Source organism: Hyperolius riggenbachi, chromosome 1 (assembly GCF_040937935.1).
Source record: "Hyperolius riggenbachi isolate aHypRig1 chromosome 1, aHypRig1.pri, whole genome shotgun sequence".
NCBI lineage: Eukaryota > Metazoa > Chordata > Amphibia > Anura > Hyperoliidae > Hyperolius > Hyperolius riggenbachi.
Genome location: NC_090646.1, coordinates 456,464,559 through 456,535,785, shown reverse-complemented (window position 1 = coordinate 456,535,785; position 71,227 = coordinate 456,464,559). Strand labels below are relative to the sequence as shown.

The 71,227-nt window shown below is 42.6% G+C and overlaps 1 protein-coding gene across 1 annotated transcript; it reads right to left on the bottom strand.

Moving 5' to 3' along the window:
- Positions 1 to 11,234: 11,234 nt before the first annotated feature.
- Positions 11,235 to 28,611, bottom strand: CRYBB1 (crystallin beta B1). Its single transcript, XM_068238814.1, has 6 exons — positions 28,507 to 28,611; positions 28,001 to 28,154; positions 25,273 to 25,391; positions 18,505 to 18,637; positions 14,186 to 14,328; positions 11,235 to 11,586 (listed from the first exon to the last, which is right to left on the bottom strand). Exons 2-6 carry the CDS (start codon positions 28,136 to 28,138, stop codon positions 11,400 to 11,402), a joined length of 720 nt encoding a protein of 239 aa, XP_068094915.1. The 5' UTR covers positions 28,139 to 28,154; positions 28,507 to 28,611; the 3' UTR covers positions 11,235 to 11,399.
- Between the last annotated feature and the right edge of the window lie 42,616 nt (positions 28,612 to 71,227).

The window sequence follows — 71,227 nt, the reverse complement described above, 5'->3', positions numbered from 1 at the left end:
GTGCCAAGGCACTCTGGAGAAGCTGTGGACGAGGCTTGTTTAGTTTATAGGGAATTAGAGCATTAAAACCCCCCCAAAAAATATTTGGCTTGAGGAATGCCCTATAAACTATGTAAAAGGAACACAATTATGCAATGAGTAAGTTTATTTCAGATCGGCGCCTCTGTCCTATGATGCTCTCCAGATGATGGTAGCACCTTTTGTCATAATAACGTGCAACATGCTCTCTAGAGAGAGGCTATACAGCTTGAAGAAGGGATATACTCCTGAAACAACATCTATTGCTTCTCAAGACTACCTCTCTTTTATGCAATAAAGAGCTTTAAATACATCCATGTGGTGCTGCTGACTTCTCGTTTTGCATTCTGGGTCGTGCTGGGCTGCAGGAATGTATCCGCGAATGTATTGAGCATTTGTCCTCATTTGGGCGCTTGTCAACCTTGCTTACATGCAGCAGGAAGAGCTGCGCGGCCCTGTTAGGATTAGTGATGGTGCATTGTCGCTAATCTTCTGGGGGGCCGCAGTCAGCGACGGGGACAGCACAGCAGGGAGGAAAGCCTCAATAGGATCCTGAGGCTTCCATCTCTTTAGGTAAGTATCTGATGTTGCATACCCAAGCTTTGGCTCAGATACATGGACGCTTTCATTTTTATTTCCTTCTAAAAAAAAGTGCATTTTCTTGACTCACGCTGATCTATACGTTGAAATGCAAGCAAACTCAATTCAATCGTTGAAAAGCAAAAAGCAAAAATGCAAACACATTCAAACATAATTTCAGCTCCAGTGTGCACCCAACCTAAGGGCTGTTTTATACTACTTGCAATTTTGCTGCATTTTCCAATTACATGCAAATGCAAGGATATCAGCAAAATAATGAAAATCGCAGGAAGGAATCCTTTTATACTAGTGCAATCTGATTTTACCTGATCTCAAAAGTCCTGGATGCTGCATTTCTTCTATGTTTCTCCTTGTCTTTCTATTGACCAGCAAAAATTGCAAACCTCTAAGCGCAAGAAAAATCACATTGTAAAAAATTGCTAAGAAAATAACATCTCGACTGCATTGTGCAATTTTGCTAACTAATCCAGAACAAGTATACAGGTGTTATGATTCCACTCTGACTACTCTGAATGCATGCCTGGTCCAGGTTAGTAATTTAGGAACCCTAGAAGCCAAACTGGCGCTTACTAGGCTTAGGGCACAGCCTCTGCGCTTCGGCTCCGCCCCATGGGCTTCCATAAGTGGAGCAGGCGGGAAGGTCTCCTTTGACCTGAGGGTGACGTCTGTACCAAGAAGTGTGGCTAACAAGCAGCACATCACAAACGTTGGATGCTGATGAAGCTGCTTGGAAATGGAGCAGCCACAAGCATGCACAGCAGACATCCTAGATACTACAGCGTCAGCCTTAGAGCAGATTGAAGTACAGTCACGAGTATGCAGTTCTGGTCCAGGTTTATATGGATGCCTGGGACTGGGGGGGGGGGGGCTCATTACTTAACCACTCTGCGACCGCCTAATGCAGGATGGCGGCCGCAGAGTGGCTCCCTCGTTGCTCAGTCACGCCATGTGGCATGACCTCACAAGAGCCGAGATTTGCAGGGAACGAGCGCTCACTCGAGTGGACGTTTCCTGCAGTCAACACAGTAAGGCCGCTGCGATCAGCCTGCCAGCCATGATCGGAGCTGGCAGTCTGAATTTAACAAAAAAAAAAGAAGCAAATATATATGTGCACAGTCCTGAGATCTAGAGCAGCGCTGTACAGAGGACAGCCTTGTCACTTAACTGTCCCTCCAAATGGCTCACAATATAATCCCTATCATAGGCTGATGTCTATGTATGTGTAGTGTATGTATTGCAGTATAGGGCAAATTTAGAAGGGGGAATAAAATAAATATTTTTTTTTAAATATGATCATTTTTTTATTAATTAAAAAAAAACAGATCACAGCAGCAATCAGAGACCACCAAAAGAAAGCTCTATTTATGGGAAGAAAAGGAGGTAAAATTCATTTGGATGCTAAGTTGTATGACTGAGCAATAAGCCATTAAGGTTGTGAAGTGTGGAATTGTAAAAAATGGCCTGGTCACTGGGGGTATAAATCTATGGCCCTTAAGTGGTTAAACCATCAGGTAGATGGGGCCCAGAGATGATGCAAAGATTGTCAAATTTCAGAGATCTGATGGCGGTAAAGCTAGGGCTCCAGGGACTCTGGGATCACATGGTAGGTGGAAAAGTTTTAATCGTCTCCAAAAACATGGTCACGGTGTCATGCATAAAGAAGCAGGGGAATACCAAAATACAAGACCTCAGAGATCTTCATCTAGAAATTATGTCCTGGGCAGAAATGAATTTACCATCCTTGACAGGAGTTCACATCCAAGGGGTCAGAAACAGATGAGAAGACACTCAGCTGAGGCCCCATGATAGAAGCAGAGTGGCAGCTCAACCAGGAAGTGTTTCAGCAGATCATGGCCAAGTGGTGACAACTGATATTAGACCTTTTTGCAACCCCCCACAACACAAATCTGAAAGATTTTTGCTCCCTTCATCCCATCCAGTACTAGAGAAATTGGTACCTCCATGGGACCTATCTCTTGTTTTAGATTCTTTGACATCAGAAAAGTTTTAACCTTTAAAGGGAACCTGTACTGAGTAAAATTATTTAAAATAAACACATGAGGTAACTTCAAATGAACATTACATAGTTACCTTGCCATCAGTTCCTCTCAGAAGCTCACCATTTTCTTCTGACAATGATCCCTTCCAGTTCTGACAACATTTTGTCAGAACTAAAATATATCAGTTGCTGTCAGGTATATATCAGTTGCTGTCAGTTACAGCTGAGAGGAGAACTGATGTGTCCAGGTTTCCCTATGGCTCAAGTGGGCGATATTACAGTTTAACTGTGTGCTGACCAGGAAGCTGTTATGGGGTAATGGCCATTTTCAAAATGGAGGACGGAAAATTCCCTTGATCACAGTGGACAAACAGGACACAGGAGAGGAGAAAGAGATTGAGGAGTAGACTACAGAGTAGGTAAGTATGACTTGTGTATGGTTATTTTGACTTTTAATTTTCAGTACAGGTTTTCTGTAAAGGAAGCTCCAATAAAAAAAAACCTTCAAAGGTAGATTTCTTAGTGGCTATCACTTCAGCCAGGATAGTAGGGGACATTCAGCTACTATCCATAAAGGATCCATATATCGTTATTCACTCAGGTAGGGTGGTTTAAACCAGATTCTGCTTATGTTCCAAAGGTAGCAGCCTTCCACTGGACACAGTAGATCGTTTTACCCAGTTTTTCTGCAAAACCCAGAATGATAGAGAAAGACAGAGGAACACACTGGGTGTTAGAAGAGCTTCAGTGACTTATTTAGAACGCAAACAATGCAGAAGGTCCAGTAATTTATTTGCATCTTATGCTGGTGCATCTAAGGGTTTGCAGCCATCCAGGAGTTTAATAGCCAGATGGGTAAATGAGCATATATCATAAGCTTACAGAGACTCACAATTAGCAGTTCCAGCAAGAGTCATGGCCCACTTCACCAGATCATTGACAGCCTCCTGGGCAGAGAGATCTGGGGCATCTTTGTAACAATTCTGCAAGGCAGCAATATTGTCCTTACATCAGGGCCGGACTGAGGCAGAGGCGAGAGAGGCTCCAGCCTCAGGGCGCAGTGTAGGAAGGGGCGCACAACTCACTCAGCTATCATTCCCCTATTGTGTTTGAAGCAGAGAGAAATAAGAAAAGGGGATACAGGGCAGTGACTTCAAGCCAGATAACTTGAGATGAAGGTGTTGGGGGCCCTAGGACGCCTCTTAGTCAAATAGCAATCAGTGTGTGACGGTTAGGGTGGGAGGGATGGAGGGGCGCACTTTAGTGTCTCAGCCTTGGGTGCTGGAGGACCTTGTTTCGGCTCTGCCTTGCATACAACTTGTGAAACATTATCGAGTCGAGCTGTTGTCAAGCCAAGATCAGAGTTTTGGTTGCAAGGTGCTCCAGGCAATCATCCCTACCTAAGGCTTGCTGGTCCCAGCAAGAGCCATCCTGGAGGATGATGGGAGAAAGTCCAAGCTGCTTACCGGTAGCCGTGTTTAGGCGAGTCCTCCAGGATGGCTGCCTTAGATCCCAACCATATATTGTATAATTTTCTGGAGAGGTAATTCCACTACTACCTCTCATTTTCATAGTGTTTTAATTTGTTTATCTGCTGCTGGTGACTGTTTTTTTACCTTTTGAATTTTGCATCCGTTCTTGGTGGAGAGTTGTGACTAATCCTTCAAGAGATCGACATTTTAAACCCGATTTGGGTTGAGTTTATTCTCCTCACCTGCCTACTCAGTGGTTGTCATTGTGGTGACCCTGGCTTGTGAGTATAAGATCTACTCAATATCCTTATTACTTGGTACATTTACGTACTACACTATACAGGCTTTCTGTATTCACCTGTTGTGTGTTGTCTCTGTTATAACCACTTAAAGTGGGATTGTCAGCCATAAAATAAAATGTAATTTACCGACTGCTCTGTGTTTATTATGTAGTCTACATGCAGTCTGCATCGCAAGCATTCCAATATAATCATAAATGTGTATGCTGTAATGAATCTTATCTCAGTCAGCCTAGTTCTATTCTGGTGCATTGCTGGGAAGATGGAAGCTTGTTATCTCCCCTCCCACATTTCTGCTCCTTGCTGATTGGCTGAGGGCAGTTCAGTCTAACAGGAGGCTGAGAGAGTAAATGTACTTCACCCCTCTGCAGAAGCTGCTAAAATACAATCTATGCTGAATAAGGGAGGAAATGATATCAGAATTGGCTTTAAACAGAGGCAGTAAAGATGGAGAATGCCTGGAACAGTTTTTTTATTTACTACAGTATATACAATCCACTGAAATCAAAATGTGGACAGAACTATGTATATATATGTGTGTGTGTGTATGTATATATATATATATATATATATATATATATATATATATATATATATATATATATATATATATATATATATAGTGGTTTGTAAAAGTATTTGGCCCCCTTGAGGTTTTCCTCATTTTGTCATATTACTGCCACAAACATGAATCAATTTTATTGGAATACCACGTGAAAGACCAATACAAAGTGGTATACATGTGAGAAGTGGAACGAAAATCATACATGATTCCAAACATTTTTTGCAAATCCATAACTGCACAGTGGGGTGTGCGTAATTATTTAGCCCGCTTTGATCTTAGTGCAGTCAGTTGCCAATAGACATTGCCTTATGGGTGCTAATGACTAAATAGAGTGCACCTGTGTGTAATCTAATGTCAGTACAAATACAGCTGCTCTGTGACGGCCTCAGAGGTTTTCTAAGAGAATCTTGGGAGCAACAACACCATGAAGTCCAAAGAAAACACCAGACAGGTCAGGGATAAAGTTATTGAGAAATTTAAAGCAGGCTTAGGCTACAAAAAGATTTCCAAAGCCTTGAACATCCCACTGAGCACTGTTCAAGTGATCATTCAGAAACGGAAGGAGTATGACACAACTGTAAACCTACCAAGACAAGGCCATCCACCTAAACTCACAGGCCGAACAAGGAGAGCACTGATCAGAAATGCATTCAAGAGGCCCATGGTAACTCTGGATGAGCTGCACAGATCTACAGCTCAGGTTGGGGAATCTGACCATAGAACAACTATTAGTCGTGCACTGCACAAAGTTGGCCATTATGAAAGAGTGGCAAGAAGAAAGCCATTGTTAACAGAAAAGCATAAGAAGTTCCGTTTGCAGTTTGCCACAAGCCATGTGTGGGACAGAGCAACCATGTGGAAGAAGGTGCTCTGGTCAGATGAGACCAAAATGGAACTTTTTGGCCAAAATGCAAAACGCTATGTGTGGCGGAAAACTAACACTGCACATCACTCTGAACACACCATCCCCACTGTCAAATATGGTGGTGGCAGCATCATGCTTTGGGGGTGCTTCTCTTCAGCAAGGACAGGGAAGCTGGTCAGAGTTGATGGGAAGACGGATGGAGCCAATTACAGGGCAATCTTGGAAGAAAACCTCTTGGAGTCTGCAAAAGACTTGAGACTGGGGCGGAGGTTCACCTTCCAGCAGGACGACCCTAAACATAAAGCCAGGGCAACAATGGAATGGTTTAAAACAAAACATATCCATGTGTTAGAATGGCCCAGTCAATGTCCAGATCTAAATCCAATCGAGAATCTGTGGTAAGATCTGAAAACTGCTGTTCACAAACTCTGTCCATCTAATCTGACTGAGCTGGAGCTGTTTTGCAAGAAGAAATGATTTCAGTCTCTAGATGTGCAAAGCTGGTAGAGACATACCCTAAAAGACTGGCAGCTGTAATTGCAGCAAAAGGTGGTTCTACAAAGTATTGACTCGGGGCTGAATAATTACGCACACCCCACTTTGCAGTTATTTTTTTTTTTAATGTTTGGAATCCTGTATGATTTTCGTTCCACTCCTCACATGTACACCACTTTGTGTTGGTCTTTCACGTGGAATTCCAATAAAATTGATTCATGTTTGTGGCAGTAATATGACAAAATGTGGAAAACTTCAAGGGGGCCGAATACTTTTGCAAACCACTCAATGTATGTTTTATGTAAGTAGAACAAGTATTTACATATATGTGTTTTTTTTTCCTGGGATGACATGGTTGTCCCTGCTGCTTTAAAGAGGCACTATAGAATACAGTAAATTAATCAGGGTATCTGCTTTTATGGTAATTTTCCTCGTTTCAGCATGTAGCACTGTCCTCCCAGTGATGCTTAGCCTAGGCTGTTTAGCTATGCAGAATTCTCCTCCCAGAGCATCCTGTACTAGCTGCAGAACTTTCAGTAAACGAACATTCCGCAGGACAAAATATGTCACTACCTGTAATCAATTTAAGAATGTAAATAAGGGTGAGGAAAAAATTCACAATATATAAGCAGTATAAAGATGAGGTGTCTTAGAAGCAGACAGCACTGAGCTATAGAAAAAGACAAGTGCGCATGCACAATGTGGTTTTTTCCCCCAACAGAAGATTAGAAAATCTGCTACACATTTGGAAAGTTGCAGAGTTTTTTCATTTCAGGGTACAGGAAATGCTCTTTTTTCATTTTTCACGCTTAAAACACTGTTACTTATTATCAACTTCTTTATCACTCTTGAAGTGTGATAAAACAGCAAAGACTAATTACTTGCAAAATTGTTTGTAGAAGTTTGTGAAGCGTACAAGGTACTTCCTACATAGGAGATGCAGTATGCTTACTTGCTAGTATGATTTCAGACAATATAGGGCTGCAAACCTCATCATAATCCTAGTTGTTCTTGAGAGAGATCAGAGAGTCTTGCTGACAAAGCACTTATGTAAAAATAAAACCTCTAGAGTTGCAGAATTTGATCTGCCCACAATAAACTGACATCACTAATAAGAAATCTGATGTGCAGCTGTCTATGTGACATTCTGATAACACCTTCCACTGGGATCTCAATTATTGTAAATATTTATCCTGTTATGAACCAGTTTGTATGTTTTATTAAATGTCTATCATTAACATGCTTATTGTATATTCTTACAAGAGGTTGTACCTTCCTGCCCAGCCATATTACAGTCCAACTCTGGGCTCTGATGTTTTATTAGGCATACATGTAAAAAGGGTGACACGGTCATTTGGCCACCAGCAATAGCCATTAGTAGGATATTGGTGATATTACTGATATTCTACTATGTAATTATGATAGTAAAATATTGGACATTTTTACCAATATTTTACTATCACATAACCTGACCCCATTCTCACATGAACCCTCTATCAAAGCCTAACCCTAACTTACACCCCAAACTGGTGCCTATCCCTAACTGCCCCCCCCCAAACAATGCCTAACTAACCCCCAACCGATGTCTAACCCTAACAAAACCCCTTCCTTCCTTTCCAGTAAGCCAGCACCTATTCAGTAAGGAGTTCTTTGGGTGAGACTCCCTAACACTGCTACTGCCTACTGAGTGCGCTCTAGTGGCTGCCTCACAAGTGCTTTGAGCCCGTCAGGAGGAAAGCGCTATACAAATATAGGAATTATTATTATTTTGCCTAACCCACCTTTCCAACCTATGTCTAACCCTAATTGATACCCCAAACTAATGGCTAAATCTATCCAACCCCCCAACGTATGTCTAACCCTAACTGACCCCTCCCAACTGATTCCTAATACTAATGACCCCACAACCTAACCCTAACCAACTGCCCCAACCTCTGCCTTATCCTAACCGACCCCCCCAAACTATGCCTAACCCTAACTAAACTGCTAGTACAAATAGCGAGTGCCAGAATCTCCATGGTACTTTGGGCACTGCCATAGGCTTCTATGTTAACAGCTGTGATTAGCGGCTATAAGTGGTAATTTATTTGTCTGCTATTTGTAGCAGACCAGATAAAGGCAGGAGATTTCTCTAGCTGGAAGTTAGCAATTGTGTTTTTTGTAGTTGGCATTCAGTTTAGAGGGGGTGGGGGTGAGTTCCCTGGAGGTGAGAGGTCCAGGGCTTGCCCACACTTCCCTCTAGGTATCGCATGGTGGTTTGGGGGCCCCAGCTAGTGAGGAGAGACCTGGGGCCCCTGGCTGTCGTGCGGACCAGTGTTTGTGCTATTTGTAGACACAGTTTGTATAGTGGGTGGCCCAAATAACCACTTCACTCTTTCTTCCCAGAGCCCAGTTAGATATATCCCGCCCTGCACCAGGGAACTGTTTAGCTGAGGCTACCTCCAGACAAACCCTAGGATAGTATGGAAAGACACGCCAACCTTTTCCCCTCTATTTCATAGTCTGGGGCCCCGAGAAGTTTAAAATAAAGAGCATCCCTCTGTTTCAAACCATCCCAGTCTCCTTCCACTGCTGCTTGCCTAGAGGGAGCTAAATGCAAAGGTGGAAGAAATCAATCAAATCAACGTTAAATCTGCATGTTAGCCAGAATTATTAGCATCTCAAAGACCATCGCAAGTTAGGTGTTGCAGAATACCCAAGCAGCTCAGGGTGACACTAGGAGGTGTTGGAGTGGTTTGCTGTAGTTTCAGCATTGCAGTGTGCCCTGTTTCTTAATGGGGAACTCCAAGAGTGGCATGAACTTTCTTAATGGAGGTACAATCTCTTATTGCATGCTAAAAAAAAGCCGGTTTTGTTTCTGTACTGTTCAGTGGACGGCATTGCAGGAAGTGACAAGAGGTAGAACACACGCTGGGATGCGGAAAGAGGTGAGTCATCACTTCCCCACTGGCTGCCTACTTATACACTGTGGTGAGAGCTGGAGGGCTAGAGCGGACGAGGGGACCCAGGTGAGGGAGGTTCAACCCCCCGCTCCTCACCACTGTGCCTGCTGCCGCCGTTCCTGCCTGCTACCTCCTGCAGGCTACCTAAACTGGGGGCAATTATACTACCTACCAGGGACCTTAGCCCGTTTAATAACGGGCTCTAGGTCTGTCACTGCCGCCACCTGTCAGGGTGCATGCGCTCGCCCGCCTGCCACGAGCGCGCCCCCACCTTGCCCGCTCATCACACACACACACGGACATGGGACGCAGAGACACAGGGGTTTTCTTAGGTAGGATTGGGGGGGCATCTTCGCAAGTTTGCCTCAGGCGGCAAAAAGTCTAGAACCACCCCTGTTTTTAAAGGGGCACTACAGCGAAAAATTATAACATTTAAAATGTGTGCAAACATATACAAATAAGAAGTACACTTTTTCCAGAGTAAAATGAGCCATAAATTACTTTTCTCCTATGTTGCTGTCACTTACAGTAGGCAGTAGAAATCTAACAGAAGTGACAGGTTTTGGACTAGTCCATCTCTTCATAGGGGATTCTCAGCAAGGCTTTTATTCTTTATAAAGATATTCCCTAAAAAGGATTTAAACAATGATGCTGGCCAACCTCCCTGCTCCCTACACAGTTTTTGGCAGTTGGACAGAGCAACTGCCATTCACTAAGTGCTTTTGAAAATAAATATATCCCTGAGAATCCCCCATAAAGAGATGGACTAGTCCAAAACCTGTCACTTCTGTCAGATTTCTACAACCTACTGTCAGTGACAGCAACATAGGAGAAAAGTAATTTATGGCTCATTTTACTCTGGAAAAAAATGGACTCCTTATTTGTATATGTTTGCACATATTTTAAATTGTATAATTTTTCGCTGTAGTGCCCCTTTAAAATAGTGAAAAAAGTGCCCTTAATGGGTACTTACCCTTTCTTTTAAACAATGCAGATTGCTTGGCTGCTCTGCTGATCCTCTGCCTCTAATACCCGTAGGGCTAGTTCACAGTGCTCAGTTGAGTTGCAGAATAATTCTGCATGTCAACTCACTGCCCATACAATTATATGGGCCTGTTCACAGTACTGCATTTTAACTGATCACGTTATTCTAACTCGCTGCATGCAGTCTTTGTATTAAAGAACTATCAAACAAACTGTTTTTCAGTAAATCCCACATACCTATAGAGCTTTTTGCCAGCAACACTAGAATGCTTTTTAGAGGTTTCTCAGCACAGCCTGTGTGAAAAAAGCCTTGTTTACCAGCTGTTTTGTAACAATTTTGTGTCGGGGGGGGGGGGGGGGGGGGGGCGGAAGGCAGAGTTGAACTGTAACCTGGCTGTAAACTGTTTACCTTATAGTGCATGGCAGAAAGACAAAGATACTGGAATACAGAGCTTCAACTGATGATTATTTACACACATTTGAAGCTATATTTCTGCTTTCTATCATTCTGAACAGATTCCAGTCACAGTATTAAAGCCAGATACTGACCAGAAAAATCAACAGTCTGGAAACTGGTATTGCCTCTCACCTTGGGTTCTTTTAAAACAATTGAGTGCACTGTTTGATCAAAATGCTTCAGAGTAAAATAGTGATTACCCTAATAAACTGATCACAATCGTCCATGTATTCTGATCAATTCTCTGAAGGGAAAGAAATTAGTGTTTGATTTTATGGGCTTCGGTCTACAGAGCAATTGTTTCCTCTTACGCCACCTCCAGGTAATCTCCAATAATCTCGTACTAAAGTATCCAACCTGAATTATCGTAAATACTTTCTGTTTTAGGAAAGCAAACTTTTGTTTTCCATAGTAGTTTAGTAAGAGGGCTTTTTGGACCATTGTAGCCCCTGACACACGCCAATGAGTTCTGGTTCACCATGAGCTTGCTGGTTAGTCTGTGATTCTGATGTCATACTGTTAAAACTGCAGTCAAATGTTTTACCTCAGAAACTGTTTATTTGCATCATAAAGTACATCTGGTAAATATTTAATATACAACAAATGAGTTGACAGAGTAGATTTAAAAAAATGAAAAAAGTTGTGAGGTTAATTTTGCACATAGGATTCCTGAAGGTTCTCTGTCAAGCTGGGGACATCTTGTTTACTTGGTGGTGGTGGCTGAGGTGGGGATAAGGAAGCATCCCTTCTGGTGCCATTGCATGTCTCTAATACGACGGATGGATTGGATCTGGGGTTGGAAAGCACTCCATTCATTCCAGTGTTTGTAATCGCAGTTTTCAAACAGGTATTGGTAGCCTCTGTAGCCGGGATACTGATAGCCAACCCATCTATAAAAAGGAGCAAAGGGTGAGAGACTGTTTAAGACGTTTGTAACTACTGTATAGCCCCAATTCCAATCAATGGATAAAAGTCTTCAATGCAACTATTATGCAGATCCAGTACTTTTGGGTCAACAAGGCAATCTGGGTGTAAACAAGAGCGCACTATACATTTACAGGATAGAAGCTAAAATTGCGCAAATCACAAGCTTAGAGGCAGGATACCCTTCCCGTAAATGTGCATCTCATCCCCCCCAGTGCCGTGGCCAGCAGGGTGGGTGTCCAAATGTTTGGGTCCTAGCTCCTACATGCCGCCAGTGTTGATATGCGTTTCGCGCATTACCACCTCTTCGTCAGATGATACTGGGGCACATGGCTTGTCTATTTTAATGTGTACGATTGCCATGACCACCCTGCACCTCTGATGTCCCATAAATACAGACACTCGTGACGCTGGCCACTTCTATCCTGCAAGTGAATTTCTTTTAGCAGCAAATAAAATTGATTTAATGCAATATAGAGCACCCTTGTTTTTACCCAGATTAACTACTGTATCTGAGTGTTATTAAACTTTGCTATGGTTAGTTATTTGTCAATTATTCAGTCTGGCCAAAAAGTCACTATTTCTTGATGTCGCTGTTGAACTGGGTTCTCAGCCCTTCACCAACTTTGCCATAGCTCTGCTGCCTGAACTTCTCTCACACATTTCTACCTACAGCCTTATTCTGCACACCATCAATAACAGACATGATAGATCAATTGGGAAAGTCAGAGCATTCTGATCAACTGCTTTTATGTCTTATGTTATAGTCATTTAAAACTTTGTATCTCTCTGCATTTTGTAATCTTTCCCCCCCCTTTCCTTGTCGTGTAGACAAAATTCAGGTGGATGTTTAGAAACTTTTAAACTAGCTGAAGGCAGTGAATTAACTCCCTGTCAGCTGCTCTCTTGCAACAGCTGGGGGCTTGTTAGTACTGGGTACCTGCGATAGGCAGGCCCCCCATGGTGCCACATCTGTGCACAGCCGCAGCCATGCTCAGACACGACATGTTGGGGTTCTCTGCCACCAGGTGTGTGTGTGTGTCAAGCACTAACACACATGGTATTATGAACGCTGCTATTTGGCTGCATTTTTATTGCACACCAATGGCCCTCATGGGCAGCAGAATGGACGCTGAATCTGAGGTATATGCTTGCACTGAAAATCAAATGTCTATACTCAAAATGGGAAACTGTTAGCAGTGGGGTACCGCAGGGGTCGGTACTTGGTCCAATTCTTTTAAATGTATTTATTAATGATTTAGTAGATAGTAATGTAGCCATCTTTGCAGATGATACAAAATGATGCAGCATTGTGTGGATGGTTTTGGGCTGGATGCTTTTTGCTCGGATGTGGGTGGGGCTGTTTGTTTATTTGTTCATTTATTTATTTTTCCTTCTCTGTGGTGCCTCTTGTGCATCGTCTTGTCTCCTTGTCAGCGCCTGTGTCTGTTACGGTCGGGAAGTTGTTTGCTGGTTGGGCGGAGGTGACTTTAGGTCGAGATTGCCAGGGGTGATTGGGGACAGTGCTGTATGGATGTGTGGATCTGTAGTGCACTATTTATTCTAATACACGGCATAATCTGTATCGCCTCATGTTGGCTGTTATTATTTTCATTTTCTTTTGATTATCATTAATAAAATACGACTCTTCAAACTGTGATGCAAGCTTTACCCGACATGAGGAGCACTGGTGTGAAGCCTTAAAATCAGTCAGGATATACCCTGAAGGTATGCTGAGTTTGAAAAAATAAATAAATAAAAAATGATGCAGCGTTATCACCACAGCGACGTATAGTGACGTACTACAACAGGATCTTGGCAACATGTCAATATGGGTAGACACGTCAGATGAAATGTAATGTTGATAAATGTAAAGTTTTTGCTATCTATTTAGAAAGGGGTCCTTCACAGTGAGAGTGATTAAAATCTGGAATATCTTACCTCAGGAAGTAGTTATGGCAAACTCTATATCTGCATTTAAAGAGACCTTGGATGCTTTCCTTGCATTGAAGGGCATCCACAGCTATAATTACTGTGTAATTCCCAGGAGAGTTGATTCAGGGATTTATCTGACAGGCATCTGGAGTCTGAAAGGAATTCTTCCCAAAGGATGATTGGCCCAGGCCTTGTAAGGTTTCTCACCTTCCCCTGGATCAACTGGGATATGTGAGGGTTCAGGTGTATTTGTTTTTTGTTTTTTTAATTTTTGGATGAACTTGAGGGACGGATGTCTTTTTTTCAACTAAACTAACTACATACATATGTACACCTAGCTTCACCCATCCGAATTTTGAATAACTGGTAGTTTGCCTTAGTATTGCATGTATTATGAATTGCTGCTTCAGAATAAAACACAAAATTCTATATGCAAATTCCTAGTAAAAAGAAAATGATTTTTTCCCCTTTGCCCTACACAGCAATGTTGTTATTTCTGGAAAAAGTTGTGATTTTTTTTTTTTTTGCATTTTTGAAGTCTCACTGTTCCAACATTTCCTGTATTGTTGCCTCGGGAGTACTGCCGAAATCTATTATTGGCCTGACTCCACAGGAAGATGCATGACTTACGTTCCACTAGGTACCCTCACGCTTCCCACGCGGTCACAGAATCCATAGGCCCACAGGCTGGGCACGTCATCCTCAATGATTTCCATCTTGTTGCCCTTGAAGTCGGCGGATTCAAACAGGGTGATTTTATGTTCCTGGCTATCCTGTAATTAACAAAAGTCAGAAGTACAGTTAGAAGATGCTGTTTTGAAGGAAATCCAGCTTAATAGAGATTTGCTTGCTTCACATATGTTGTTTTGATTTTGGTAAATAGTTTTGGGTTTTTTTTGTCGGGGAAGGTATTTGGCAACAACTTCAAAGAACAAAGGAAGTCTGTAGCATGTGGAAAGCAATTAAGAATTATCTTTTTTTGGTTATCATTCATTTATTGAACACAGTTGTTCACCAGAGCATTCTGGGAGGCAAAGTATTATTTGTACTGGCTTCTGAAAATTGAGTATACAAATATTCTGCTGTGAAGCACCTGACAAGACTAAAGATGTCACCACCTGTGGTAAATTTCAGAATTTAAATCAGGGTGGAGGAAATATATTTACTTAGGGCAAACACTGACTAAATCATTTATAAAATCAGTTTTATTCATTACTTTATTTTTCACGACAGTTCCTCTCTAAGTGACACAGTTTTATATATACTGAGCGAAGTCTCCGGCAATCCAGCAATTTGTACTTTAACTTTTCCTCATGCCTAATCTTTTGAAATCTCCTTTCAGTCTGTATAGTCACACAGAACGCTTCATTTTCTTTGAATTTCTTAGTCTACTGTTGTGACACTTCAACTAGAGATCACCTAGTTCCTTCTTTATTTCCTGTTTTCCAAGGCAAAATATCTGTTGATGTTGTTACAGATTTTTTTTTTACAGGGACATTGAAAACGACCTCTTTTCTCATTAACAAGTGGCGGAGCCTCTATTTGGCCAATAGCCAGTGCTTTTCTTCTCGTTTTGATTCTGAACACAGCCTTGCTCTGATGAACCAGTGACTGGGCAGCTGGATTGATACTGGGACATTGTCCAACAAAGGGCTGTTAAGACAACTGCAGACAGAGACGCACTACCAGAATAAACTTGTTTTTCTGATGCTAGAGGGTCAGGGGAAAAAAGAACAAAATGATCTCCTTTATATCAGGCAGCAGCAGCAGTTCAGAAAGAAAGAACTAACAAAATCTAAAGTTCATCTGAATACTTAGCGGCACAAAACCGGTTCCAAAGCAAATCATAACATTTAACGTCATGCATGGACACTGTAGAACGCTGCTTAAGCACTGAATTGTATTCTTGCCCGTAAGAGATTTGGATAATAAATCCTTTGTTTATGTAAGGATTTAAGCTATGCCTCCTTAAAACCTTCAAGTCAACCTTTAAATATTTTTTTAAAGCATAGGTTTATGTACTGTAGCCAAATAAAACCTTCTGAAAACCAAGGATTTGTTTTCTGGCATTCAGTACTGCTCAGATTTATTTCTTTTAAAGAGACCCTAAGCAGAGGCAATGCGTATGCATTTAAGCATACCCACGTATTATTGGTAATGCTGATACGCTCACCATGCCCTTTTTTAAAGTCTGCGGCTCCTGGTTTGCTTGTTCTAAATTATATTACAACGGCGATTCTGCCAAAAGTCGCACTGTGACCTCGGAACAGGAAGCCTGGAGGTACTCCCTGCACATGCGCAGGCTTCCTGGCTTCTTCCTCCTCTGTTATCCTGCCTTCTGCCGCGCATCATGCCGCACGACAATATGACGTGTGGCAGAGGGGAGGAGGAAGAAGCCAGGAAGCCTGCGCATGTGCAGGGAGGACCTGCAGGCTTCCTGTTCCGAGGTCACAGTGCGACTTTTGGCAGAATCACCGTTGTAATGTAATTTAGAACGGGCAAACCCGGGAGCCGCAGACAAAGGGCATGGTGCATGTATCGGCATTACCAATTATACGTGGGTATGCTTAAATGCATACCCAGTGCCTCTGTTCAGGGTCCCTTTAAAGCTGAGCTGTAGCAAAACCCTTTTCTCTAGCTGTGGATAAAATAGGGAAGGGTTAGAAATCTATCAGATTTTTACTGCTTTATTTATCATTGCAGAAGATTTCTTCTGTTCTGTGATGAGCCTCATCAAGGCCACACACAGCAAAACAAATGGCACAGATCTTATAACACTTTTCCACACTACTTGGTGTTTTTATTGCTTTCTTTTGCCCTCTTAGAGATACATTGGCCCTTATTCAATTCACTTTTTCGCCTGAGTTTTCTCCTAGGAGATACTTTTTAATCTTCTCTTCGGCACTTTGCAAATGAAAAGTGCCCAAAAATAGGAGCAAAATTATTTTGATTATTTTTATTAAGTTCCGGCCTCCCAGTGAAAGTGAAACAGCAGTACAAACTTTACAGAGGTCTTATTCCTTACCTACATTATCCAAAACTTAAAGCGGGAATATTAGCCACAAAATCAAATTCCATTTGCTCTGTGTTTATTATGCAGCCTGCAACCTGACCCTGCACTGCAAGCATTCCAATCTAATCATAAATGTTTCTGTTGTGATAAATATTATCTCAGTCAGCCTGGCTCTATTTTGTAAGTTGTCGACGAGAGGGAATCTTGTCACCTCTCCTCCCACATTCCTGCTCTTCACTGAAGGGCAGTTCAGTGTAAAGCTGCTAAAATTTGATCTATGCTGTGTTCACATGTTTTTACAAAGCAAACTTGATATGACAGTGCAGTTTCTAGGAGAAAAAAAGAGTAAGGGAAGAAATGATATCAGGATTGACTTCAGTCAGAAGCAGTAAAAATGGAAAATGCTATATAAAATTTGCTGAAATAAAACGTGGACAGTATAATACATATGTAAGTAGAACAAGTATTTATCTATTTATGTGTTGTTTTTTTTAATTATATTACAGTATCCAATTATTTCAAAAACAGCATTAAAAAATGGGGTGTCCACATAAATAAAAAGGGCATAATTAACATTATAGCTTTAAATACAAAGTAATTAAGATGCCAATTCAGAAATGCCGTTTAAGCTTGGCCCAATTAATAAACAATGTTGTATTTTAAAATTAGCTGGTCAGCCCTCAAAACAAATTAGCAGGGACAGTAAGGCTTATGAGTAGCGTAAAAGGTCCTAAATCGCCAGGCCATTTTATGTGATATGTGAGGGAGCAGGCTGGAGTTGTACTTTGTACTGGTTGAACTCGATGGACGTATGTCTTTTTTCAACCAAAATAACTATGTAACTATGTAACTATGTGCAGGAGCCGCAACATGGACCACTTATAGTGATCAGTAAACAAAGCACTTATAGGTCCACTTTAAATAATACAAACAGGTCTGTATTTCAATACATTGCACAGCTGTACATACATGAATCAGCAAGACACTGAACAATATGTAATGTAGCAGACACAATGTACAATAAAGGTCTGCACTCATTTACTGCAAACTATCCAAACAGTAATGAACCGAAAGATAATACTAAATCCATAAATTAAGTATACCAATGATAAAGGGGTCAGGTGCACTCTACATGTTGAGTGATCCTCAAAACATGTATGGGTTTTGTATTATCTTTTAGTACATTACTGTTTGGCTAATTTGCAGCAAATATGTAATAGAAAGAGAGCCTAGTGAGTCCAAGCCTTTATGCCGGGAATACACAATGCGTTTTTGCATTCGTTTTTGCCGTCGTTTTCGATAGATTCTACTCTCGATTCACCGCTCGATTCTCCTCTCGGTTCCTTATCTTTTCTTATCAATTTACATTCACTTGAATGAGGAGAATCGAAACGAAAGTAGAATCGACCAGATCCGACGGGTTAGAATTTATCTATCGAACCCATCTATCTAAAGTAAAAACTTAACGTGTATTCCCAGAATTAGAGGAGCAGTAGCTCCACTAACACAGTTCCTGTAGTCTGTTGCTTTTGGTTATGTGATCAGAACTTCAGAACAGGGTTTTTAGCTGTAGAAACCTAATTTCTTACAAGACATCTGAGCTACTAATTTTTAGATGATACATTTAGATGTGTGCCTGGTGTTGGACTTTAAGAAAACAACACACAAGGCCTGATTAGGGCATCTGCAGAGATGTCCAAAGATAGGAGTATTATAAGAGATCTGGAGGGACCAGCACCAGCTCCCCATTGCATGCAATCCAGCATAATAACGATATTAAGCGGTACAGCGTGATACGGAAGGTGATCAAAGTGTCGGACCAGGCATTATTGTGCACTCATGTTTAAAGTCTAATACTAATATGTTGGCAGTTCAAGGATACACAGACGTCTCTGGTTACTGACAAATGCAGAGCAGAGATCCTTTTAGTCCTTACCATTCGGATGGGGCGTAGGGACACGAAGCAGTCGCTCCTATAGCTGCTAGACCAGGTATCCCAACGAGGATACTCGCCCTTCTCCAAGATAAACATCTCGCCACGGAAGTTGGACTGCTCATAAGCAACCCAGCTGAGAAGATGTGCACGCCGAAGCCACAAATCACCGAGCATCAGTGAGACGTATCCAAGGATGATGGAGATAATCGCAAGGCACAAATACACAATGACAAACGCAGAGACAAAAGTGAAAATAATAAGAATATAATCCACACAAAAGGCACAAAAACAGCAATCTCAATACCTATTTTATCTGAACTTCCCACTAAGAAGTCCATATTCTGTTGTGTATTCATAAGAGCTCACTAGGAAGAAAGTGCTAGTGACACCAGCCTGTAAACCTGGGCCACGGCTACAGCTGCTACTATGGGGCCCCCAGGGTGGCTCTAACCCTCCACTGCTCTTTTCACCTTCTTTTTTTTTCTTTGTAAAATAAGATTTTATTAAAATTAGCAGGTATCAAAGTACCAGGGGCGTAGCAATAGGGGGTGCAGAGGTAGCGATCGCATCGGGGCCCTTGGGCCAGAGGGGCCCTCCCTCAACTACAGTATTAGCTCTCTATTGGTCCTGTGCTCATAATAATCACTTCTATAGATACTTTGAATAGTGGTAATCATTAAAATGTTCCCCATCTCATTCTTGCACCTTTGACACTGTAGTTGCCATTGGCAGGTTTTGGTGCGCCGTATCAATTGGTATGTATAGAGCGCTTGGGTGGGGTGGGGGAAGGAGGGCATTGTAAAACTTGCATCAGGGCCCACAGCTCCTTAGCTACGCCACTGCAAAGTACAGTTAATTCAAAGTAACATTAGTCAAAGGAAGATACAGAAATATGAATACCATACCATCTTTTAATTACACTGGCACTTAAATTGGATGACTGGGCACAGAAGGAGGGTTTGTGCACTAGGGATGGTCAGTGAGAAATTAAAAATTCAGAGTTGATGCAAATGTTATGCTAAGTTTATGCAGCTGGACCAATCAAATACCGTAGCTGCTGAATTTGATAGGTCTATTTCCAAATTGCGTAAATTTGAAAACAATTTTAGCTCCCTAGTGTAAACTGTGGGAATTTGGGAGACCAGTGGATGCTTGGTAAGCAGGGAAGCTGGTGTTGAGTATTACAATAGAGTCCCTTAAGCATTTACTGATTAGAATACAGCTCCTGTTCCTCACCTGCTAGTGACATTACTATTTACAGGCTCATGCAGGAAAATAATTAATATTTCAGCAATGTATATGGAGAACATGCGGTCCAACACGGTTTCCATGCAGGCTCCGTATCTGTGTATTGCCACACTGGTTGCATTGGTGATAGAACTGGTGGTCAGTGAGATGGTGATAATTCTGTCTTGCATACAAATTGTATAAAAGCAGTAATATACATATAATCCAAATACAAGTGTAATGAATTTCACAAACCTTTCCAGTTGGTTTCAGCTTTTGAAAGCTCCTAGAGTAAAAAGAGCTATAACTTACTTTTCTCCTATGTTGCTGTCACTTACAGTAGGTAGTAGAAATCTGAGAGAACTGACAGGTTGTGGACCAGCCCTTCTCCTCGTGGGAAATTCTCAGGGTTGTCTTTATTTCCAAAAGCACTTAGTGAACTGCAGTTGCTCAGTCCAACTGCCAGAATAGTGTGCAAAGAGATAGGAGGGGCGGCCTGCATCTTTGTTTAGATCCTTTCCAGGTAGTGCTTTTGTGAAGAATACATGAAATACTGAGAATCCCCCATGAAGAGATGGACTAGTCAAAAACCTGGCAATTACGTCAGATTTCTACTAACTACTGTAAGTGACAGCAACATAGGAGAAAAGTAATGTATAGCTCATTTTACTCTGGTGAAAACATACTTTTTATTTATATGTGTTTACATGTATTTTACATTTTAAAATTTTCCATTATAGTGTTCCTGACTCCTTGCTAGCAAACTGCTGCTGACTAATGAAATCAACAACAGCTTTGTTAATTAATCAGCTGCCACCTAACTGATCAGTAACTTGTGGTTTTCATTTGCCAGCATAGCTTCCATTTCCTGGGTAAGCAGAAGTTTGCATAGGTTCTATTATCAGTAATGAGTAATGATCACAATTTCTCAGGAGGTAGGAATGTTCCATTGCGTCGCTACGGACAACACCACTGCATCATAACGCAATGCAATGATATTCCTATGGGGCTTTTACATTGAATGTGTTGAGGCATTATGTGACGGGGTCCATGGAGTAACGCACAGCATGCTGTGCGTTAACCAGGTAACACTTGCTTACAGTGGCAGTGAAACATACTTTCATTGTACTGTATGCTTCACTGTGTAGTCACACCTCACGTCTAATGTGTGGTGCGACTGTCCGGCATCGTTGCTTTGCTGTGGTACATCATGCACAGTGTGAAAGGATCCCTATCAGTTTGTTTAAAACAAATGCTTTGACAGTATGCATCAATGCTGACCAAACTCTGCTTCCTGGAGAATCTAACACAGGAACTCACAGTCACCACATATACAGTGCATATGACACATAGCCTCGCTTCTTGTTTCCTGCTCTGCCTTTCAAGATTGTAAACTGGTAGAGGCAGGGCAATCTCCTGTTATTTCTTCTTTTTGCTGTATATTTGTTAGCCAGCTGTCTGTAGTAAGGTGCCCATACAAATTTAACAAATAGATAAATCCCTCTCTGATCTGAATCTGATCAGAGGAATCATCTTCCCCCATACACTGCACACCCTTAAATCTATTGGAAATCTATCAAACCAGTCGACTGAAATTTTCTATCTGGTTTGATCATAATGTCGACCAATTTTAGCAGCAAATTCATCAAAAGTACAACCGATGGTGCTCAGTGCTCTATAGATTACTGGCGGATTCTAAATTGATACCCGTGTATGGCCTGCTTTAGTAACTGGCGCATTTATATTTTATGCCATCTTTATGCCTTACTTTGTACAGCATTGCAGAAAACTGTGGTGCTATATAAATGACTAAGGCCTCAATTCACTAGACTTATCTCCTGTCTTTAATAACTCTTCTAGAGTTGTTACCATGGTGATAAGGCATGTAGTATTCAGGAAACATTTTACCTCAGGCAAGCCTAAAGTTAACTCTTCTGTCTTTAAATTAACTCTCCAATCCTTAAAATAACTCCAGAGTTAAAGACAGGCTGTTAATTAACTGCGTGTGAAAATAACTACAGAGGAGGTAAATTAACTACAGAGGAGGTAAATTAACTACAGAGGAGGTAAATTAACTACAGGAGAGGTAACTTAAGGAATGAAGAGGTAAGATAACTCTCTCACGTGTGGAGGTAAATTTTCTCTTGCCTTATTATCTCTAGCATGATCTTAGTGAATTGAGGCCTAAGGCTGGATCTACACTTGTCTGTCAGTTTTCTGCGTGCATTTTTCTGCATGCGTTTCCTGACAGTGCTGCATTGCTGTCAGTTGTTTTTCTGCAAGTGAAAAACGCATTCATGTGTGAATTAACCTATTGATCAACATCAGCTCGCCGTTTTCCTGTGCAGAAAACACACAGAAAAACTGCGGAATGCGGATCCCGCCTATGTTCAGTTAATAATAGCTTTTATTGTAATACCGTCAAAATATACTATCTACATTGTTCAAAAATATCAGGAACTGAAATCAAAATCTAAAAAATTAAAAAAGTTTAAAGTATTATAAAGTGTCAGTGTAAAGAATAATAATGGATGTTATGTTTTAGTTTGTATCAATTTATTCAAATATAAAAACCTTAGAGAGAATTGTTATATACCTTTATGGGGAATATTAATCACATTTGTGAGTGTTCTTGTTTCTTCCTCTTAATCACTAAGCCCATATACTTTAATATAGATGTAAAGATTGATTGTATTGATCAGAGTATATTACGGTATATGTTAGGCGGCTATATCAAAACATCTAATATTTCTCTCAGTGGTGGTGGTTTGAGTAGCAGCAGTAAATGAATAGTCCTACAGATGGTGAACCTGATTAGAAAATATATCACTTAAAATGATCACTGTGGGTGCTGCCTTTCTAGCACATTTGTATATTTCTGATATAAATGCACTACGTGCTGCTAGTGATTTATCAAGGTGCACTGATGCAGTGAGCAGTCCCAGCATACTTTGATGAATCATCGTCCTGACCAATAAATCATACATACTCTATATACATTTCAATATATTTTGCCGTGTATAAACACACCAGCGTAATCAGTCTTGTATGGGCAGACGGAGTAGTTTATTGCAATGTACATTTTTCACTTATTTCCAAGTGTCATATTCATGGGCCAGAATGCTATTCATAAATCACGTCCTGCACTGCACTGTCACATCCAATTTTCATTGTCTTGAATGTTTCAGCCTCCAGCACCAGCTATACCTATGGGATGCCTATGACATGTGACCACTGACCTACCCAGATGGGAGCAGTGACTGAAGTTCATCAGATGTCTGACACACTAACCGCCTTCTAGCATGTATTTATAACAATAACAAGCCTTCAGAGCAGACGGTTCCTTTCCAAAATCTCCACTAAAAGGCAATGTTGCAGAAAAATACTGCACAATGTCTATAACAAAAACAACAAGCTTACATCTGTTCCGTAACATGATATACAGTAATATTCTTGTCATTTGTATATCAAATGGGCTCTGCAGTGCATGATTGGAGCAATCATGGTGACCTAACGTGGTAATAAACCTTTTCATTTTCTGGTCAATTTAACCATTTTACTGAATTGTCTGGAAATCAAAACATTTAATAACAATCTCAAATCAGTAAGGGCCCTTTCTCACTAAGGGCCGGTTCACACTTGCTTAAAAACCATATCCATTCAGGACCTTTTTTTAAGCTCCACTTAAACACAGAAAGTGAATCCTATGTTAAAAATAGGACCCGTTTCCACATCTTAAAAAGAAAACAAATCCACTTGCTACAGAACATTAGACAGAATGCAGAGTCCCAACTTGGCACATTTTCCCAGAACGGACAGGAAATGTATCCAATGAAAGCCTATGAGAACAGACACTGTCAGTTTTCACTAGGTTAGTTGCCGCATCTGTGTTGCCCATTTCAAAAGCCACTGTGAAGTTATACTCACGTGTCCCGCCACCCATTGCTGCCACTTGGTCCCTCCTATACAGCCCGGTGGCCGGTGTTAGCATTGGAATCCTCATTGGGCTGCAAAAGACCAATGGTAATCCTCAGCAACAGGGAGAATTCTCATTGGTTCATGTTGGATCAATGTAAATTCTCCCTCTTGCTAGGGAGAATTGGCCTGATGCAGCCCATAGAGAGCCCAATGCTTCTGCTGGCCTCCGGGATGAATAGATGGACTAAACGGCGGCGGGACAGGTGAGCGGCAATGTGTAGCGGCAATGTACAGATCGCTATTTTCTAAAAATGTAAGAGCACATTACTCTTAAAGGACAACTGTAGTGAGACGTATATGGAGGCTGCCATATTTCTTCCCAGTTAAACAATACCAGCTGCCTGGCAGTCCTGTTGATCTATATATCTGTAGTAGTGTCTGAACAACACCAGAATCAAGCATGCAGCTAATCTTGTCAGATCTGACAATAATGTCAGAAACACCTGATCTGCCGTATGCTTGTTCAGGGTCTATAGCTAAAAGTATTAGAGGCAGAGGATCAGCAGGATAGCCAGGCAACTGGTATTGTTTAACCACCCTGGCGTTCTATTAAGATCGCCAGGGCAGCTGCATGAGGGTTTTTTTTAAATTAAAAAAAAACTATTTCATGCAGCCAACTGAAAGTTGGCTGCATGAAAGCCCACTAGATGGCGCTCCGGAGGCGTTCTTCTGATCGCCTCCGGCGGCCAAAAGTAACACGGAAGGCCGCAATGAGCGGCCTTCCGTGTTTTGTTTACTACGTCGCCATGGCGACGAGCGGAGTGACGTCATGGACGTCAGCCGACGTCCTGACGTCTGCCGCCTCCGATCCAGCCCTTAGCGCTGGCCGGAACTATTTGTTCCGGCTGCGCAGGGCTCAGGCGGCTGGGGGGACCCTCTTTCGCCGCTGCTCGCGGCGGATCGCCGCAGAGCGGCGGCGATCGGGCAGCACACGCGGCTGGCAAAGTGCCGGCTGCGTGTGCTGCTCTTTATTTGATCAAAATCGGCCCAGCAGGGCCTGAGCGGCACCCTCTGGCGGTAATGGACGAGCTGAGCTCGTCCATACCGCTAAGGTGGTTAAAAGGAAATAAATATGCCAGCCTCCATATCCCTCTCACTTCAGTTCCCCTTTAAAGGACAGAATATATTTTGGGAAACTGAACATACAGGGTTTTAATTAGACACTTTGTGGAATTCTTCAAATTATAAGATTTATATTACCATCTTTTCATTCGTGTAATCATTTGAGTGAGGCTAACAACCATATCAGTCACTTCTGAAACATTTATTCACCAATAAATAAAATCTAATAGAAGTATCCACTGGAATACTCCTGCACAATTTGTATTCATTTATTACATCCAAATTGAACTTCTCAGAGATAATTCAAAACACGTAATGAGATCACATGAATGAATGATGGAGAAACAGGAATTAACAGACCAACAGAGGTTTGCTAATTTGATTACTACAAGGAAGAAAAAATAAACTGTAAAGGAAAGTAAATGGTTGTCACATGTTTCACGTATTGTGTCAAAAGTACATTAGCAAATAAAGCTGTCAGTTGGAGCTTTTAGCACTTACGGTCCAGAATCGACAATGACACTGCGTACTCTGTCAAATCCCCTCTCCCCCAGGTTCACGCACTCATTCAGGAGTTCCATGTGCCTTCCCTGAAAATTCTCCTGCTCAAAGACGATTACCTGCCAAGCAAACAAATACGTTTTCTTAGAATGAACTGCATTTAGGTAGTTACATTGCTATTATTATTATTATTATTATTAGCTGTAAAAATACGGTGATAAAGGAACACATTTAAATGCAAAACATTTACCTATACAACACAGGATTATTACTTAAATTGTTTAAATTATGTTTGATTGGTATATGGAGCCTGCCATATTTTAAATTGCTACTTGCTAATATTCTACCTTTAATATTTTTCAGTTAACTTCCAGCACTAGCAGCTCACCTCCATAGCGGATGGAACTCTGTGGCTAGCAAGAGACCAGAGCGTCTCAGTCATCCTCACTGCTGCCACCTGGTGTCCGTGCAGACAGAGAGCATGCTGCATTACAAATTACAGACTCCAGGTGGCAGCAGTAAGAAGAATGGCTGCAGATCTCTCTGCTTTTCTCTAGGGTAGCGCAGAGTTCAGCGGCCCTACTCACAGCTTCTGTGCACTGTGCAGTCAGATGGGCATGGCCCAGCTCAGCACAGCCTGCGGCCAGTGTTGCCAACTCATCCCTTTAATTACTGACACATATGAATTATACAGGTTTTGTGGCTAGGTAGATGCAGTTAAGGCACTGATTATGTGCAAATAGCCCCAGAACCTGTATAACTTAGATGTGTCAGTAATTAAAGGGATGAGTTGACAACACTGCCTGCGGCTCAGCAGTGGGCCACGGACCAGGACCCCTGCTATGGAGATCATGCTGCAGCAGGAACCTCAGTAGAAGTTCCAGCATGATGCATCGCTGATGACCCCTTCAATGTACACACTCTAGATTTTCACCTGAGACTATCATTGATTCTAACCAAGGAAAATGTAAAGTGTGTACACCCTAATTTGAAATAATGCTACATGTTTATGTTGCCTTCATACATATAGGGAAATAAGACTGTGAGGTGCTCACTAATGATACAATCTTTTTTGTACAATCTTACCAAATCTTTGTAGTAAAAGAGTAAACTGAGTGAATATACTGTACTTTGAATGGATGTTTAAGGTAGTCCTTCATATTATATTGAAATGATTAGATTGTACAATAAAGATTGTATCATCAGTGGGCACATTTAGGCTGGCCATACACTATACAGTCTTGGACATTACATCTTACCAATTCCATGTAGTTTGAGAGCTTACCAAACTAATTTTAAAAGTATTTTCAATCTGCTGGCCTTAAAGGTACCCATTAATGGTGCAATCTTGATTGTACAATCTTACCAGTCTTATGTATTATAAGGAAGGTATGTTCACACAGTTTACCATTTTGCTACATAGATTTCATAAAATTGTACAATCAAGATTGTATCATTAGTGGGTACCTTTATACTACATAGTTTGTACAATGGAGATTGTATGGCGTATGACCATACTTATGGTGCCCATACACGGTACAATAAAAGTGTTTGATTTTCCAATTTATTCGACCAAAACAATCGAATTGAATGAAAGTGGAAAATAAAAAATGTTCTCGATCAAGAAAAACGAACAATTACCCAATTTTTTTCAATACAAATCAGATTGGACATGTTGGAAAAATCTTTATATTTCATCTAACGTAATAATCAAACAAAATTATCTAATCGAAAAAAAAGGAAAAAATTGTACCATGTATAGGCACCATAAGGGCTGATGTGGATATAAGATCCAACCAAAGTCTGTGATGTGGGTAAATTCTGTTATGCATTAATTCTCGTGCAATATTTTCTGCTAATCCTATATTGTTGCCAGTAACAATTCTGTTTGCAAACCTTACAAAAGTGTACTAAACTAATGATACCCTATCAGCATGCAGTAGTAATAGAATATACATTTACGGTGACAATTTTTTTTTCTACACCCCATGAGAAGTGAAATTAACACTTATTGGGGAAGTGGTTAGGCTCCTCTATCAGCCAATACTTATGGTTATTTAAAGATTTTAGGTTCTTTAAAATAATTTTTAATAAAATAAAAACTTTACTTTTTAAAGTGATATGAAACTCAAAATTAAATTTGTGCTCTAAAGCGATTAAACAAAGCAATAAATAAATACAATAAATAAAAACGTAAAATACAAAATGGACACAAAACATAAACAAACTGGTCTAAAGTTACTTGAAGTCATATTCACACTTTACTGAAGCTAACTGATAACATTACAGGTTTGCAGGACAAATTATCAGATTTTCTAGTAATGATATAATTGCAGTGCAATCAAAGCAGATAGTTTTCTCATACCCCTTCCTGGATACAGCAGAAACTCTTCTTCATTGTTTACATCTTAGTACACTTCAGGCAAGGGCAATCTTATCAATTAGCTTCTAAGTAAAGTAGAACGTTACATTATTAACCCTTCCAGTAACGTGGAAACCAATATTTTGTTTTCTTTCCTATGAGGTTTATGCTATGTTTAACGCTTTAGATCATACTTTAATTATGAGTTTCATACCACTTGTGTGTGATGTACTTGACTCTTGGTATCAAATCAGTGTAGTTAGTATACAAAATGTAAAAAACTGGGGACCTGTGCTTATATTTATTTACCTCTCTTGAAAGTTCTACTCTGCCCCTTTTCATATTAAATGATCCTGAAAGACTTACCTTAAAGGTTCCCACAGTGGATTCACCTGCTTTTATGGGTTTGGTAACAGGAACAGGAATGGGGACTGGGCCACCCTTTTCCTTGGCATCAGTGCCCTGGCTGGCAGCAGCAGCAGCAGCTTTAGTTGTCTGAGACATTTTGGCTCTTTATATTCTAAAAGGTAAATAAGAAAAATGTAATTTTTAACACAGTTGTACTTGTAGACCAATAGTATTTTTTAAACAACCATTGCTATGACAAAATGTCTTTAGCAAGCATTTAATTTCAACAAATACTACCGAGTGTGCCAAAGTTACATGTGACTGCTTACTATATTTATATATACTTTTTCTGCCACTATTCTTTACAATCCATTCTGATGGTCAAACAAGTATTGATATGACTCACAGATCTTGGGCTGGTTCTTAGAGCCTTGTATACACAAATAAAAGTATGGGGATGTTTGGGTGTCTGCCCATTGCTATGACTTGGAGATGGTCACGTGATTGCTACTAACTCTACTTACCCGTTGGAGCTGTTCCTAGCTGGAGCTACCAGGCTTGACGCTGGAGGTTCACTGAGGCCCAGAATTTATACCCTGGCAAAGGGAGACTGGGAATAGCAGAGGACAATAAAACTCATAGCTCATCAGTGTCTGCTTAGGAAGCTGCTGGTCATCACATATTTCAATGTATTCATTCATCTGGAAGCAGCTCTCTATTCACAGCAGCTGAAGCAAGCACTTTATATTGTTAGGCTGAAGTGTGCTCAGTAAATGGGGCTGAAAGCCCTGACATGATAGTTTGGATCCTATGGAATTCTGCCTATAATGTTTAAAGCTGTGCTTGTCCTACAAATCAGTAAGAAGTTATGAAAAACATTCATTGTTTACATTTGTTTTATAAGATCGAGCATTATGGCATATTATGTGTAAAAGTATACAGAGGCGTTGGCACCTCTGCTTGGTACAGAGGTGCCAAGCATCATCCAGACTAAACGCTGTGTTTTTGCTCCCGTCCCTTATTGCCTGAAGAAGCTGGTTTTGCCCGTGAAACGCATTGCGACTGTTTACTGGGAGCAATTGAATAAATTGTATATATGTTTTGAATATCGACAGCTTTTTTGTCCGTTTATGGTTGGCTGGTCCACCACCGCAACCAAAACATTTTAACTTTTTAGCTACTTTTATACTTCCGGCGCCTCTGTATACCTTTACGCATCCAGAAGTCCACCCTTGGTGGAAGGGTGACCTACCCTACAATTTCCTCTATCTACAGAGAGCGACGTTTTACTCCTGAGTGGGGACAGGCTTGTTCTCCCCACCTGCCTTAACAGTGGTTGCTTCAGAGGCAACCCTGGTTTGTGAGTATATTACTTACGTTTCATTATACGTTTCATCCCCTACTAATACATACTACACTATATTGGGCTCTCGGTCTTCTATCTTTTCATTATGGCATATTAGACAAGCCTGGTGGATGTTTGACAACTGACGTATTCAAAGGTATTTTGTCAGCACCACAAATGGGCCCAGTTTAGCAAGGCACCTCCACACTCAAGGTATTAGGACATACCAGTCCATACTGAGGATTGCAGACAAATAAGCAAATTAGAGGCTAATGGCCTTGAGGCAGTAAACTGTGCTAAATCTACCGTGTACACACAGCATGGGACAATATTACTGCGCGCACACAGTACGTGGTCCAGTAAGCATAGCATGTTCTCCAAGCATAGCATGTGCTCCAAACTGCCACGTGATGCGCACAACTGCAGCCACAGTACTCCATTAGCGAGGTCGCTACTATGGTAATCTGTTAGGAGCCAACACTACGCTGACAGGACAGCTCGCTGTGTGTGCACAGTAATATTAACCCGTGCTGTGTGTGCGCGTTAGATTTAGTGCAGTTTCCTGCATGCGCAGATGACCCCGACTGAGGTGACTGAACCAGTTTCTGGGGCTGATTGCGGCTGAACGGCAGGCCGCGGGGTGAGGTGGTGCTTATGGGGCTGGAGGAAGCCCCAGGTAAGCATCAACGCTTTTGTTTCAGCCGTCTCTGGTTTCCTGTAAATCAGGGATGTCAAACCAGTCCTTTGAGTGCCAGGGGCCTCACACATTTTTGACACAGCTCAAATTAATTGATGGGTCTGAATCAGGAAAGGTGTGGTCCATCAGGTAGAACACATTTTTCTCTTTCTCAGTCAGTCCTAAACACTGGCATGGATCTGGCCCTCCTGGCCTGAAGTTCGACACTTGTGTCTTAAATTATGTACAGCCGTAAAGGTACATTCACATGGCCAACCAGGCTTACCTCGGTAGCACATCTAGTTTCACGCTTTCACTACTTTTATTTTTGGGCAGTGTGCCTGATGTTTCATATACATGCTGACGTGGTTAGATTTACTTAGCCACCTTGTTGGAAAAGTTCCATTTGGAAGATACCGTGAACATAGCTGTTTCGGCATGATGCTGATTAGTTGATTGTTTATAATCCATATTGTCACGAATTTCTTACTGCAATTTTCTAACCTCTGAAGAAGTGGCCATCTTGGGCCATGAAATGTGTAAGGCTGCGTATTGTTTGATGTGCAATACTCCTGAGATGTATTTATGGTTTTTATATTTATAACTGTCCACTTCTCTGTGTATTTTGCTAGAATAAAAGTCGTGTTTTATACAACTGCAATTGTTTATAGGACTGCAAACCCGAATACCGCTCCGGCATATAAGACGCACCTAGGTTTAGAGGGCAAGCATTAGGAAAAAAGAAAAACTAAACCTTTTACCTCCTAAAACTGTCTCTAAGCTACTGTATGTAAACTACATTGCCCAGCTACACTACTCTAATCCCTGTCACCCCCACCAATTAAACTACACACTACAATACAATACACTTAAACCACATGTGTCGAACTCCAGGCCTGGAGGGCCAGATCCATGCCAGTGTTTAAGATGGACTGAGAAAGAAAGGAATGTGTTCTACCTGATGGACCACACCTTTCCTGATTCAGACCCATCAATTCATTTGAGCTGTATCAAAAATGTGTGAGGATGTCGGCCCTCGTAGGACCAGTTTGACATACCTGACTTAAACCATACCAACTAAGCTATACAGCAATACACTACATTAACACTACACTGCACTACACTACACTACAATTAGCTGAACTACACTTCACTACCCTTAACTACACTACAGTACAATGCAGCTCACTTTAATACTATACCTGCTCCTGACGCTGCGATCCTCTCCCCCTGGCTCCAGGTCCTGCATCCTCCGCAATCCCCTTAATCTCCTCTTCCTGGTAGTGTGCTCCTCTTTTGTTGCAGTGGTAGGCAGGGACACCGGCCACCTATTGCTGTGCTGAACCACTAGGTCCTCCATGCCGCTGCCTCTATACATGCTGATCCTAGCAGCGCACGTGTGTCTGTGGTCAAGCATGACCCCTGGCGCACGTGCACCGCTAGGATCAGCGTGTATGACGTTATACGTGACCCCTGGTGCACGTTTGCTGCTAGGATCAGAGTGTATGAAGGCAGCAGCATGGAGGACCTGGCAGTTCTGCACAGCAGTAGGCGGCCGCCGTCCCTGCCTACCACTGCAACAGAAAAGGAGCGCACTACCAGGAGGAGTAAATCGCAGAGGATCGCGGAGGATGCAGGACCTGGAGCCAGTGAGAGAGGATCGCGGTAGCAGGAGCAGGTATAGTATACCTGTAGCTTCCCTGTGCACTCTGCATAACAAACTTTCCTATCTTTGGAATATAAGATGTTTTGGGGAGAAAAAGTGCATCTTATATTCCGAAAACTTTTTGTTGCTCATTCAATAACTATTATTTTGTCAGTAGTCACATTCATGCTTCTGTAATCCCTCGCCATGTAATAGCAGACATGTTTAATGAATCAGTACTGAGTTCCAGGAGCAATTGGGTGCTTTAGTAAGTTAGGCCCAATGAATGTTTTCTTTTAATATATAATGTTTTGATGTGAGGCTGCCATTCCATTGTACTTTTGGAATGGGCTTGCATTGCAGTTTGAAGCCTTTTATCTGCCACTTTTTCCAGACTTTGACACCCTCAAATCAATAATTCAGCCTTGACATACATGTATATTTTACTTACTGGGCTTATTGTATATTGACATAATGTATTGATTTGTCTCATCACACATCACTCTGTTATAGTCCAATATCTAATTATCTCTACAGCTTCAAAAACATTTCATAGCAGATTTTAAATAATAGCAATAAAAATGGTAATGACCGGAACATATTATTGACCACGGCTAAATGGATCCTGAAATTACATTTGTAAGAATCAAACTTTACAAGGCAAGCATTATAACACCGATTTGCATTTTGCTATACATGGGTTACCTTGAAGATTTCTTTCAAAACTTAGAAACACACCAGTAGGTTACTTGGTAACTGATCACACTGACGGTACAAGTGTGTGTGTTGTGTGCGTGTGTTGTGTGTGTGTTGTGAGCATCAGAGTTGATTTACTTGTTTTCCAAGACCACTGATGTGTCCCAGCCACTGTATCCTGCCACGCATATATGTACTGTACATGCAGGGTTAATGGGATTTCTTCATCAGTTGAAAAGAAAAGCCAAAAAGGATGGACACTGTAGAATGTGTTCATTCAATCAACATAGAAGAAGATGCAATAGGAAACGCTGTAGGATGTTGGCTTCAATTAACATGATAACATTCTTCAACCAAGCAGAGAGGTGTTGCACTGCAAGAACCAGAAGAAGATATACTGGATCAATCAAGATGGGGGTCTCGGAGAAGAACCATCTTACAGAAGAAATAACATCTTACAACAACTGTGTCATTCATGTACAATTTTACAGAGCTGGCTAAGTGTTAGTTAGGGGGTCTCAGACAGACCCCGGTACTCATTAGCCACATTTGCTCATATGGACCTTTTTTATCAGGGTGCTTTTTTGAAGGCTGGGATATCTCTGTCACAGTCAAATCCCCACTCCCCAGCTCTGTGGCCACGGCTTGCCCACAGCTCTCCTTGAGGAGAGGAGGAATCTTGAGTGATTATGCCACAAAGCAGTGTGTGGTCAGGAGACCTCATAGGCTTAGCTATTTCAGCAACATATATACAATTACAGTGAATGGGTGAATACATTACATTTTCTGTTTGAGAATAATAGCTATTAACAAAAGATAGTGCTATAGGCATTAACTTTGAGCACACTTCAGGTGCTCTTTAGGTCATGAAAGTTATCTTTAAAGCTGACATAAATCTAACGTGAATTAATTTATGCACATAATTTGGTACAAACTGATCATGGATGCTTAAAGGAACCCTATCGATTAGCATGTTTTTTTAACCTGGGATTGAGAGAGTTCCTGAAGTGCTGGCAAATAATGATGTATACAATTCACTTGCTTATCTCTTTTGTTTACTGTATCAAATTCATTCACTCTGAACTGATGGTAGTCTGCTGAAATCTGACGGCAGAGTTGGCCATGAGGGGAGAGGGAATTCCCTCACAGTGCATCTGTTAACCCTGTATGTGAGAGAAAGTCCTGTGTCCTGTGTCTCTGACTGAAGTGGCTGAAGAAAGCAGAAGAAATGTAACTTGTTATTGTAATTGTGTGTGAAACCTGTCACCACAGCTTTTGATACTTTTTTCTTTCAGAGAAAAATACTCAGTAGTCTGATATGCAAAAAAACAACACTGGCTGTGCATTGAAGCAGACACCCCTTTTGAGAATGATTTGTTCCAACAGCACTAAATCCTACACACAATGAATTAAAACTTTTGCCTCTGATAACATGAAAAGTAGGAAAATGTTTACACAGCCACTTAGACATTATTTGTACATTGTCAATTTAGAACACTTGGTTTGATAGTATTCATTTAAGGTTATCAAATCATGAGATAAGATGAAACATTTAAACATGAGATAAAACAAGTATAAAAGGTACTAAGAATGTTTATTCACTCAATCCTTATCTGCGGTTTCTTCATTTATATCTTACAACATACTTAAAGAGGAGCTGTTAGGTATAAGGTCTCAGAGAAAATAAACACATATATCAGTAGCTAAAGATTGGCTGTACTTACATTACATATGCATTTCACTGTCCACGTTTGGATTTCACAGAATTTGTATATAGTATATGCAGAGATAGATGCTCCTGACAGCTCATGGCAGGCTCCATGTTTTTCTGTCAAATGTGTCGTCATGTCCTGCCTGCTTCCTGATCACAGATAAGCTCCTACTTGAACAACACAGTGTGCAGTGAATATTAATGAGCCATGTGGCTAGGAACAATAGCTGACTCCTGCAGAGTACTCTGCCCCGAGATTTATCAGTGCTACACAGCTAGACTGATTACAAGCTTCTGTAACGTCTCATTAGCAGCCGAGGGGAGGGCCCCAGAATGCTTTGCAGTTTAGCTGCGGCTTGCGTCTTTATGGGTCTATAACAGACTTGCTGATAAGCACACATCAAAGGTAACTGAAATTTTTATCTTCACTAATGGCTTTTGAGCTTCCTTCTAAACTGTTTAACACAGGAGAATAGAGGTTTAAATTAGCTTCTGCATCCTGACAGTTACTCTTTACAGGGGACCTGAAGTGTGAAGAATATGAAGGCTGCCATCTTTATTCTCTAATAAACAGCACCAGTTGTCTGACTTCTGTGCTGATTTCCTGTCTCTAATACTTTAAAGGATACCTTAGCGCTAACTATTATTCAAAAAGGAGGCCTAATGTGTGTATGGGGAGCTGTGCCAATCCTTACCACACCTCCCGTGCCCCGGCGTCTCCCCCATGTTCTCCGGTAATAATCCAGTTCCTCCTCTTCCTTGACGCCGGGGCACGAGAGGTGCGGTATGTATTCGCACAGCTCCCCACACACACATTAGACATCCTTTTTGAATAATAGTTAGCGTTAAGGTATCCTTTAAGTCACTGACCCAGAATGAGAATGCTGATCAGATGCTTCGACTCCACTGGTTGCATGCTTATTGCAGGTGTGTGACAATAGCCAAGAGTTCAGCATGACAGCCAGGCAATTGGCATTTACAATGGTAAGCTTCTGTAATGGTAAGTTTGTATGTGTATGTATGTGTGTGTAAGTTTAGTAGGGACGGTCATTTCTTGTATGGCAGCCAGTTATATAGATACAAATGACTCTGGAAAGCACGCTGGAATGTGCCAGTGCTTTATAAATATGGGAAAGGAAAAAGTAATAAACAATTACTGTGCAAACACTCATTTTTACATGATCTACTTTTTCCATCTGCTCTGCAAATATGAGTTGTCTTCATACACCCTGTTGGGTCAACAGGACATTTTATTTTTTTTAGCCCTGATTAGGTCTTAAAGTCAATGCGTGTTTGTGAGGCTGGCATGAACCATAAAAATTGTTTAATAAACCTCTGCCTAATTATTGATCAAGCCATAGATGAAAGAACATAGGTGACACACCAGCTATTGCCTTACAAATACAGTGCACACCTGTGTGTACAGAGATATTAGAGATACTATTCAAGTGGGGTAATCATTAGGTGCCTTTCAAACTGTCACTGAAAGATATCACATAATAGGGTTTGATTTACTAAATAAAGTTACATTTGTAGTGCGCACATAGCGCAGAGCAATTTTACAGTTGTCTATACAAGCGACATAACGTGCATTCCACACATACTTCAGCTCACATTATGACCACAATGTGTGCATTGCGTACATAAAACAAGTTGCGCTACATGCAATCACATGGAATTTTGTTTGCATAGATAACGGTAAAATGAATACTGTTTAGTGAAAACACCCCAGTATAACTCACAATGGAGTTGATTCATTAAGCTGCGCTACTAAAGCGTCCTATGCAGCCACCGGACCTGATGGGGCTCAGGGAGGGATGAGTGAACGGCCGTAATTTGGAAGTAGAGCTCGTAAGTTGCCAGCACATTCTACGCTGCACTACCATGCATAGCGTACGCACAGCTCACGCTCCTCACTGTGCTGCTTTAGCAGCACAGCTTAATGAATCAACCCCAGCATGAATATCATTTATTGGCTAACTTAAAGGGAACCTTAACTGAACGGGGGGTAAAGAGTTTCAATTACCTGGGGCTATTACCAGCCTCCTGCAGCAGTCCTGTGCCCTCGGAGCCGCTCTGAAAATCTCCGGTCCCCCGCTGTCACTTAGTTTCGTTTTTGACGACTCACCAGTCGGCCGGCCGCCATGCGTATTATTGGACGCATTCCCTACTGCAATTAGCGCTGTTGCGGACCGCAACGCGTGAAACTCTTTACCCCCCATTCATTTAAGGTTCCCTTTAAAGCGGACCTGACCTCAGAACTTCCTCTCTGCTTTAAAAGATAAACAACAGCATAATAATCTTTAAAGAAAAACATATGTGTTACAGCTTACAAAACTCCTGCAATAAATCTGCAGCGTATCAACTTCCTGCTTTCATGGAAGCAGACAAAGGGTTAACATCTTGCGTTTACATATTAGTTGTGTCTGCCGAGGACTGCTGAATTTCTAAGCTGACACAGCTAAGAGATCAAATTACACTTGTGATTACTTAAAGACGAGGAGGAATTAGACAGGCTCTTCTCTCTAAAAACATACATGGTGTATTTCTCCCTGTTTTCCTTGTGTCCTGTGCTAATAAGCCTTCTTTAGGCTCTATTCCTGTATGAAGAAGGCTTATTAGCTGAAAGATTACTCTTTTTCTTTTAAGTTAGCCAATACAGTAAATGGTATCATTCTGATTCAAAACGTCTTGCTTTAACTGATGGCTAACACGGTACAATACTCTACTGCTACTACCTTGGCTTTAAACAGGATTCATATTGAATCAGACCAAGGGCTCGATTCACAAAGCGGTGATAACCCAGTTATCACGCCTAAAAGACTTTAGGCGTGATAACCTTTGCACCACTGAGTTATCACCGATTTTTGCTCTAACTCGCGCGAAGTTTCCGCGCGTACGTGCGTACGTGCGCGCGCAAAGTCCCATAGGGCTTAATGGGAGCTTCGCGCGAAGCGGGGACGCTGCGCGCGCGCGTGCGCTTTTGCGCGCGGAAAATTCGCGCGAGTTGCTTCTTATAATGCCTAAAGTGAGTTTAGGCGTGATAAGGGGCTTTTCACTGGCGTGCAAACACTTTGCACCGCTTTGTGAATCAAGCCCCAAGTGTACTGAATTAGGGCCGGTGCACACCAAAAAGCTCTAGCATAATCGCAAACGCTCAGCGCTTTTAAAAGTGATTTTACTAAGCGATTCTAGGCATATGCCTAGCGATTTTTTAATTATACCTAGCGATTTTTGGAGCGTTTTTGTGTAGCATTTTTTTATGTACAGTACAACTGCTAGTGTTCTGTTCTTACTACAAAAACACTTGGGAAATCACTCTGATTTAATGCTTTTCAAAGTGATTTTCCACTTTCCTATACGTAACATTGAGGCTGAATCGCCTCAGAAATGCTTCAGGACCTGCGCTTGCGTTTTGGGAAAAATCACATTGCTCTGGTGTGATCCATCCCATAGAGAAACATTAGCTAAGCTGAAAGCGCTCAGAAGTGCTCTAGGTGTGCTCCAGCCCTTCCTTGAGGAGGGATTGTTTGAATTTCCATTTTATGTGCATTACTCAGTGAGCTTGTGGCAATCATCTCCACAGCCTCACCCTGCACATACAGCACATGTATTTTACAGTGCAGCTGAGAGGGGGATCATGGGGCAGTCACAAGCAAACAATTAACTCTTGAGCAGACACACACATGCACAGACTTGTGTAATCACATGTGAGAAAACTCAACACACATGACAGACGAGATGTGCAGCATTGTCTGTGACATCCACTGCCCTGGTACATTATAGTAGTGTTATCTGAAACAGGATTTAAAACTTGCTAGCTTGAAAACAGCAAGATATAAAGGGGCCTCATTTCAAACTCACACAAAACCAGCCAGTAAACACAACACGTAAAAAACCCACAGATTTGTTAGCTCCACATAGTGGCAAAACTTTGATGGGGCCCGAAAAGGTTCACACCCCTTCCCTTGCCTCCCCTTGGTGCCCTTCATGATCTTGGGGCCCATCTCACAAGGGTCATAAAACAAGCGTGGCCATCATGATCTTCACACCCATAAGAAGTGTAGCCACAAAACACCTGATCTGCAGTGTAGTCCCCTGTATCGGAGGAAGGGACGGTTAGTAGTTGGGGTCCTCCACAGCTCTGGGCCCTCCTGCGATCACAGGAGCTGCTCCCTTCTAGTTATGCCTCTGGCTCCACCTATCCACAGATACGTGGGTTAGCCTCAATGTCATTGGTATTACAATTTTGTTTTGGGGTTCTATGCTAGCATCCTACGCGAGCTATGAGAATAATAGACACTGAAGCGAAAAAAAAATGATGATATTATGATTTGTATGTGTAGCACAGCTAAGAAATAAAACATTAAGATCAGATACATCAGTGTAATTGTTTCCAGTACAGGAAGAGTTGAGAAACTCCAGTTGTTATCTCTATGCAAACAAGCCATTAAGCTCTCCGACTAAGTTAGTGGTGGAGAGGGCTGTTATCTGACTTTTATTATCTCAACTGTTCCTGGACTATTTACTTTTCCTCTGCTAGAGGAGAGGTCATTACTTCACAGACTGCTCTGAAAGACTCATTTTGAATGCTGAGTGTTGCGTAATCTGCACATATTATAGAATGATGCAATGTTAGAAAAAACACTATATACCTGAAAATAAAAGTATGAGAATATTTTCTTTGCTGCTAAGCTTCTAGTAATTATTCATAGTACACAACCAATTCACTATATCATATTTTTTTTCTCGCTTCAGTGTCTCTTTAATGGGACATATATCTAGATCCGGAGAAATGTAGAGAATTAACCAACCTGAGGTTGCCTGCAAAGTTCTAGCCCCAAACCTTGTTGGGTTAAGCACAGGGCTTTGTATTTCAGAAAATAGAGAGTTCTTTTTAATCTCCCAACAATTCACAGATGGTTGTAGGTTGGCCCAAGGGTTTTCTTTCAAGGTTTATTGGCCTTGGTGAACACATCCTTTATTACAATTAATTAAATTAGATCAATAACTTAGCAGTACAATACAGTACAATATACTATAAATTAACAAAATGTAGAATACGATTCAAAAGGAATGATGGATTCCAATTAATCTAAATACAGTTATGCTGAGACTTCTTCTTCCTCAGAATGGGGATTGAGGATTTTGTACTTTTTGTAATGATTAGAACTGAGTTCGGAGCAGTTGGTTAGCTGTGGACTTCAGACCTATTTGTATGATGCATGTCAGTCAGCTGGTCATTTAAGCCTTTGTTGCCTACACTTCAATAAATGTGGAAAAGATCAAGAAGACCAAGTAGAATTGAAGATCAAGCAAAGAAAACGGGGATAGATATGCCACACTATCCTAAAGGAAAACTCAATCAAGAGGGACAATCTAAGATGGAATCTCACCAAGGCAGCAAAAAAAGAGGAAGAACAAAAGCAACTTGGAGAAGAAGCATAGAGGAGGAAATAAAGAAGGCAGGGTTATCATAGACTGAAATCAGCAGAATTGCTTTGAACTGGCAATGGTGGGTTGGGGACTTTGCCCCTAGGGAAGACATATGACATAGTAGTCATAGTCTACACCTCTGCTGATTGTCACTTAATTGAAAGATACCCTTATCTTTTGTTGGCATATAATTACTTCTGCCTAAAATGAAGTTGAACTTAAGACAAGTTAAAAGCAGCACTCTAATTTTTAACTGTAGGCATGTGTATGTGTGTACTTTAATAGCTTTAAATACCTATATTGTATCAATAAGTAATACAGTATTGTCATCCTCTTCCTATTAGTCAAAGTATTCCCTTTTGAGAGGAGGCGGTGCTGAGTTGAAGCGTTTCCCTCCTTGCAATCAGGAGAGCCGCCCTCATTCATACACCTTATTGGCCAGAGGCTCCAGCTGCATTGTTTTGATGCTGTTTTGAAGATAATGGGCCTGATGCAATTGTCAGACTTGCCAGTGTTAAACGCTGGTGAGTCCAATAATCAAGTCGCCTGATCCAATTGCATTTAGCCCTAGGCAGGGTGCTAAAAGAACTCGCTTGGGCGATATTATCGCCCAGCAAGTTCCTTACACCCTATCCTATTACACTTTGCATGCCTCCGGGAAGCGATGCTTCCCAGCAGACATGAGCGTTAGCTTAGACCTGCAAAAAGCAGGTCTAAACTTGCTAACGCACGACATCGCCGCTGCATCTGGGGGTCTCCTTTAATAAGGAGACCCCCAGAGCTCCCCGCCGGCCGCCGGTCGTCTCCGCAACCCCCCACAAAGCTAAATGCTTAAATTCCTTACCGCCGCTTTACACCCGTCGGCCGCCGCATCTCGCCGCAAGTCCCCGCTGTGTAATGCCGCCGGGGCTCCCCATTGGTTCACAGGCTGGACCAATGAAAATGGTCCAGCCTGTGAACCAATGGGGAGCCCCGGCGGCTGATTCAAAGATGCTTTGCCGGGACTCTTGTTATTAGTGAGTGTAATTACAGTAACTCGTACACTGTAATTACACAGCGGGGACTTGCGGCGAGATGCGGCAGCCGACGGGTGTAAAGCGGAGGTAAGGAATTTAAGCATTTAGCTTTGTGGGGGGTTGCGGAGACGAGCGGCGGCCGGCGGTGAGCTCTGGGGGTCTCCTTATTAAAGAAGACCCCCCAGATGCAGCGGCGGAAAATGGCGGCGGATGTTCGGCGGGTTGTGCGCATGTGTAGGGAGCGAGGCCGTGGTGCTGATGGACAGCACCACAGGGTAAACCTCGCTCCCCATCGCCCGGGAATAGGGAGCATCGCTCAGGCTTTCACCTGAGTAATGCTCCCTAACGATCGGCCATCGCACGAGTGAAACTGGCAATAGGATTTGCCGGTAATCCTCGTGCGATGGCAAGGTGATAAGTAGCTCGCATCTGCAAGCTACTTATCACCTGGAATAGCATCAGGCCCAATGTGAGTATTGATTGGAGGTTAATTTGAAGGGATAATTTTGTGGGGTAAAGTGGATGACACTAGATTTAGCAGCTGCTGTTAGGAGTTTCCCAGTAGCCCTAAGTGTCAGAATATAGGTTGGGGGACAGTTACATATCAGTATGTAACAGGTTTGTATTGGGTCTGTAGGTAAGGGTTAGGTGTAAAGATGCAGAATGCTTGCTTAGGGATAGCCAAGTGACATGGCATAAGTGCCCCCAAAAAAACTTATGAACAAAAAACATTACTATCACAAAGCCAATAATATTAGTAAGCCAATGCTGTGGCTATCACTGGGGTCTGATGGCCAAATTAAGCAGTCCCAGAATCAAATGTAAGTGAAAAAAATAAGTAAATAAATTAGCAATGCTTGAGAGCAGAGGCAGAAACCCTTAAACCTGTCTTAAAAATGAATTTACCAGATCACAACCAGAGCAGAGGCAGATGCCATTGGATGGGTTTTCCAAATAAAATGTGCTTTCCTCTGAGTAGAGGCAGTAGCAATTACTTGCCTGTCTTTAAGTTATCTCTTAAATCCTTAAAATAATTCCAGAATTCTAAAGTTAAAGACAGGCTGTTAATTAACTGCGTGTGAAAATAACTACAGAGGAGGTAACTTAACTACAGAGGAGGCAACTTAAAGGGAACCTTAACTCTAAAAAAAAACATGAGTTTTACTTACCTGGGGCATCTACCAGCCCCCTGCAGCCATCCTGTGCCCTCGCAGTCACTCATGGCTCCTCTGGTCCCCCGCTTCCAGTTAGTTTTGTTTTTGCCGACTAGGAGTCGGCCGGCCGCCATGCGTACGTTTTTACGCATTTCTACTGGTGCAGGAAGCTATTGCAGACATCAACAAGTACATTTTTACGCGTTACGGGTGTAATGCGTAAAATTTTACGCATTACACCCGTAATGCATAAAAATGTACTTGTTGATGTCTGCAATAGCTTCCTGCACCAGCAGGAATGCGTAAAACGTACGCATGGCGGCCGGTCGACTCCCCAGGTAAGTAAAACTCGTTTTTTTTAGAGTTAAGGCTCCCTTTAAGGAATGAAGAGATAAGAGAACTCTCCCACTGTGTGGTGGCAAGTTTTTTCTTGCCTTATTATCTCCAGCATGATCTTAGTGAATTGAGGCCATTGTGTGTGAACTGCAATGGACACGTGATAACATAGAAAGTCTGCTTGCAGCAAGTTAGAGTAACATGATCCATTAAAACACAGAGGCCTCAATTCGCGGAGCTTTATCAAACACTTTATCAAACGTTTGATAATTTACCTCATGGGTAAAATCTAATTTTGAATTCACTAAGGTGTTATAGATTTATTGAATGTTTTATTGATGAAATGATCAATAAATGTATAACACCTAAGTGAATTCAAAATTAGATTTTACCCATGAGGAAAATTTTCAAACGTTTGATAAAGTGTTTGATAAAGCTTAGTGAATTGAGGCCAGAGATGTGAACAGGCACCTAGAATTGTATAGGCAAGTGAGTTGATATGAAGAATTATTCTGCAATGCAACAGATATAGTTTGAATGCACCCTTCATGCTATAGTGGTCTTTCATACAGGTGCACTAATGAAAAAGTATGTTCAGCAGCATTTTGGTGTATTGGACACTGTAATAAATGGAGCTATGACACTCTGGTGAGACATATGACATCCTTTCTGTGTTAAAAACCCTTGAACACTATAGCAGGAACTTGCTGTCATGGGAGTTTGACAGGGATGCCCAACTCCAGGCATCGAAGGCTAGATCTATGCCAGTATTTAGGATGTTTGAGCAGAGCTGGATTTACCATGAGGCACTGTAGGCACATGCCTACAGGTGCCTGATGATGGCTCCCCAAGTGCCTCCTTCCTGCCTTACCTATGCTGAGTTCCAAGCGGAGTGTAAATGAGAGGTTACTCACTCGGGTCTCGGCATTCCACTGGTGAGATCTCCTTTCAGTCAGGGGCACCTCTAGCTACTTAAAGTGAACTAAGCAGCTCCTGGCTTCAAATAGCTGCAAGGGCTGCCATTGTTCTGAAGCTCAACCCCTGCTGTTTTACAACTAGCATTGTCCAGGCTAGGTGTGAAATTCTTCAACTGTAACTGATGTTTTCTGTTTGAAGTACAATGGGGGTTTGTTTGTGGTCAGTTAAGTCTATTGAGGTGATTTCTTATCTGTGTTCAACAATCTCCTGCTCAGCGACCGCAGGTCCTTTGCGGACGGACAAAGTGGCTATTTTAACCCATAGATGTAAAAAAATGAGGTAAATTGAAAGTTTTTATTAATAATAAACCACATTTTTAGAATGCATTTTTAATTTGCTATAGAGCTGCCCTGGGTGTTAAAAATGATGCTCGGTTCACTTTAATACGGAGTTTCTTCCACCTATCTAATGCTAAGGGGCACCTGCAGCTACCTATGACGGGCAAGGGAACTAAGAGAGAAGTACCAGCTGGGGCAGTCAGCACACTTGCGGTGCGGTTCGTCTGGGGTTTGTAGGTTCATGGAGGGAGAAGTCTAGGGTGCCAGGACATCTGTGCCTATAGGCTCCTGTGAGGTAAATCCGGGCCTGTGTTCGAGGATCTGGAGAAATGTGTTTTACTTGATGAAGCACACATTTCCTGATTCAGCCCCATCAATTAGTTTGAGCAGCACCAAAAATGTGTGAGGACCTCGGACCTTGAGGACTGGAGTTGGATATCCCTGACAGGATATAAGACATCTGGTATTGGATAATCCTTTCTATAAGTTGCCTACTTAAAACAGCAATAATTCAGCTTTAAGTGAGCAACTGTAGTGTCCCATGATGCATCACTCCTGGATATGCAAATCATCTCTTTATGCCCCTGATTCCAGGCTTACATCCATAACTGCTGATAAATAGCAAGTCCATAGCTTATGATGTATATTTTACAGAGCCACATCAACCCAACATGCACACAGCCTATTTTGTACTTTCTGGTCTTCATCAGGGCATGGCAGGGACTGATGTGGCTCCTTTGGTCATCTCCAAAACGGTAATACTGTATATGGGCAGCAGTGGTGTAGTGGTTAGCACTATTGTCTTGCAGCGATGGGACCCCGGTTCAAAGCTCAGCCAAAGCACTACATGCACAGAGTTTGTATGTTTTCCCTGTGTCTGTGTGGGTTTCCTCCGGGCACTCTAGTTTCCTCCCACATCCCAAAAACATACAGATAAGTTAACTTTCCCCTAAATTGGCCCTAGACTATGATACATACACAGACATATGACTATGGTAGGGACTAGATTGTGAGCTCCTCTGAGGGACAGTTAAGAGACAAGAAAATATACTTTATACAGCACTGTGGAAGATGTTTGTGCTATATAAATATTAAATAATAATACTTTTTTAGTAAAGATATTTGTGCATGCAAAAATTGTATAAATAATAACAAGAAGATGATCTAAAGCATGATAGCCTGAAGAGAAATGTGCATGTAGTGCTTGGCAATTACTGCATTATGCTGGTGTTATACACAAAGAATTGCTTCATCTATCCCTAACAGCCACTAAAATCAATTTCAGAATTTTAAACAGTCTTGCTGTGCAAAGTAGTATAACAGCCAGGGCTTTTCACTCTAGCAATTCATTATAATCTAGAGCCTAACTAGAAAATAATTTGTTTTATTTTTGTTTTGTATTCATAAAAAGTTTATTGCATTTTTGGTTTGTATATTGGCATTTAAACAACCTATATTGCTTTAATCTGTCTTTATAGGTGAAGATAAAAGCAGCGCATTGGTAAACAAGCCAATCCATCTAGATTATGAATTCAATTTAGTGTGGTTGTGATTTTGCCTTTGTGCATCTAAACAATATCGAGCTGCTTGCTTTTTGGATGTTACAAGTAAGACATCTGTGTATTGTATTTCTTAATGCAATCAATAGAGAACAAACTGCACCTCCAACGGCAAAGTGCACATTAATTGAGCTTTTTGCTTTTGCATCTTCCAAAATGGCATAAATGCCTCTTTGTCTGTTGGCCTGCTCTTAAATAATAATTTCAACAAGAGGTGTCAAAGAGCAAACAAAATACAGGCTAGTTTCTGAGTGGATTCCATTTGCATAAATGCATAGATAGGACCAATCTATGGTAAAAAATAAATGAGTGCATTCAGATAACTTACTTTTAATTTTCTGAGCCATGTTGGAAAAAGTTTCTGAAATGAAATTAACTTTATTGCTTACGTTTCCGTCATCACATTTTCTCAGTGATGGGTTTAAGATCGAACTACACTTCCAAACCACATTGCTCCACAAATTGTGTCTATCCTGAGTAAGAGGCATGTTGTAAAAAATGTTATTTGTAGGTTGCAGCAGAAAATCAAGGTTAATCCTACGTTCACACTGGGTTGTTGTGGTGTACCAGAGACGAGTAAACGTAGAAGTTTTATACATACCTGGGGCTTCCTTCAGCCCCATCCACACGGATCGCTCCCACGCCGCCTTCCTCAGCCTTCTCCCTCTTCAGTACAGGGTCTTGTAACTTCAGCCAGACTGCGCAAGAGCATTGCGCTCCCTCCGTCTCTCTCCGGTGAAGAATAGTTGAGAAAGTTGCCCATCAATGATACAATCTTGATTGTAAAATCTTACCAATGTCTGTCGTAGAAGGGTAAACTGACTGAATATACTTTGAAGGGATGCTTTTGACTTAGAAGTGCCAATCAATCAAGATTGTATCATTAGTGGGCACTTTCAGACTGCAAATGTAGTTGCAGCTGCTTCGATATGAGTGCATAGCTGTCTCTCCTAATGTATGCCCTGTATTCCACTTTGTGTCCACCTTTGCTTACTATGTGACCCGCCTCTTCTCTTCTTGGTGGTGGAAGATCTATGTAACAGGGTAGTGTCTATACATGGCAAGTTTTAATGTGCTGCAAGGTATTTTGCCTATTGCCTCCTGATATGTAGATCTCTCTACAGTATTATAGAGAAACCGGGGTGAGAGGGATATGAAGGCTGCCATATTTATTTCCTTTTATTAAATACCGGTTGCCTGGCAGTCCTCCTGATCCTATGGCTCCAATACTTTTTAGCCATAGACCCTGATCAAGCATGCAGCAGATCAGGTACTCAAACTCGGCTGACTCAGGTTTTACTGGATTAGCCATATGCTTGTTCCAGAGTTTTGCCTCAGACACTTTTTATGCCAGAAGATCAGCAGGGCTGACACGCAACTGGCATTGTTTACAAGGAAATAAATATGGCAGCCTTCATATCCCTCTCTTCCTTTTAACCACTTGAGGACCTAGCCTTTACCCCCCCCCCCCCCCCCTTAAGGACCAGCGCTGCTTTTTTCAGATCTGTGCTGGATGGGCTCTACAGCCCCCAGCACAGATCTAATGACAGGCAGAGCGACCAGACCGCCCCCCTTTTTTCCCCACTAGGGGGATGATGTGCTGGGGGGGTCTGATCGCTCCTGCGTGCTGTGGGTGGCGGGGGGGCACCTCAAAGCCCCCTCCACCGCAGGATTCCCCCTCTCCCTCTCCTCCCTCCCTTCCCCGAGAGATCGGAGGCTGCACAGGAACGGATCTGTCCTGTGCAGCCTCTGACAGGCTCCCCACTGTCATGTGACAGCGATCCCCGGCCGCTGATTGGCCGGGGATCGCTGATCTACTACAACGCTGCTACTGTAGCAGCGTTGTAAAAATGTAAACAAAGCGGATTATTTCCGCTTGTGTTTACATTTAGCCTGCGAGCTGCGATCGGCGGCCCGCAGGCTAATCACGGAGCCCCCCGCCGTGAAATGACAGGAAACAGCCGCTCGCGTGAGCGGCTGTTTCCTGATTAATTAGCCTGCAGCCGGCGACGCAGATCTGCGTCGCTGGTCCTGCAGCTACCACTTTGCCGACGCGCGGTATGAGTGCGCGGTCGGCAAGTGGTTAAAGGACAACTGTAGCGAGGCTGCCATGTTTTTTTTTTCCTTTTGTGCAATACCAGTTGCCTGGCTGGCCTGCTGATGCTCTGCCTCTAATACGTTTAGCCATAGCCCCTGAACAAGCATGCAGAAAATCGGGTGTTTCTGACATTCATGTCGGAACTGACAAGATTAGCTGCATGCTTGTTTCTGGTGTTATTCAGACACTACAGCATCCAAATAGATCAGCAGGGCTGCCAGGCAACTGGTATTGCTTAAGGGGGAATAAATATGGCACGCTCTATAAACCTCTCGGTACAGTTGTCCTTTAAGGAAGGTCAAAAGGGGTTTCTTAATAGGTAATCCTGTTTCCATTACACTATTAGACAGAGTTAGCAGCCTAATGTGCCATTATATCAGTTTAAAGATGGGAACCTTTAGGGTTTCTACATAGAGTTGAGGCCTCTAAACAGAAATCAACAGAAGTGAATTTTTAATTCTAATAGTTTTATAAATTGCTTATAAAGAAACAGTTAAAATATGATATACAGAAGTATTATTGTTATTTTTATGAATAATTTACAGGCAGTAGTGATAGTAGGGGCATGTGATTTATGCAATGAGGGAGCAAAGCTCGTGAACTCATGCTAACCATATACATAGTAGTCTAATTGCATCAGTTTGCATCCGTATTCTTCTGATTACAACAGCCTTGTAGTCTAAAACACACTAAAAGTCCCACGAGAGGAGCAACGTGAGACAGGAAAATGTGTCCCTTGTGAAATCTGTTTAATTACGCCAAGTGAAATGTTAGAGCAAAGATCCTGCAGCATCTACTTTGCAGTAGGTTTCCTCAAAAGCTTTCTTCCCCTTGGCTACATTTATTTATTATTTATATGGTTCATTAATTTTGCATTATGCTGGGTATGTAAATGCACATCTTTTTATAGCTTCAACATTGACTTTGTATCTGTACCTTCCACTTGTCTAGAAAGATTCTCATGCTTCATAGAACCGTATGGCATAAAAAGGGATTTCCACTTAAAATTAGAAGCTAGCCTCTGGCTCAGCAACATGGCTAGAAATGCCCAGTCTGACAATCTGATAAGTGAGGCTGGTATACTGGAGTGTCTATAAGCCCTATGTCAATTCTTCTGAGCTTCTCAGTTTCATTGGACCTCTATTAAAAAAAGAGACATTCATATCATATCATGCTCTAGATCAAAAGTAGCATCTATTGGGTCTGCATTTGTGGAAAAACACATACAAAATGCTAAAGTTCCAAGGGGAAGGAAGCTTTATTTTATGACTATGAGTAAAAAAGCATCAGCGTGTAATCAAACACTCATAGCATTAACCACTTAACGACCGCCCACTGCACATGGGCGGCCGGAAAGTGGATCCTGCAAAGACCGCCGCATGTACGAGAGGCGGCGGTCCTTGTACGGGCATGGGCAGAGCGATCGCGTCATCCGTGACGCGATCCTCTGCTGGGGATCGATGGCCGGGGATTTAGCCTCCAGCTCGCCGGCCACTTAGCAGCGCCGGCGGGCGGAGGAAGGAAGAAATCCGCCGATCCATTTGTATAATAGGCTTTGTAATGTATACAAAGCCTATTATACAGGCTGCCTCCTGCCCTGGTGGTCCCAATGTCCGAGGGACCACCAGGGCAGGCTGCAGCCACCCTAGGCTGCACCCAAGCACACTGATTACCCCCCCCTGCCCCCTGATCGCCCACAGAACCCCTCAGACCCCCCCCCCCCCCCCTGCCCACCCCCAGACCCCTGTTTGCACCCAGTCACCCCCATAATCACCCATCAATCACTCCCTGTCACTATCTGTCGACACTATTTTTTTTTAATTCCCTAAACTGCCCCCTGCTCCCTCCTGATCACCCCCCCACCCCTCAGATTCACCCCAGACCCCCCCCCCCCGTGTACTGTATGCCTCTATCCCCCCTGATCACCTGTCAATCACCTGTCAATCACCCATCAATCACCCCCTGTCACTGCCACCCATCAATCAGCCCCTAACCTGCCCCTTGCGGGCAATCTGATCACCCACCCACACCAATAGATCGCCCGCAGATCTGACGTCAGATCACCTCCCAAATGCATTGTTTACATCTGTTCTCTACCCTAAACACCCACTAATATCCCATCAATCACCCATCAATCACCCCCTATCACCACCTGTCACTGTTACCCATCAGATCAGACCCTAAGCTGCCCCTTGCGGGCACCCAATCACCCGACTACATGCTCAGATTGCCCTCAGACCCCCCCTTATCAATTCGCCAGTGCATTATTTACATCTTTTCTTCCCTGTAATAACCCACTGATCACCTCTCAATCACCCATCAATCACCCCCTGTCACTGCCACCCATCAATCACCCCCTGTCACTGCCACCCATCAATCAGCCCATAACCTGCCCCTTGCGGGCAATCTGATCACCCACCCACACCAATAGATCGCCTGCAGATCCGACGTCAGATCACCTCCCAAGTGCATTGTTTACATCTGTTCTCTACCCTAAACACCCACTAATTACCCATCAATCACCCCCTGTCACTGCTACCCATCAGATTAGACCCCTATCTGCCCCTAGGGCACTCAATCACCCGCCCACACTCTCAGAACGCCCTTAGACCCCAGCCCTGATCACCTCGCCAGTGCATTGCTTGCATCTATTCCCCCCTCTAATCACACCTTGAGACACCCATCAATCACCTCCTGTCACCCCCTAGCACACCTACCCATCAGATCAGGCCCTAATTTGCCCCGTGTGGGCTCCTGATCACTCGGCCAAACCCTCAGATCCCCCTCAGACCCCCTTCCGATCACCTCCCCAGTGCATTGATTGCATCTATTTTCCCCTCTAACCACCCCCTGGGACACCCATCAATCACCTCCTGTCACCCCCCCCCTAGCACTCCTATCCATCAGATCAGGCCCAATACAACCTGTCATCTAAAAGGCCATCCTGCTTATGACTGGTTCCACAAAATTCGCCCCCTCATAGACCACCTGTCATTAAAATTTGCATATGCTTATACCCCTGAACAGTCATTTTGAGACATTTGGTTTCCAGACTACTCACGGTTTTAAGCCCGTAAAATGCCAGGGCCATATAGGAACCCCACAAATGACCCCATTTTAGAAAAAAGACACCCCAAGGCATTCTGTTAGGTGTATGACGAGTTCATAGAAGATTTTATTTTTTGTCAAAAGTTAGCGGAAATTGATTTTTATTGTTGTTTTTTTCACAAAGTGTCATTTCTCACTAACTTGTGACAAAAAATAAAATCTTCTATGAACTCGCCATACACCTAACGGAATACCTTGGGGTGTCTTCTTTCTAAAATGGGCTCACTTGTGGGGTTCCTATACTGCCCAGCCATTTTAGGGGCCCTAAACCGTGAGGAGTAGTCTAGAAAACAAATGCCTCAAAATGACCTGTGAATAGGACGTTGGGCCCCTTAGCGCACCTAGGCTGCAAAAAAGTGTCACATATGTGGTACCGCCGTACTCAGGAGAAGTAGTATAATGTGTTTTGGGGTGTATTTTTACACATACCCATGCTGAGTGGGAGAAATCTCTCTGTAAATGAACAAATTGTGTGTAAAAAAAATCAAACAATTGTCATTTACAGAGATATTTCTCCCACCCAGCATGTGTATGTGTAAAAATACACCCCAAAACACATTATACTACTTCTCTTGAGTATGGCGGTACCACATGTGTGGCACTTTTTTTTACACCCTAAGTGCGCTAAGGGGCTCAAAGTCCAATGAGTACCTTTAGGATTTCACAGGTCATTTTGCGACATTTGGTTTCAAGACTACTCCTCGCGGTTTAGGGCCCCTAAAATGCCAGGGCAGTATAGGAACCCCACAAATGACCCCATTCTAGAAAGAAGACACCCAAAGGTATTCCGTTAGGAGTATGGTGAGTTCATAGAAGATTTTATTTTTTGTCACAAGTTAGCGGAAAATGACACTTTGTGAAAAAAAACAATTAAAATCAATTTCCGCTAACTTGTGACAAAAAATAAAATCTTCTATGAACTCACCATACTCCTAACGGAATACCTTGGGGTGTCTTCTTTCTAAAATGGGGTCATTAGTGGGGTTCCTATACTGCCCTGGCATTTTAGGGGCCCTAAACCGTGAGGAGTAGTCTTGAAACAAAAATTACCTGTGAAATCCTAAAGGTACTCATTGGACTTTGGGCCCCTTAGCGCAGTTAGGGTGCAAAAAAGTGCCACACATGTGGTATCGCCGTACTCAGGAGAAGTAGTATAATGTGTTTTGGGGTGTATTTTTACACATACCCATGCTGAGTGGGAGAAATATCTCTGTAAATGGACAATTGTGTGTAAAAAAAAATCAAACAATTGTAATTTACAAAGATATTTTTCCCACCCAGCATGGGTATGTGTAAAAATACACCCCAAAACACATTATACTACTTCTCCTGAGTACGGCAATACCACATGTGTGGCACTTTTTTGCAGCCTAACTGCGCTAAGGGGCCCAAAGTCCAATGAGCACCTTTAGGCTTTACAAGGGTGCTTACAATTAGGCACCCCCCAAAATGCCAGGACAGTAAACACACCCCACAAATTACCCCATTTTGGAAAGTAGACACTTCAAGGTATTCAGAGAGGAGCATAGTGAGTCCGTGGCAGATTTAATTTTTTTTTGTCGCAAGTTAGCAGAAATGGAAACTTTTTTTTTCTTTTTTGTCACAAAGTGTCATTTTCCGCTAACTTGTGACAAAAAATAAAATCTTCTATGGACTCACCATGCCTCTCAATGAATACTTTGGGATGTCTTCTTTCCAAAATGGGGTCATTTGGGGGGTATTTATACTATCCTGGAATTCTAGCCCCTCATGAAACATGACAGGTGGTCAGAAAAGTCATAGATGCTTCAAAATGGGAAAAATCACTTTTTGCACCATAGTTTGTAAACGCTATAACTTTTACTCAAACCACTCAATATAGGCTGAATGGGTTTTTTTTTTATTAAAACATGTTTGTCCACATTTTTCGTGCTGCATGAATACAGAAATTTTACTTTATTTGAAAAATGTCAGCACAGAAAATTAAAAAAATATTTTTTTTGACAAAATTCATGTATTTTTTTGATGAATATAATAAAAAGTAAAAATCACAGCAGCAATCAAATAGCACCAAAAGAAAGCTTTATTAGTGACAAGAAAAGGAGCCAAAATTCATTTAGGTGGTATGTTGTATGAGCGAGCAATAAACCGTGAAAGCTGCAGTGGTCTGAATGGAAAAAAAGGGTCTGGTCCTTAAGGGGGGTAAAGCCCACGGTCCTCAAGTGGTTAAGCTGGATGCACACACAGGAGGCACATCACTGAGTGAAAGCTGAGGCTCCTAGAGTGGTTCTGTTGTTGCCCTTGTGAAAGGGGTCTTATGTGTCCTCAAGACATTGGTTAATGAAAGTCTTAAACTAAAGAGGAGTGCAGGCTATTACCTTTACTGATGTTCTGAAGTGATGATGTCCCTACAACCATTGCACCCACAACTGCTGACCATCAGTGATGGTTATGTCTAGGAAAACTCATGGAAAAGCCTGTGATCAGTTTGGTCAGGTGATAGATTTGTAAGTCTATGATTTGCCAGCCATGATCATGTCATAAAGCAGGGTGTGATCACAGCAAACCAGAGCTTTGCAGATCTATCAGCTGATCAAACAAATCACATGCTTCTCCATGAGTTCTCCTAGACGTGACCATTATTACTGACCATTACTGGCTAAGAGTGTGGTGTCATAACTGCTTTAAATGTTGTAATCATAGATTGTCCCAAGCCTGTAGAATGTCATTCTGCAGGGACCACTTTGTTGGGGCTGTTCCATGTGCATCTATAAAGGATACACAAACTATTACCAGGCCAGATATACCTCAATGGCCCAAACTCATTGGACCCACATAACAAACCTTTCCTATGACTGTTATAGGTGGGTAGCAACTTTATACAAAAATATATATATATTCCCCTCATCTTATAGTGTCTATAGAAACCTAAACTCTGTTTCACTATAGCTCAAAAACATATGGATGGCATATCTACTTTCTATAGGCTCATGGCTGATAACCTACATGTCAAGGATATTAGACAAAGGAAGCGATGGGAGAGTCTCATGGGAAACGAACTGCTACGAATCAAATGGTCCAAAGCAGTTTCCGAGATGAAGAAATACTCACAATGCACCCCTAACTGGGAAACACTTATGAACAGAGATGGTGGTCATTGAGATGCAAATAAGTTCATCTAAAATTCAAATTTCATGTAAATTATATACGGCTTAAAAAGGTAAAAGCTAATACAACTCTGTAGCTCTACAGGCCTTCATCCTCCACCCTCAAACCTCTAAACACCTCCGCTAGACTCACACAGACACCTCCCCCTTTAAACATTTGTTGAATTGTAGTTATATTATGGTATATCTCACTAATTAATTAGGCCCATTTTAAAAAACTGGGGCTAGATTAGCAGGCAGCACGCGGCCAAGCTCACACGAAAACCATGTGCGTGCCTGCCCACTCGCCACCTGACACAGAGGGTGCCCATGGACACAGATCCTATTGCTATTATTAGGTAGGATGCTTATCATGGCAATAACTCTGTTAAACTCTTAGATTCTCTCCAAATTAAGAAAGTTACAGGTTACTATTTATAATGTGATATTTTTATTTATTTTGCTTAAAGAGTACCTGAAGCATGCTCAACAATGAATGAAAAGTGGTTTCCATATTCCCTAAGTAAGGTTCGGCAACCAAAAGTTAATGTAACTCACCTGTTCACCCATAAACGTGATAATTAATTTGGCCACACTGAATAGGGATGGGCCTTTCTTGTTTACTGAACTTTCCTGTGAGATATGTGAAGTGATTCCACCAGGGGTCACTTTCTTGCCAAATGCTTGAAGACAAAACTTGGGGGTGGTATGCACAATTTTATCCTAACGTGGAGTTTAAGCTTATCTAATATGGCTGTAACTGTGTGTTTGGCCTTTAATGTGTACCCAAGGTGATATGTGAGATGATGAGATAAATGTGTATGTACAGTACAAGATATAATAATAAGCAGTCTGTTTTACTTGTTTTATTTTTCTGCCTGAAAGAGTTAATTTCTAGGCATGGAAGTGACGGCTTCTGTCTTGTCTGTACCGTTGTCAGGAATATAGTAAACATCACCAATAAACCAAGTACAGCCATAAAAGTTTTCCTGGCAGAATACAACTTCTGAGGGCAGGGAATGATAAAATACATGAACTATTGACCTTGATCTAACTCTCTCTTAATAGGTTGCCACTGATTAGAGACATTTAACATTTGACCTACTTTGTAACTGTTTGAATATAAAATAAAACCCTGAGATACTTGAAGAAGTCATTTTTAGGAGTAGGAGGATAAATATATTTGTTTGTCTCATCAGTTTATTTTCACCTCGGGTTCACTTTAATAACTGTGATTTTCCCTATATGTTGTATTGTGGATGATCACCATGATGTTTGGTATGCCTGTTTAAAGTATTACATGCTGATTCATAAAGAAAACTGCAGAAACAATGGTACTTTCCAGATATTCATAGTAGGCGTTCAAATTACTGTGGTATAAAAAGTGCAAATATTTATGCAGACAAAAACAATGCTTTCTGGTAATCTACTGATGATCTTTATTATTATAAAAGTAGTGACTAGTTGCTCCACTTCTGGGATCACTGCAGTTGTGGTCTCCTTTTTATAGGTCACCAAATGCTATTCACCAGTTTTATAGTAGTGAGTGACATTGGCTGAAAGAATTTACACATGTTTTGTGAATGTGTGAAAACATTTGCCGCACATCTAATGAAGGTCAATGGAGATTCGCATACGAACATACATTTTAATGCAAAAAAGGTCAGTTTTTTACAATAAGAAGTGTGAAGTCTGTCTAACTGGGGTATTCCCGGACAAGGGTCACACTAGACTGTGTGTTCTCTGCACAGAAAAATGCATTTAAACTAAGAACCTTTGTTAATCATTGTGCTAGTTCTCATTTAAAATGTACTTTTGTTTTTGCGTGCAAAAAAGCTCTGACATCCTGCAGCATAATTCCATGCAATTTGTGTATTTTCTCTATCAATGAGATTAGCGGCTGTGAAAAAAGCACATGCTTTTCTGAATACAAATTGACAGGATGTGCAGAAAACGTGTGCAGAAAAACATGCACAGAAAACTCACAAACAAGTGTGACCTCTGCCTCAAAGTTTCCTTTAATCTTTTCAAAATCACTCCCTGAAAAGAGGCTAGCAAGCCTGTCCTCTTGTGTAACACTATGCTAGCAGTTGGACTGTGCTACTGTTGTACAGGGAGTGCTTTTCACAATGAAGGAATTGCTGAGAATCTCCCATGAAGAGCTGGACTAGTCAAAAATTTGTCAGAGGACTAAATGTGACTCAGCATGACAAATTTTCGCCTAATCCAGCTTTTCATGAGGGATTCTCATTGTGAAATGCAATCCCTCGACAATGCAACTCAGTATCCGAGTGCAGTCACGGGACTCCATGACACGCGTGGGGTTACAAAGTCTAACAGTAGACTGAAATAAATTGCAATTGAAAGGTGCTTGAAAGCCAGCAGACGGGAGGATAAACTGCCAGACAAGTGTGCAGTTCAGCCATTCATGTGAAAGAGCCCTTAGGTAGTGATGTAGCGAACATCAAAACTTCAATGGGCAGGGGAATTTTAAAACCTATAGGGACTGTTTTTGGCCACAAAAGTGATGGAAAAGTTGTTTCAAGGGGCCTAACACCTGGACTGTGGCATGTCAGAGGGGGATCCATGGAAAAAGTCCCAGCAAAAATTACGTAGTTGATGCAGAGTCGTGCTTTAATCTCCAAAGGGCAAAAATCACAGTACATTCCTAAATTTGTGAAATTAAGTGTTTTAAAAGGTCCAGCGTGTGTCCATGGTGATAAGGCAGTGTAAAAGTTAGGCCCAGTTCAAATTGACAGATGAAACGCCGTGTTTAACACACCGCAAACAATCGCAAACAGCTTTAGTGATAGCGTCAGGTGAGCAAATCATTGTTTTTGCTAGTTGACACCTCCAGGAAATAAATGTTAGTCCTCTCGGCTGCAATCTTTGTGTAGTGGTGTGTAGTGGCTTGTGCGCACATTCGCGGAAGTGCAGGCGATCACGGTTTTCCAGCCCCTATGGTTAGGCTGAGGTAGTTCAATGACAGTTAAGTGACCAAAAAAACACTGATTCTGCACTGAGGCCTTATACGGGGGGCAGTAGTGGATAATAGATGCCAGTAGTGGTGGTGAAGAATTATTAGGTTATGTTCGGTGCACTTTCTCCAACAGCTAATGTGTGCACTGGACAGACAGAATTGCAATATAACAATAGCAAGAAAAAGAAAAAAGCCCTTAAAAGGGTGAACTATTGAAGCACTAAGCCCTGACTGCACCTGTCTGCAGCAGCTAAAGTGCACTGTGTAGACACACTGAACAGCAATATCACAAGATCAAAACACCGCCTTTAGAAGGCTATGCTATGTAGATGGTAAATTGGTACTTTAGCAGCAAGAAACTCCACTAGGAACACAGAACACAGGCCTAACTAACACTTTTCCTAATAGGCCTCAATTCACTAAGCAGTTTAGACTAGTCTACAGATGGCTTTATGCTGGGAATACACGGTTCGTTTTTGCCTTCGTTTTAGCCTTCGTTTCGTTCGGTAAACGAATCGAGTGTTGAAAACGTATGTGAAAATAGTCATAATCTCATTATAGTTTCGATTAATAGACCCCAAAAACGAACGACTAGTGATCGAACATGTTTGATATTATCTCTCTTTATCCATCTAATCGAGCCATTGGTAGGCTTGATGGCTGTTCAGATCGATTATATGTTCGTTTATGCTAGTCCGTCCCTGTAAAAAGGGATTTTCGTTTCGTTTCTTTGCAGCCTTCGATCATTGGAAAAACGAAACCATCAGAATCGAAAAAAAAAACGAAACCGTGGGTGGTGATATTAACCGTATGTTCGATTATTTCGGGATCGAAAAGGACAAAAGGCACAATCGAAACGAAGGTTTAAACGAAGGCAAAAACGAACCGTGTATTCCCAGCATTAGTCTACTGATGGTTTGGTGTAATGTTTTAGACCAGTTTTTAGACCTGGTCTAACATTCAGTAATTACACAATTCACAAAGGCAAACAAGGAGTAACCACGCCCACTTTTTCTGACAGAGATTAGACCAGCTGATTTCTTGTCAGTAAAGTATTTTAGATGTGAGGATGGAACCTTTTGAATTAATTATGTAGGAGCTTAATTGTATCCAGAGGAGAGTTCGTCAAAGGAGAAGGATGTCAGTCATAGCTACATGTTTGTGAATTGCATCTTTTGATCATTTCCTCTGCTTTACCCACCTACAGGTCCTTCTCAAAAAATTAGCATATTGTGATAAAGTTCATTATTTTCTGTAATGTACTGAAAAACATTAGACTTTCATATATTTTAGATTCATTACACACAACTGAAGTAGTTCAAGCCTTTTATTGTTTTAAAGAGACACTGAAGCGAGAATAAATCTCGCTTCAGTGCTTATATTCAGCAGGGGCATGTGTGCCCCTGCTAAAACGCCGCTATCCCGCGGCTAAACAGGGGTCCCTTACCCCCCAAATCCCCCCCTGCAAAATCTACGACCAACTTGGTCGTAGATTTTGCTGCTGTTGAGGCAGGGCTAACAGCTGCAGCCCTGCCTCTCAGCGCCGTCTATCAGCGGCGCATCGCCGCCTCTCCTCCGCCCCTCTCAGCGAAGGAAGACTGAGAGGGGCGGGGGAGAGGCGGAGATATGCGCTGACAGAGGCGCGTGAGGCAGGGCTGCGGCCATTAGCCATGCCTCAATGCGGAAGTGATCCCCCGCTGCATGGAGGGGATTTGGGAGGTAAGGGACCCCCGTTTAGCCACGGGATAGCGGCGTTTTAGCAGGGGCACACATGCCCCTGCTGAATATAAGCACTGAAGCGAGATTTATTCTCGCTTCAGTGTCTCTTTAATATTGATGATTTTGGCATACAGCTCATGAAAACCCAAAATTCCTATCTCAAAAAATTTGCATATTTCATCCGACCAATAAAAGAAAAGTGTTTTTAAAACAAAAAAAGTCAACATTCAAATAATTATGTTCAGTTATGCACTCAATACTTTATCGGGAATCCTTTTGCAGAAATGACTGCTTCAATGCGGCGTGGCATGGAGGCAATCAGCCTGTGGCACTGCTCAGGTGTTATGGAGGCCCAGGATGCTTCGATAGCAGCCTTAACCACTTCGCATCCAGACCTTGTTTTCCCCTTATTGACCAGAGCAGTTTTGACGCTTTAGCTGTGTCCTTTTTAGGGCTTGATTTACTAAGAGGTGCTAACCTACTTAGCACGTCTAAAGTCTTAAGGCGCGCTAACCAGGGTGCTAAGTAGGTTAGCACCAGTTTTCTCAATCAGATCGTGCGTTAAGTACCGGGCGCAAGGTTTTGCGCGCGCAAAGTCCTATGCGCGCGCTAAGTCCCATAGGCTTTAGTGGGCACTTCGCGCGGAGCGCCCTGCGCTCTGTGCAGTGCGCGCGGAAAACTTTGCGCACGATCACTACTTCTCACATTTCAACTGAGTTTAGACGTGCTAAGGGCCAGTGCTAAAGTTAGCACCGTTTTGTAAATCAAGCCCTTAATCAGCAATAACTTCATCTCTAATCGTGCCACTCAAATGATCTATATATTGTTTTTTTCAAGACAAACTAAGCTTTCATTGGGGGTATTTAGTACGAAGTAAAATGTTCCTTTCTATGCATTTTAATGGGACAAAGTGGGAAAATTTAAAAAAATGCATTATTTCTACATTTTGACCAATTTCTATTTGGAAATAAAAAGTGTGATTTTACATAAAAACTGTGCCGCCAGTTAAAGTTGCCCCAGTATAGATATCCAGATGTGTCCCCAGTATCACCGCCTCCCTCAGTATAGCCAGATGTGGCCCCAATATCAGCCCCCCTAGCATAGCCACATATGTCCCCTGCGTTTGAAAGCCCCAGAAAAGATTGACAGACGCACCCCCAGGAATAGTGCCCCTCTTCATGGCCATATGTGTCCCCGGAGCAGGATTACCCCCATTATGGCCAGATGTACCCCCAGGATTAGTACTGCCCCATTATAGCCAAATATGCCCCCAGTATATGATTATTGCCCCCCCCCCCAGGTGCCCAGATGCACCAAATTAGTAAATCCCCCCTCCCCTTAGTCAATTAGATGCCCCCCAGCAAACAAGACACCCCCCCTTTTATATATCCTGCCCCCACCCCCCAGGATCGATAGCCAGATGCCCCCCCCCCCCATAAGGGCAGCCCCCTCTGTGCAGAAATAGTACAAAAAATGCACAAGCAGGCAGTCTCACTCACCTTACCTCGGTCCTGCGACTGTCCTGAAGTCTGATCCTCCGATCCCCGCTCTGCAGTCAGCCGCATATTGCCGGTAACCCGGGTCCCGGCTTGATGACATAAACAAGCCGGGACCCGGGTTTCCGGCAATATGCGGCTGACTGCAGAGCGGGGATCGGAGGATCAGACTTCAAGACAGTCGCAGGAACAAAGTAGGTGAGTGTGGCTGCTTGCTGGTGGATTTTTTTTTACTATTTGTGCGCCGAGGGGGACAGGTGAAGGATCGCTGCAGTTCACTACTGCAGCGATCGTTCATGGGAGGGGGGTGGACTAATTGGCCAAAAGGGAACATGTTCCCTTCCGCCAATTAGTATTGCAGCTGACAGTGCCGGAGGGTGCGCTCTGAAGCGCACCCGATCGTGCTCAGCAGGGCTGCAGCCAGGTCAGTATATCTACGTCGCTGTGGCTTGGAGGGTGCCACAGCTGACGTAGATATACTGTAGTGGTGGGGAAAGTGGTTAAGCTCATCCAGAGTGTTGGGTCTTGCGTCTCTCAACTTTCTCTTCACAATATCCCACAGATTCTCTATGGGGTTCAGGTCAGGAGAGTTGGAAGCCCAATTGAGCACAGTAATACCATGGGCAGTAAACCATTTACCAGTGGTTTTGGCACTGTGAGCAGGTGCAAGGTCATGCTGAAAAATGAAATCTTCATCTCCATAAAGCTTTTCAGCAGATGGAAGCACGAACCCACTTTTGAACCAGAAACAGCGGCAGAAGCGCCTGACCTGGGCTACAGAGAAGCAGCACTGGACTGTTGCTCAGTGGTCCAAAGTACTTTTTTCAGATGAAAGCAACTTTTACATGTCATTCGGAAATCAAGTGCCAGAGTCTGGAGGAAGACTGGGGAGAGGGAAATGCCAAAATGCCAGAAGTCCAAGTTCATCTGATTTTTAAATGTGTAAAAAAAAAAAGAGGCACAAACAGAATGCAGATGAATGTGAAAATTCTACAATTCCCAGACAGCCATTGACTTCAATGACTGGTGCAAATCAAATAAGTGCGTTACCCTGCCTTAGTCATCTGAATACTTGCTACCAAGCTTGCAGCATAAATTACCATTTCTGTAAACTTCACCAAAGTTAGGGCATTTGCACAGTTTTGATTCCTGTCTTTTTGTATAAATTACTGTATATCCAACATGGAAAATGGCAAATGGTACTCAAGTCCTTTTACCTTCATTCTACATCAGTCTGAACAGTTATAGCTGCTGGAAACATGGGAAAACGAGCGCAGTTATAGTGCACAGATGCAATCTTGGCTTTCTGCTCTGTATTGTAGATACTGTTTACATGGGCTTTCCTGCAGAGTCAATTTCTCATCTAATCATGCATCCCAGGGAGGAAACAGCACTAAAATATAGAAGCCCTTAAGTGGATTTCATACTCCAAAAACCACTACTGAGAAATATGCAAAATCAATTCAGCAAACTGGGACATGAAGTATGATTAAGTATATCAATGCTTTAGTGGGTAATAACATTTGATGATTTACCACAAGGTCAGAGGAGCTGTCTGTTATGACTACATGCATTGCAGCTCTTAACTATATTTCATGAAGCTTTCCCGCACATGGCAAATATATTACGTGGTATAGAAAGTATGCAAGAGAGAAACAGAATATTCAAAAATAAGGTCATTATAAAAGTAGAGGTTAGCCACTTTGGATTTTTCACACAAAAAAAGACTTAGATTACTTAGATATTTAGATAAAACATCCCCATTATAAATTGTGCTACACTTTTGTGGATGCATTGGGAAGCTGAGTTCCTTCTTCCAAGCACTGGCACAATAATTAAAGGCAGCCTTTTTAGTAGATATGACAGAAATTGGCAAATTCCAAACTCATCAAAAATTTCTTAATAAAATTCTGACCTTGAGGCTGATTTTACACTTGATTTTTGCATTGTAATACGATGCCATGCTTCTGCTGCATCCCACTGCAACGCAAAAAAATGACAAACATATGACCCTGCGACACAGTGCCCTAACAAGGTCATAAGCATAGTGCTGCACCTTATTCAGTGATGTACTCCTTGCTAGACAGGAAGTATGTCATTGGGATACCCGTTGGTCCAGACATGCGAAACACCACGCTCCATCGTTCACAATCAATGCGTCGCCCATTGACTTCCATTACCCAATGCACTGTGCGTTAAGCGGGGTGCTTGCGGTAATGTGCTGCAGGCTTTGCATCAGAATGAGTACTTCCGCCGCAACTCGACTTGGTAAGTGTAAAAGGCCCCAAAACAGGGCCTGAAGGATACCTTACCCGAGGTAAAGCTACCTAAGGTAAGCACAGAAGTATGTGCAGGCTGGATCCACATACCTCTGTATGTTGTCTTTTCCTTAAAGTGTACCAGAGACTAAATATAATAAAAGTTTTATACATACCTGGGGCTTCCTCCAGCCCCATGCGCACGGATCATTCCTATGCAGCCCTCATCAGCCTTCTCTGTTGCCGGTACTGGGTCCCATAACGTCTGCCAGTCACGGCCAGTCTGACGCAGGAGAAGTGCACTCTCTACGTATCTATCCGGCAGCCCAAGGTATGTATAAAACTTTTATTGTATTTAGTCTCTGGTTTCCTTTAAGATGTGCAAACAAATGAGTATGCGGGATTATCTTTGTAAAGAAAACTTACCCACATCTCTTGTTTACAAAAGTGTCCCTGAATTCAGGTTCAATGTAGTTTTCTTTAACCACTTCAGTACCAGCACCCTCTGCCCCCTTAAGGACCAGAGGGTGCTGGTACAGTAAACCGCCGCTTCCCGACGAATCACCGCTAAAATCCGCCGCTCCCACCGGTCACGCCGCTCTGTCCCCGCCGCAGGCTCCTCTCTCTGCCGACTCTATGATGGCAAAACGCTGTGTGCCGGTCAGGAGCCGCTTTCATTGGCTCCTGACCCTGTCACTCAATGTAAGCCAATGGGAACGGCTTACAGTAATGACAGGGCCAGGAGCTAATGAAAACTGCTCCTGCCCAGCTCACAGTGCTCTGCCATCATAGAGACGGCAGGGCAAGCAAATTTCGGCGGGGAGAAAGCGGCGAGATCGGCGGGAACGGCAGGGACGCGCGGTGAATGGGACGTAGAGTTTACGTCTAGTCAGAACCGCAGCGCCACCTGGTAGTTAAACTGAAATAAGTTACTCAACAGCATTGCCGGCAATTGAGTTTTGTGTCTTAGGGCTCTTTCACACTTGGACGTTGCGTTAGATGCATCGTTAAGGTCTCATAACATGCCCCAACGCAACGCATGTTAGCTTTGAACTTGGACGTTACATTGCATTGCGTTATGCGTCTCTTGATGCGTATGTGATGCATACTTTTTGATGCATACGGATCGAACGAAAACGGCGCATGCGGCACATTTAAAAAAAAAACAACATTACTGAGCATGTGCAAACAATCTAATGCAGCCAAATAAGAGTATAACGCACAGCACGCTGCACTTTCATTTAACATGCTGCGTTATACTCAAACGCAACGTGGGCACTGTGAACCAGCCCATTGATTTTACATTGCAGTGAGTTGGGCTGTGTTACAGGCTGCTGTAACGTGGGACTTTAACGTCCCACTGTGAAAGCAGGCTAACTTAAAACTGATCACTGTTTTAAGAAGAAATTAGATGTGTGAGCACACAAAATTTTTATAAGAAAGGCTGGTTCTAAGCTCTTTATTGCCTGAACGGCAACCAAGCAGCACTGCAAAAAAGAATTTTGAAGCAAGTAAAAATGGCGCCGCCATAGACGACAACGTTAAAAGCTGTGATTAGTGGCTATAAACAGTAATTAAACGGCGTTTACAACTGCTAAACATGGCTTTTAACATTGCCGCCTACATTGGTGAAAATATTGGGGTTAAGGTTAGGAGTCTTTAGTGTTAGGAGTGTGTTTCTGTGATGTGTGTTTGTGTGTGCGTGTGTGTGGTGGGGGGGGGGTAGGGGTTCCTTAGGGGTTAAGGTTGGGCACCATGGGGGAAGTTAAGCTTAGGCACCAGGGAAGGGAGTTAAAGATAAGCGGGCTAAGGTTAGGCATTACTAAGGGGGGTTAAGGTCAGGAACCATGGGGGAGGGGGGTAATAGGTTAGGCACCACCCGGAAGGAGGTTAAGGTTAGGCACCACCAGGGGAGTTGTTAAGGTCAGGCACCACCAGGGGGAAGGGGGTCTTAGGGTTTGGCATCAATAGGGAGGGTTTTGTGTGAGAGTAGGGTTAGGCTTAGCCATAGTAAAATAGTGGTAAAGATTACCAATATTTTACCCACATTTTACTATTTTAAGTAAGTAGTAGAATATCTGTAATTTTACCAACATATTACTAGCAGATATCTCCAGCATCCTTTTTATTGGGCTTCTTTTTTACATGTACTCCTTTGTCCTGCAGTCAGAGGTTTACAGTTTGCAGTAGTTTTTTTTTACCAATGCAAGTTATACCAATTTTTTTTAAACTATTCTTTAATTCGTATCTGAGCTATTGCTCTTATTAGGTTTATGCATAATGGCAAAATGGTTTTTGGTGTTTTTTTAGACTGATATTATGTAGCCATAGGTATGAGAAAAGAGCTATATTTATCACGGCACCCTCTGATGTGACCATGAAGGAATTCCTGCTTTTATTTGATGTGGTGGGCAGTTATCGCCACAAAGCCAGTATAATTATTACCACATTTTACAGGCCGTATCAGCAAGACATAAAAAGCTGTAGCTTTAAACGTTGTTGGAAGTAAGTGGGTCGTGGTTAGAGCTGGAGAAGAGACAAACACAATATTTGTGGTTGAGGAAGTATCCTTTCTGAAGCACAATGTTATTCCTGACAGCAGAACTAGGCCTTGATTTGCATCGTTTTACATGCCCTCTGGTATTATTACTATTTGCATAGTATATTTACATTGTTTTTGAATAAATACCATCAGATTGCTAGAATGATATGTAAAGATCAAATAGATCACTTCCTTTGGTTAAGAGCTCTACCTCTGACACAGGAGACCTGGGTTTAAATCTCTGCTCTTCCTGATCAGTAAGCCAGCACCTATTCAGTAAGGAGTCCCTGGGCTACACTCCCTAACACTGCTACTGCCTACTGAGCATGCCCTAGTGGTGCAGCTCAAGCCCTTCGAGTCAGCCAGGAGAAAAGAGCAATATAAATGTTGTCTTGTTTTTTGAGACCATAGCAACAGTCTGCTATGAAAGCAATGCCGAGTCGAAGCCGGGGATGAAAAACAGATACTTGTCTTAAGAGAGGGATGCCTCTGGATGCTACTGAGGCTTTTGCTCACTACTCCGTGGTCCTCCGTTGCTGAGCTCGGCCTCCCTCCACATTGGGACTGCGCAGTTCCTCTTCCTATAGTGTGGCCGTGCGAGCCCACTTGTGCGTGCGCTGTAGCATGGAACCCGCGGCTCCGGGCTGACTGCGCATGCACTGGCCGGCTCGGTCCGCTATGCTGCGGCCATACAATAGGAAGAGGAGCTGTTCAGCCCTGGTGTGATTAGTGACAATGCGTTGTCGCTAATCTTTCGAAGGCTGCACTCAGCAACGGGGGACAATAGAGTAGCGAGGGAAACCTCAATAGGATCTTGAGGCTTCCCTCTCGTTAGGTAAGTATCGAATTGTGTACCTGAGCTTCTGCTCGGGTACCCTTTAAGGCTTGTACATTCTTTACAGTGCATCTCCTGTTGCAAGCCATGCATGTTTGTATGCACTTTAACCACTTTAGCCTACAGCCCATTTTACCTTAAAGGGGAACTGAAGTAAGAGGTATACGGAGGCTGCCATATTTATTTCCTTTTTAATCAATACCAGTTGCCTGGCAGCCCTGCTGGTCTATTTCTCTGCAGTAGTATCTGAATAACACCAGAAACAAGGATGCAGCTAGTCTTGTCAGATCTGACTTTAATGTCAGAAACACCTGATCTGCTGCTTGCTTGTTCAGGGGCTATGGCTAATAGTATTAGAGGCAGAGGATCAGCAGGAGGGCCTGGCAACTGGCATTGCCTAGATGGAAATAAATATGGCAGCCTCCATATCCCTCTCACTTCAGTTGTCCTTTAAAACCAAAAGCTTTTTTTACCTGTCAGCATTCCTTCCATTCATTTGGCCATAACGTTATAACTGCTTCTCACATGTGAATGATCTATAGCTTGTTTTTTTTGCCACAAATTAGGCTTTTTGTGGGTGATACTTGTTTTCAGTAATTACTTTATTTTCTATGCATTTTATAGGCAAAAACAAGAGAAAAAAAAGAAAAAATACACTATTTCTCCAATTCTATCCTCTATAGTTTTGAAATATGCAATGCTACTATAAAAAAACTCACCCATTGTCTTTACCCTTTAGTCCTGGCTATCAGAACATTTAAATTACGTTCCTAATACAATGGATGGCGGCAATATAATATTTGGAAGTCGCGATCACGGGCCCATTGTTATGCCTCTGCTATGCATATTGCTATGCAAGACACGACAGGATAGCCAAATTGTCAGGAATAACGATGGAGGGACCAATAACTGCAAAAGGGAAGGAAATTAGCAAAGGGATAGTTAGGTGGACAGATAGCAGTGGAGGGGGTAGGTGATTGGGGGCATGGAGTTTGGCTATTACTGTATTTTTCAGACTATACGTAACTGTAAGACACACCCAGGTTTAGAGAACAAAAATCAGAGAAAAAAAATATACTAAACCTGGTGCATCTATGGTGCAGGGGCGTTTCTTGGACCTTTTTTTCCCCAAGCTGTCTCTACCTAAGCTATTCTATCTAAGCTACACTGCACTATACTCACCTCTGCTGACCCCCAGATACACTAACTAGACTACACTTACCCCTGCTGACCCTCAAGATACATTACCTACACTACTTACCCCTGCTGAGCTCCCAGCTACTCTAACTACAGTACACTTACCCCTGTCGACCTCCCAGATACACTAACTACACTACTTACCCCATGCTGTCCCCCCAGTTGCTCTAACTACACTACATTCACCCCTGCGGACCCCCCCCCCCCCCCAAGCTGCTCTAACTACACTACACTCACCCCTGCTGACCCCCCCCCCCCACCCCCCCCAGCTGCTCTAAATACAGTACCCTGCAAATTCAGTAGCTCTCTTACGTTATCCAGCTGCCGCTCGCTCCTCTCCTCCTCCATATTGCAGGTTGCACTCCCCAAAGATGCAGCGGATGGCTCGGTCATGCAGGCAGTGGAGCTCCGGACACCTACCTTTCACCTTCGTTTGCCAGCTTGTCCAAGAGGAAATTATGCTACTATGCTGTGTGAGGCTACAATGCTGGCGCTAGCATTAATATAAATAAGTACGGAAACTGCTCTCTGGTGCTGGAAATAAGCTTTGATGTAAGAGGATCTGGGAGAACCCAAAGGAAGGGATTAGGCAGACTGCGAGAGCAGCTTCCACACTTACTTATATGAATGCTAGCAGGACAAAGCATGCAAACCACACTAGCATAGTTTCCCCTTGTGATGTTGCGCAGATTTGAAATCTGTCTGCCTGCAGTTCCTTCCTGCCACCAGGCGCACAGTCACAGCTGTACCGAAGCTCCGCCGCCTTGCTGCTTCTCCAGGATGGTGCTTTAGCTGCAGAACTCCTCACAGCCACATCGGGTCAACTCTCCTTGCGACTTGCGGGATAAAGCTGGGATAAAGCTGCTCTCCTTGCGGCATCCGGATAAAGTAGGACACGAGTCTCCACCGCTGGGCACAAAGGCACTGGCACAAACAGGCAGGAGGTGTGAACCAGCTGGAGAGGATCGTGTTGTGAAGTACTGTAACACACGTCCCTCCATTGCCAACTGCCCACGCTCCACCCCGCAGTTTACACACTCTCCCCTATGCTCCCCACCCGTACTCTACACCGTACATTCGGACTATAAGACACACCAACTTTCTCCCCTTCGTTTTGGGGAATAAAAAGTGTGTCTTATAGTATGAAAAATAAGGTATATAGCTGAAACCCACATCATTACTGTGGTAGCCATAGGTGGGGCAGAGTGGAGGTCAGTGTTAGGTATAAATAAATGTAGGTTAGTGCTAGGAGATAGGGTTAGTGTGAGAGGAAGGTTAGGTAGAGTAATAGTAGAATATTGGTAAATTACTGATATTCTGCTGTCTGTATTAGCCAGTGTTCAATAGTAGTATATCTGTAATTTTATAATATTCTACTTGCTGCTTCTCCCGACACCATATTTACCCTGATACCCTTATTGAATGTACTTGTACAGAGACCCTGTTTTGTAAAACAAACTATATGGACTGCTAACCATCTCTCAGACTTCAAAGCAGCACAGAAAATAATAAAAGTATTATAACAGCTAAAACAAACTTGCAACTTTCTCGTTTTGGTTTTAACTCAGGCCCATTATTTGCATGACTCGCTTAATCACATCTTTATAGAGCAGTAGCATCTGTGTGGCACTTTCAGTCACTTTAACTACTTGCAGCCTATGAAACATTACATTTGGATTTTTGAACATGTGGTATGGGGCAAAATACACTGGGCCATGAATTCTGGCATAGCATCAGCATGTTCTTTGATACGACTGATTATTTCTGTTAGAGTAACACCTAGGAATTTCTTAAATCAACACAGCAAACAACAGTCATTGGAGCATTTCATTCATCCCATGTAACAATTCATATGTAAAGGTCTGTTTTCTTTAAGTTTTGTATCGCAAGTATATTAAGATTTAAAAATCAAATTGTTTTCATTTTTATTTAAGCATATGCTGTTCTAGTTCTGCACCCCCCCCCCCCCAAAAGAAGAACAAAAACAAAAAACTAACTTCCACTTAGAGATGGCTCGAATGGTTCGCCAGCGAACGGTTCCCGGCAAACTTCGGTGGTTTTCCGGAAGTATGGTTCACCCCCATAGTGCATCATTAGGGTCAACTTTGACCTTCTACATCACAGTCAGCAGGCACATTGTAGCCAATCAGGCTACACTCCCTCCTGGAGCCACTCCCCCCTTATAAAAGGCAGGCACTGCCAGGCTTTTCACTCACTCGTGTGCCTGCATTAATTAGAGTAGGGAAAGCTGCTGCAGACTCTCATAGGGAAAGCTCAGTTAGGCTCTTGTAGGCTTCTTAGCTTGCTCCTTGCTGATTCTTATTACTAAAAAAGCACCCCTCAACAGCTCTTTTGATAGCTAATCTTGTTCTTGTGATCTATTTTTTTTGTGTGTGTGTTCCACTGACACTTGTGTTGCATAGATAGCTCTTGGTAATTCCTACTGTGTGTGCCACTGCCAGGCCCAGCACATTCAGTGACTACTACCTGTGTGTGTGACAGGTGCACATTGTAATACCTGCATATACCTACCTACCTGCTGTTCACTGTGCACCCACCTACCTACGTGAGTGCACGCAGTGTCACTGTGCCTGTCCGGTACCTGTCTGTGTGTGACAGGTGCACATTGTAATACCCATCACTGCATATACCTACCTACCTGTTGTTCACAGTGCACTCACCTTCCTGCGTGAGTGCACGCAGTGTCACTGTGCCTGTCCGGTACCTGTCTGTGTGTGACAGGTGCACATTGTAATACCTGCCATCACTGCATATACCTACCTACCTGTTGTTCACAGTGCACCCACCTACCAACGTGAGCGCACGCAGTGTGATATACCACTCTGTGCATACCTGTTAACTGAACCTGTGTGACTGACTGCACATTGTATTAGTCAAGTCAGTGCATACCTTTCACTTCATCCCCCCCAATATGGAAAAAACAAAAGGCAGAGGCAGGCCACCTGGCAGGTCTGTTCGAGGTCACGCTGTCGTGATTTAGTTCGGCCCTCGACTAAAGTACAGTGTTCAGAAGAAGGCACGTGCCATCAACCCTCAATATTGTCAGGACATAATTGACTATTTAACACAGAACACCTCATCTTTCTCAACTTCCGCATGGAAGCGTGACATACTGTATCTTCCTTCTCCTGCTCTGATTCTGGCACCCCACTTAACACTCAGTCGGCTGCCACCACCAAAGTGCTATCAGCGGTGTGGAAATTTTTTCGTGTGTCTGCCTCAGATGAGAGCAATGCCATCTGCACTCTCTGCCACCGAAAATTTAGCCTGGAAAGACCAAGACCCGCGTAGGGACAACTACCTTACGAAGGCACATGATTACAAAGCACAAACTGCAATGGGATGACCACCTGAGGAAAAGCAGCACACAAAAGCAAATCCACACACCGCAGTGGAAGATATGCAATTATTTCTCAACAAAGGCGATGCCCAAACTGTACCGTGATGTTGAAAGGCAAGCGGTGTCATCTCTGGCACACAGCGTTGGGTCAAGGGTCCCCACCCAAGGATCTGACCACGTGGTCTGCAATGCACAGTCAGGCCTGCCCGAAGACTAAGTCTGTCGACGCACACAGCATCTCTGCCTGCATGTCATGTGACTGCCTGCCCCAAGACTAAGTCGCTCCCCACACAGCACCTCTGCCCACAGGCCGCTTGACTGCCTTCCCCGCCACCACCAACAGGGTCCAGGACTCCAGGTGGATTCCTGAATTTTAAAGGCCGCTGCTAGCAGCGGCCGCTATACTACTTTTTCTGGTGCGTGTACAACCCTGCCTAATTTTTCTGGCTGCACTGCAGCTGCAACAACAAAACAAAAGGCATGTACATGTGTCAATTCACTTCGTGATCGTTACCTTGCCTCGATGAAGGGGCTTGCGTATCACAATGAAGCAACGACCGCCGGCTATATGAGTGTCTCGGGAGGCACACCCAAGATAATAAGGTCGTTGCTTCATTGTGGACAGACCAAATTTGATCAGCTGGACAGTCACTGTTGTTCTATCATTGAGCTACCACAGCCCGGCGACCATATGGGCTTGAAAACCGCCACGGCCTGCACTCTCGCCATGGTGCGCACCAGTCCAGCATGGCCGTCACAACACAAACAGCTGTTTGCGGTGCGTTACACAGTGAGTTTGGTGTGTCAGTGTGAAGCAGTATTCTAATTACACTCCCTGATTGATGTGTACACATGCAAGATGTTTTAAAGCACTTTAGGCCTGCAATTTAGCATTCAATGTGATTTCTGCCCTTAAAACGCTGCTGTGCGTCACATCCAGATTTTTCCCCAGGACTTTTGGCGTCTATCCCACTCTGCCATGCCCCCCTCCAGGTGTTAGACCCCTTGAAACATCTTTTCCATCACTTTTCTGGCCAGCATAAGTGTTTCTAGTTTTCAAAGTTCGCCTCCCCAATAAAGTCTATTGCGGTTCGTGAAAGTTTGCGCAAACCGAAAATCAGAGGTTCTGGTCATCTTTACTTGCACTAAGTTTTAAGTGTGTATGCATTTATTGACTTGCAATACTGAATATTCCTATTGCACTGAGCATGAAAAATATGTTATTGCTACCAACCACTGTCTATATTGCATTCTGTATAATATAATGGAAGATGATGGCAACATATACATAAAGAAATGTTAACAGCAATAATGATAACTTGTAATAATAAGCACACATCCTCCCCCCAACTTTAATCTTCGAGTAGCTAAGGTTATTCTTATTTTCTTTTATTTATAGATCATTCACATATTGCACAGTGCTGTACAATAAATACTGTAATAAGGGAGTAAATTACAAACTTATGCACATTACAAGTACAAACTACGACAAGGGAGAAGAAGGCTATACTGCTTAATTGAATTTACAGTCTATTTTATAATTTATATTGCTTCTCTGTAAAGTAGAGAGGGCATTTTTGGTAGCCCATTTTATAAATGAAGATTTTAATCTATGCTCATTATTCAGAAAGCCGTGGAAACTGTTAAAAATAAATTTTCTGCAGATTCTCCTTCCAAAAATCATTGGCTTAATAAA

Bases quoted from the DNA above. Each gene is read 5' to 3' on its own strand.
- CRYBB1 (XM_068238814.1), bottom strand. From the start codon at position 28,138: ATGTCTCAGACAACTAAAGCTGCTGCTGCTGCTGCCAGCCAGGGCACT. The intron at 25,392-28,000 runs GTAAGTCTTTCA...TTTGCTTGGCAG, and splicing joins CCACTGTGGGAACCTTTAAG to GTAATCGTCTTTGAGCAGGA. The intron at 14,329-18,504 runs GTAAGGACTAAA...TGTTAATTACAG, and splicing joins CCCTACGCCCCATCCGAATG to GATAGCCAGGAACATAAAAT.